The sequence below is a fragment of the Dreissena polymorpha genome, chromosome 4 (assembly GCF_020536995.1).
Source record: "Dreissena polymorpha isolate Duluth1 chromosome 4, UMN_Dpol_1.0, whole genome shotgun sequence".
NCBI lineage: Eukaryota > Metazoa > Mollusca > Bivalvia > Myida > Dreissenidae > Dreissena > Dreissena polymorpha.
The window spans coordinates 141,521,387-141,593,475 of NC_068358.1; the positions used below are offsets into that span (position 1 = coordinate 141,521,387).

Below are 72,089 nucleotides of genomic sequence, written 5' to 3' on the forward strand. Positions count from 1 at the left end.
TTTCTTTTGGACTAACTATACGAAAACTTTGTACTTATGTAACCCCTAGATAATCCAGCTTTCACCTGCCAACATTTTTTGCTTAATTGGTAATTGTAGGCTCAGGTACTACTTAAAAGTACCCCGGGTACTCTGAAGTATACTATCATGTACCCCGGGTAAGGAGAATACGCTTAAAGGCACCAGGCCATACTCCGGCGTACTTTTAAACATATTTCCACACTTATTAACACAGCATGGACATGGACCTATTTGTGTAGGTCCCTGGCATGAATATTTAATAAAGACATACGTGAAGAGCAATCTAAAGAACACACTTGGAACTATTTAAGTTTATTTAAGGCCTATTATTTTTCATGTTGAACATTTCAATCGTGAATTAAGATGTTATTAAGAAAATTTAATAAATAATTAAATCAGTTAAGTAAATATTCAGAACAGCACAAACAACGTTTATTTCAGGCAATAAACTTTGATTTAACATGAAAAACGTTATTTAAATTTAAAAAAAAGAACGTTATAGACAAAAGTTGATATGTCCTTTTCAATAAAAAAAAGTATGACATGTCCTGACATCTTATACAGTTTTGCAAACGAATAACTCCGGTACTTGTTCATTTTAAATCACAAAATTCATTTCCGGCTAGATATTTTTGTATTAGCTTGAGAGCGATTTTTAAATAGATTGCTAAAACCACTTTAGTTTTAGACTTAACTAGATACATTATTTTAATTAAAAAAACTATACCTGAAATCTTAGAGAGTTCCGCTAATAAATTTTTCCGGACCAATTTTTGAATCACAAACTTCATTTCGGCTATAGATGTGTATATTAGCTTTAAAATGACACTTACAAGGGAAATATTAATAACGAAATGGTAACTGTTTAGACAAACAAAGATATGTACTATTCAATAAAAAAAGCCATCCTCGGTCTTTAAGTACTGTTTATTGGAATAAAGGGGGTGAACACTATGATAACGTTGTAATCTGCCGAATTCTTCAGTACCGTTTTCAGTAGCGGGTGACGTAATAGCCAATATGGCGGCGGTCAATTTATAGATTCTCATTGTGTCACACCGGTCTTACTGACCTGTGGCTGCACACCACACTTTTTAGCCACCAATGCGAATTGGCCCCGGTCAAATTTCTAAATAAAGAGAACATTGCTCAAGTAAGCACCATTTTGAGTGTCTAAATAATAATGAATGTCAGGTTTGAGTTGTGGTGATTTTTCTTGGATGTTTGTAAGTTACCAAAACATTGGTATTTTAACTATAGCTGCATACAGGAAGTAGAATTAATGCAATTCGAAAACAGGTGTAATGCTGGCTCCGGTCAGTATTTCTGTTGGAAATTTGAAAGGGCGTACAGACATTGAACTTTTACAAAAAATCTAATCCTTTGACCCCCAATTTTCTCCATTGCTGTTTAGTACTTGGTAAGTTACCAATGTAAAAACATGGTTTCCAGGCACCTTGCTTCTGCAGGAAAGTGGCAGTTTGTTGTTGAAACTGGCTTAAAAAGGCTCGGAAACACACAGAATTCTCATGTTTTGATTTGAAATCATCAATACTAAAACATTTTGCCCCAACTCATTTGATTTGAATGTTACTGATTTTTCAGAAGGCACAGCCTCAACCATTCTGGAAATGTGCTTGGTTTATTTTCAGATTTGCGAGGTGACCAGTTTCCAGACATTGGTTCGCTCCTGCTTGTGTACGAGATTGGCCGAGACTAAAAAAACTGTAGTGTGCCACCTGTGTGAATGCGCGCTAAGCATTGTGGGAAACGGACTTTTTTCCATCATGGCGTTGGTAAACATAATAAACACGGAAGTGAAAAATGGTAATTAATTATTATCAAAAACAGGCCCCATCAAACCGGGCCAGCTGAAATATATACATGGATGCAGTTTGTGCTTCAAAAGGAGCCACTTTTCATGTCAGTCTATTGTTTGTAAGAATCACCTAACACGTAACTTAGACTAACTAAACACGTTGCAAGACTGTATCTTCGAAATAGTAAATAAATCAAAATCATTAATAAATATTTATAATTTAATACCTGCTGAAATTTGAGGACGTAAACGATTTAAAATAAACGCTGTGAACATTACAAGGAATCTTACATGTAGGCTTCATGTGTGAAAGGAATAATCAGGGATAAAATAAATGGAGTTCAAAGGATCTAACATTTTGAGGAGGAAGTCATGGTATCTTGGACATTTGGCACTTTCATATATTTATTTAGTAGATACTGAAAATGCTGAATGTGCTAATTGCAACATCAAAGACGAGCAGGTGAGATTTTTACAGCTTTATTTTTCTTGACATAAAGTCGTATGTTTTCCATTTAATTTATATGGCGCTCTAGTCTTATTTATAAGAATTTAGAGATACTTTTTATATGGGCTAAATTCTTTGCTCCAAATATTACCCATATAAAAAGTAGCTTAATATTTAAGAGCGTCAACAATTTGGACTAATGGTGCTCAATTTTAGCTCGGCTGTTTTCGGGGAAAACCCTTGGTATTGTCATAGCTCGTCGTCAGATGTCCGCGTGGTGCTAAAACCTTTACATCGGCTCTAAAATCAAAGTGCTTCCACCTATAACATTGAAACCTCACATGTATATGCACCGTGATGATTTCTACACACCACACCCATTTTGGGGTCACTCGGTCAAAGGTCAAGGTCACTAACCTCTAAAAAATTCTTTTAAATTTCATTTATTCAAAACTGCACCGCAGCCTAGCTTGGCACCCATAATGTGGTGCTCTTGTTTATATATAATTTTAAAAATGTATTAATAACCAGAATAGTTTATCATGCATGTATAAATAAAAAGATACAGCCATGAACAGTGTGTTTTAATTTTTAATAAATATGCTTTGATTGCGTATATGCAAAACAATGAAGTCCATATATTGTTAACTGATTTTTAAAATGTTGAATGTCACACATTACGTACCAGTCCGTTTATATACCGAAACTTTATGTACCACTATCTGACACTTTATGTACCATATTTATAATATAAAGAGATAACTAATTTAATATGAATGTGTGTTATTGATGAAATGTATTTTGTGTGATAGTATTTATGAATTTAGACTTATATATTGGCGATAGATTTTATATTTTGTCAGATTGTCTAAGTGTCACTGAGTGTCTTAGTTTAATTTATTAGCCCAAGTACATGTAGTACTTAATAAATGATTTATTAGTCTTACCTGAAATTGAAGTAAATTATAAAAATTCATTTGTCTCTTATCTTATCCTGACTAAGGATTATAAAGTCTAAAATGTTTGTATTATATTGTATAATTGAAATATGATACTTTGAAGAGAAGAGAGAATGACCTCAATGTTCAAACTGTAAAAAAAATCAAAATTATTTCCTTCTTTAGACTTTAATCATGTTTAGAGAATGACCATAATTCATCAGGACTGCTATGAATGAATGGACAATAACACCTATATTTTATGTAGGTGGTACATAAAGTTTCAAAGTACCGGTAGTACATTAAAGGTCTGGTACATGTACATAAGGTGTTACACCCTAAAATGTTCATGGTATCAGTGTTTCAATAATGTAGTGTTTCTTATTATGTATTGCTTAGGTTGTTTTGTTTCAAATTTCAAATTTGCATTTATTTTAAAGCATTTTCAGTCACTTTGTGAATTCCATGTTTTTTGTAATAAGGTGAATTATGTTGTACATGGTGTCAAATATTAATTCATGGTCGCTATGCTGTAGAGAATGATGTCCGCTGGGCGTGGGTTCGATCAATACTCTGGGAGTTCTCCTTATCATCTCCATGGACAACAAGTTCTGGTGTACCAAGTAGTAGTAGTTGTAGTAGTAGTAGTAGTAGTAGTGGTGGTGGTGGTGGTGGTGGTGGTGGTAGTAGTAGTAGTAGTAGTAGTAGTAGTAGTAGTAGTAGTAGAAGTAGTAGTAGTAGTAGTAGAAGTAGTAGTAGTAGTAGTAGTAGTAGTAGTAGTAGTAGACTAGTAGTAGTAGAAGTAAGATCAGTAGTAGTAGTCGTAGTTGTTGTTCTTGTTGTAGTAGTAGATAATTAATTAATTAGTAGTAGTAGTAGTAAGAGTTGTAATGGTTGTGTTTGTATTTGTATTGAATTCTGATAATACAACACAATGATGCTGCTGCTAACAATGATGATGATGAATATGATAATGCTGCTGCTGATTGTGATGATGATTATATGATGGGACTTTGGTATTATAAAATTTGTGAGGTTCAAACACAAAACCTGTTGGATAATAAAACTTCTCATTTTATGACAAAAGAGCTAGATTGTAGAGTAAAAAATAAGTATAAAATTCGCTAATAGGAAAGCTACCATTAAAGGACCATGATTTGTGGGCTTCATCAAAAGCAATACATGAAACAGTTATATCTCTTTCAAATGCACTCAATATTGCTGTTCCTATTGATATGCTCAGAAATGCTTCTGGATGGGCATACACCAATGAGTACTTTCCTTCAGTTATTTCCTCTAAAGACACATTAACAACACTGTCGCCCTTAGCAGGAATTCCGGACGCCCCCCCTAAGATGTTCCCTCACCAGACATTTCCCCCATTTTAGTTTTAGTGCTTACATTACCCCCCTCCTCACAATAAATTTATAATGGTTTGGTTGAAGTAAAATCTTGATTTATTATCAAAATGATTTTTTTGCTTATGTAATCTTATGTAATTAACTTTTTATATGAAGCAGCTTGTTTGTTGTTTTCTTTGGATTAATCATTCATTATTTTTGTTAAACTGTTTAAGGAGTGCATGTTAATCATTAGTAAGACGTGCATGTTGGTGTACTAGAGGAATACTAGAGGAATACATGAGATATTCTCAAAATCTTACACATGTTGTTTTTAATATAATTAAATAGGATCAATTGATGAATTAATTCAGTTTGAGTCAACTTGGGCTGGGTTGTAGAACTATAGTTATTTGTTGTTTTTAATCCAATTAAATAGGGTACTATGTAACTGTCAAAGAAAATATGCATTCATATGCATATAAGCCAAGTTTTGGATGTCACTGATATTTTCAATTTTACTAGTACCTAATTAAGACTAATTAAAACAGAATTGGACTTTCCTTGCAAAGTATTTATTATTAATAATAAAATAAGCTAATGTAATCAAAACATATTGATATTTTAATAATTTAACTCAATGATATTAATAATATTTAAATTTGCCCCAAAAAACTAGGGCAGGTAGATAGGAAGGATTTTTTTTTTGAAAACCAACAGTGTTGTCAGTGTAAAATATTTGTAAACCTTCTTCAATTTCAGTTTCACATTTTATGACCTGCAACACATTCTATGCTACTTAATTTTACTATGGTAAGTCATTAAAGTGTTATTTATTTTTCAACTATATAATGTGCTAATCTCATATAATGAATTACTACCCCATTTAAAGATGACACCTAATCTAAATTCATTAATACACTAGTTATAATTGTTTTATTCTAACATACTATTCCACTAAAAAATGACCATCATAGAACATCAATGCTGTGCTTTTACTAAAATTTTCATTGATCTTAATTATTTAAAGAAAAAAATCTATCAAGCACTTATAAAAAAATATATAATTAGGGTGTCAAAATTTAACAAACTGAACAAGTCAATTTGAACTTCTCTTGCAATGCAAATGGAGCCACTTGAAATACCAAATTGTTCCCATACTAGTCGGCAATATAGTTATGACATTGTGTCTATTCATAACATGCATCAGATGCACCTTCTGAAACTTTTTAAGCGGTTTTGAAAACGCTATTTAATTGCAAACTTTCGCCAATAAAGGATACATGTTGTTATACAACCGAAAGTGAAAGCACAGTTTAAAAAAATGAATAAAGAGCGAAATTGTTGAAAACTTACGAAAATGTTAATTGATACTAACATAAGACCGTAAGACTGAACAAAACTATACTTAACTTTTAAATCATAACCTGAAAGATTACTTATAAAGCAAATTCTTCATTCATCCGCGGACTTCTTTGTGTCGTAGTCATAAATGCCTCCAAATGGAGGTGCGTGATGCGTCTAAGTATAGAGGTGACAATAACGTAGTGACGTCACCATTTATGTATAGAATGATAGATTCTGGGATTGTTTATTGGTTATATTACACTAATTCCGATTCCCATAGGGTCCCATTATAAAACTGACAACTTTCACAGCATTTTTCTTGCCTTTTCGACGTATCAATTTTTCCGAACCTGGTATCATTTTAAAGATGGATCTGTCCTCTTCCAATAATTGCAATCAAAAACATACCGTCTCGCAACTTCTAAGAAAGTAAATCGCTGTCGAATGAACCCACCGTAGAAAAACGTGTTTCGGAATCCTAATTTCGACAAAAGCCCCACACAATAGAAAACACACCCTAAAAAGTCCATCTTTTAAGTTAGCTTCCAATCCAAGGCATCAAAGTACTCCAGACACATACAGGATATTACAAATAACCACAAAAGACATGTCTCACATTGTTAAATGGCTTATATTCAAGAAGAGAAAAGGAACTCTTTAGAAATAGGCACTACTTTCGAATGGACCACGGAGGGATACACAATGATTTAGTGTAATGTAACCTTTAAGGGAACTCAACTTTGTCCTATCCTTTTGAAACTTTCTCCACATGAGATTTAAACTATTTCCACAATGAATATGCAATTTCAGTGCATTCGGAGGGGGGAAAAGGCCTTAAAATGGCCATTTAAAGCGGTGACTAAATTGGCCGCAGTCAAGTCGGAATGCATGATTTTTAGTCTAAGTGACGACAGCTGATTTTGTGTCTCTAATTATTGTTACGCGTAACTTTTATGGCAAAAACTGGTATCATTGCATGCGAAATTCACCAATATATCAGCAAAAGGCCCAAATAAATGTATTGATTGTGAATCAGTGTACTTTTCTTGATGAAAAAGGAGACTTCTTTTTAATTTTAAGCACTTTTTTCACACAAAAAACTCACTGACAGCATATAAAATCATGTTTTTCAAGAAAATTATTATTAAAAGCTTCACTTACAATCTAAACATACACATTGCAATTAAAATAATTAATGCTATCATGATGAGAGGAATAATTTGCAGCTTTCAAGCCGATACAAGCCTGCTACCCAAAATTAACACTTGAAATGGCGCAAATCGCTCCTTCAACAGCTTACGACACAATGTGACATTTGTTGCTCATCCAGATAGTCTCTCTCATTAAAATAAGTCCTGTTGGCTTCATTTTATTAAGTGTTCTCTTTAAAATCCAGCGTTGAAAGCTTAAGTTTTGCAAAAATGCCACAGTCCCCATGCAAATAAACATGTTTGCTAAGGAATTCCTGCCCGAGGGGCCACACTAATGTCGGAAAAGTCATTTGGGTGTGATTCCTCTGTAGTTCAGTGTACATTCATTTCACTACCTGGGGATGACTATCAGGATCAATTTTCCCAGCTTGGTGAAGTGTTGACCTTTCAGGATGTCGATGGATCGTCCACAAGCGCTGCACCACTGCGGCCTCGGTACCGGACAGGGAGTCGGATTGAGGTGTACACAAACCCGGAGTCAGGCAAGGATCATCCAGACCTTTAATAAAATAAAATGTTAAGGCCCCTGAAACTGGCAATTATGTTCAACACTGAGATAAGGAAACACATAAAGGAGACATCATGCCATGGCTTTATCATTATTGACACGGCAAACTCGAGCAGCTGGGGACTCGGCTCTAAACAAAACAGGTATGCTCTATCAATCGGAGCAAGATGGCATGTCAGAGTTGAAAAGAGCAAACAAACATACAAAAGAGATGTAAAGGAAATTAGAAATTAAATGCCAGAAGTAATTTCAAGTATTTTTTTTTTTGTCTGCAAGGGTTGCTGTGGAAAATAGTGCTTAACGCATAGTTTGGCCTGTCGGGGTTCTGCTGGCAAGAACACATCGAAGTCATATCTGCCCGAGAACTGTAAGCTTGAGATAACCATATCTGATGAAGTACTGCTTGAAGAATGCATTCTAATTGTACTTGAACCAGATAGCATTGACAGCACAAGGCTGCAGACCCCCCAAAAGTGTGAGGCTTTCAATAGTGCTTACCTGATACCAGACCGCAATGCCCAAGACAATGACTTTCTCCCGGAACTGCACAGGCCGCATCCGCAGCACAATCCTTAAGCTCAATCATGGTCTGGCTGACTCTGAAATAGTGAAATCTGAATTTACAGATGCTCCTTTTTCTAAAGGATATGAGTTTATTGCCTATCTTAAAAGCAATCACAATGACATACTAAAGAAGACATGTGCATTTCTGAAAAGACATACAGCTGCCTGATACTTGACTAGGAAAAGGCGCTATGGTCTTCACTCTGAAATTCATTACTCTAAGGGCTTAACAGAACCAAAGCCAGATCTTACAGCTAAATGGCCCCACCTACAGCTAAATATGCTTTATAGGTTGAAAATAAAGTTATTTGTCTGAAGAACTAGCGCTATTTACTCATCAGCTATGTTGCTCCACCGGCCGCAATTCTGTAAACATAGTGTATATATGGAAATACCTAGTCTACCGCATGCGACGCACCACTACGTCCACTGTAAATACACAGCTAAGTTAGTACTTTAACGAATAAACTGAAATTCATGTTTGAATTAAACAATCAGTATGATGACTCTCATTGAAATCATGTCCAGTGCACCAGTCAGAGCAAGACAGCTAGCGGATTGTAGACCGTCTGCGGCTCAAGGGACAAATGGTCAGGCCTACAAACAAAGAGAAAAATGGCATAAATGGGTTGCATTCATGTGATTTGGCATATTTTTCATCTTGCTCTCCACCTGAAACTTCAATCTTTGGACATAATAATATTTACATTCAAGATTTGTTGGAAATGTAACCCTTACTTGTCCATACCAGGTCCCCCTCCCATCCGGAACAGTCCAAAATCACCTAAAACATCCATTTGAACCAAAATATTGACATCTCTCATCTATTTTAGCACCCAAATCATCAAAACATTCATTAAAATTCATGTTCTACTTGTCTCGCTTGCAGACGAATCCACGTGACCTTGACATTGCAGTAAATGTGCTTTTTTAATTTCAGGGAACTCAACTTTGTCCTATCCTTTTCAAACTTTCTCCACATGAGATTTAAACTATTTCCACAATGAATATGCAATTTCAGTGCATTCGGAGGGGGGAAAAGGCCTTAAAATGGCCATTTAAAGCGGTGACTAAATTGGCCGCAGTCAAGTCGGAATGCATGATTTTTAGTCTAAGTGACGACAGCTGATTTTGTGTCTCTAATTATTGTTACGCGTAACTTTTATGGCAAAAACTGGTATCATTGCATGCGAAATTCACCAATATATCAGCAAAAGGCCCAAATAAATGTATTGATTGTGAATCAGTGTACTTTTCTTGATGAAAAAGGAGACTTCTTTTTAATTTTAAGCACTTTTTTCACACAAAAAACTCACTGACAGCATATAAAATCATGTTTTTCAAGAAAATTATTATTAAAAGCTTCACTTACAATCTAAACATACACATTGCAATTAAAATAATTAATGCTATCATGATGAGAGGAATAATTTGCAGCTTTCAAGCCGATACAAGCCTGCTACCCAAAATTAACACTTGAAATGGCGCAAATCGCTCCTTCAACAGCTTACGACACAATGTGACATTTGTTGCTCATCCAGATAGTCTCTCTCATTAAAATAAGTCCTGTTGGCTTCATTTTATTAAGTGTTCTCTTTAAAATCCAGCGTTGAAAGCTTAAGTTTTGCAAAAATGCCACAGTCCCCATGCAAATAAACATGTTTGCTAAGGAATTCCTGCCCGAGGGGCCACACTAATGTCGGAAAAGTCATTTGGGTGTGATTCCTCTGTAGTTCAGTGTACATTCATTTCACTACCTGAGGATGACTATCAGGATCAATTTTCTCAGCTTGGTGAAGTGTTGACCTTTCAGGATGTCGATGGATCGTCCACAAGCGCTGCACCACTGCGGCCTCGGTACCGGACAGGGAGTCGGATTGAGGTGTACACAAACCCGGAGTCAGGCAAGGATCATCCAGACCTTTAATAAAATAAAATGTTAAGGCCCCTGAAACTGGCAATTATGTTCAACACTGAGATAAGGAAACACATAAAGGAGACATCATGCCATGGCTTTATCATTATTGACACGGCAAACTCGAGCAGCTGGGGACTCGGCTCTAAACAAAACAGGTATGCTCTATCAATCGGAGCAAGATGGCATGTCAGAGTTGAAAAGAGCAAACAAACATACAAAAGAGATGTAAAGGAAATTAGAAATTAAATGCCAGAAGTAATTTCAAGTATTTTTTTTTTGTCTGCAAGGGTTGCTGTGGAAAATAGTGCTTAACGCATAGTTTGGCCTGTCGGGGTTCTGCTAGCAAGAACACATCGAAGTCATATCTGCCCAAGAACTGTAAGCTTGAGATAACCATATCTGATGAAGTACTGCTTGAAGAATGCATTCTTATTGTACTTGAACCAGATAGCATTGACAGCACAAGGCTGCAGACCCCCCAAAAGTGTGAGGCTTTCAATAGTGCTTACCTGATACCAGACCGCAATGCCCAAGACAGTGACTTTCTCCCGGAACTGCACAGGCCGCATCCGCAGCACAATCCTTAAGCTCAATCATGGTCTGGCTGACTCAGAAATAGTGAAATCTGAATTTACAGATGCTCCTTTTTCTAAAGGTTATGAGTTTATTGCCTATCTTAAAAGCAATCACAATGACATACTAAAGAAGACATGTGCATTTCTGAAAAGACATACAGCTGCCTGATACTTGACTAGGAAAAGGCGCTATGGTCTTCACTCTGAAATTCATTACTCTAAGGGCTTAACAGAACCAAAGCCAGATCTTACAGCTAAATGGCCCCACCTACAGCTAAATATGCTTTATAGGTTGAAAATAAAGTTATTTGTCTGAAGAACTAGCGCTATTTACTCATCAGCTATGTTGCTCCACCGGCCGCAATTCTGTAAACATAGTGTATATATGGAAATACCTAGTCTACCGCATGCGACGCACCACTACGTCCACTGTAAATACACAGCTAAGTTAGTACTTTAACGAACAAACTGAAATTCATGTTTGAATTAAACAATCAGTATGATGACTCTCATTGAAATCATGTCCAGTGCACCAGTCAGAGCAAGACAGCTAGCGGATTGTAGACCGTCTGCGGCTCAAGGGACAAATGGTCAGGCCTACAAACAAAGAGAAAAATGGCATAAATGGGTTGCATTCATGTGATTTGGCATATTTTTCATCTTGCTCTCCACCTGAAACTTCAATCTTTGGACATAATAATATTTACATTCAAGATTTGTTGGAAATGTAACCCTTACTTGTCCATACCAGGTCCCCCTCCCATCCGGAACAGTCCAAAATCACCTAAAACATCCATTTGAACCAAAATATTGACATCTCTCATCTATTTTAGCACCCAAATCATCAAAACATTCATTAAAATTCATGTTCTACTTGTCTCGCTTGCAGACGAATCCACGTGACCTTGACATTGCAGTAAATGTGCTTTTTTAAGTTCAGGGAACTCAACTTTGTCCTATCCTTTTCAAACTTTCTCCACATGAGATTTAAACTATTTCCACAATGAATATGCAATTTCAGTGCATTCGGAGGGGGGAAAAGGCCTTAAAATGGCCATTTAAAGCGGTGACTAAATTGGCCGCAGTCAAGTCGGAATGCATGATTTTTAGTCTAAGTGACGACAGCTGATTTTGTGTCTCTAATTATTGTTACGCGTAACTTTTATGGCAAAAACTGGTATAATTGCATGCGAAATTCACCAATATATCAGCAAAAGGCCCAAATAAATGTATTGATTGTGAATCAGTGTACTTTTCTTGATGAAAAAGGAGACTTTTTTTTTATTTTAAGCACTTTTTTCACACAAAAAACTCACTGACAGCATATAAAATCATGTTTTTCAAGAAAATTATTATTAAAAGCTTCACTTACAATCTAAACATACACATTGCAATTAAAATAATTAATGCTATCATGATGAGAGGAATAATTTGCAGCTTTCAAGCCGATACAAGCCTGCTACCCAAAATTAACACTTGAAATGGCGCAAATCGCTCCTTCAACAGCTTACGACACAATGTGACATTTGTTGCTCATCCAGATAGTCTCTCTCATTAAAATAAGTCCTGTTGGCTTCATTTTATTAAGTGTTCTCTTTAAAATCCAGCGTTGAAAGCTTAAGTTTTGCAAAAATGCCACAGTCCCCATGCAAATAAACATGTTTGCTAAGGAATTCCTGCCCGAGGGGCCACACTAATGTCGGAAAAGTCATTTGGGTGTGATTCCTCTGTAGTTCAGTGTACATTCATTTCACTACCTGGGGATGACTATCAGGATCAATTTTCCCAGCTTGGTGAAGTGTTGACCTTTCAGGATGTCGATGGATCGTCCACAAGCGCTGCACCACTGCGGCCTCGGTACCGGACAGGGAGTCGGATTGAGGTGTACACAAACCCGGAGTCAGGCAAGGATCATCCAGACCTTTAATAAAATAAAATGTTAAGGCCCCTGAAACTGGCAATTATGTTCAAAACTGAGATAAGGAAACACATAAAGGAGACATCATGCCATGGCTTTATCATTATTGACACGGCAAACTCGAGCAGCTGGGGACTCGGCTCTAAACAAAACAGGTATGCTCTATCAATCGGAGCAAGATGGCATGTCAGAGTTGAAAAGAGCAAACAAACATACAAAAGAGATGTAAAGGAAATTAGAAATTAAATGCCAGAAGTAATTTCAAGTATTTTTTTTTTGTCTGCAAGGGTTGCTGTGGAAAATAGTGCTTAACGCATAGTTTGGCCTGTCGGGGTTCTGCTGGCAAGAACACATCGAAGTCATATCTGCCCGAGAACTGTAAGCTTGAGATAACCATATCTGATGAAGTACTGCTTGAAGAATGCATTCTAATTGTACTTGAACCAGATAGCATTGACAGCACAAGGCTGCAGACCCCCCAAAAGTGTGAGGCTTTCAATAGTGCTTACCTGATACCAGACCGCAATGCCCAAGACAGTGACTTTCTCCCGGAACTGCACAGGCCGCATCCGCAGCACAATCCTTAAGCTCAATCATGGTCTGGCTGACTCTGAAATAGTGAAATCTGAATTTACAGATGCTCCTTTTTCTAAAGGTTATGAGTTTATTGCCTATCTTAAAAGCAATCACAATGACATACTAAAGAAGACATGTGCATTTCTGAAAAGACATACAGCTGCCTGATACTTGACTAGGAAAAGGCGCTATGGTCTTCACTCTGAAATTCATTACTCTAAGGGCTTAACAGAACCAAAGCCAGATCTTACAGCTAAATGGCCCCACCTACAGCTAAATATGCTTTATAGGTTGAAAATAAAGTTATTTGTCTGAAGAACTAGCGCTATTTACTCATCAGCTATGTTGCTCCACCGGCCGCAATTCTGTAAACATAGTGTATATATGGAAATATCTAGTCTACCGCATGCGACGCACCACTACGTCCACTGTAAATACACAGCTAAGTTAGTACTTTAACGAACAAACTGAAATTCATGTTTGAATTAAACAATCAGTATGATGACTCTCATTGAAATCATGTCCAGTGCACCAGTCAGAGCAAGACAGCTAGCGGATTGTAGACCGTCTGCGGCTCAAGGGACAAATGGTCAGGCCTACAAACAAAGAGAAAAATGGCATAAATGGGTTGCATTCATGTGATTTGGCATATTTTTCATCTTGCTCTCCACCTGAAACTTCAAACTTTGGACATAATAATATTTACATTCAAGATTTGTTGGAAATGTAACCCTTACTTGTCCATACCAGGTCCCCCTCCCATCCGGAACAGTCCAAAATCACCTAAAACATCCATTTGAACCAAAATATTGACATCTCTCATCTATTTTAGCACCCAAATCATCAAAACATTCATTAAAATTCATGTTCTACTTGTCTCGCTTGCAGACGAATCCACGTGACCTTGACATTGCAGTAAATGTGCTTTTTTAATTTCAGGGAACTCAACTTTGTCCTATCCTTTTCAAACTTTCTCCACATGAGATTTAAACTATTTCCACAATGAATATGCAATTTCAGTGCATTCGGAGGGGGGAAAAGGCCTTAAAATGGCCATTTAAAGCGGTGACTAAATTGGCCGCAGTCAAGTCGGAATGCATGATTTTTAGTCTAAGTGACGACAGCTGATTTTGTGTCTCTAATTATTGTTACGCGTAACTTTTATGGCAAAAACTGGTATCATTGCATGCGAAATTCACCAATATATCAGCAAAAGGCCCAAATAAATGTATTGATTGTGAATCAGTGTACTTTTCTTGATGAAAAAGGAGACTTCTTTTTAATTTTAAGCACTTTTTTCACACAAAAAACTCACTGACAGCATATAAAATCATGTTTTTCAAGAAAATTATTATTAAAAGCTTCACTTACAATCTAAACATACACATTGCAATTAAAATAATTAATGCTATCATGATGAGAGGAATAATTTGCAGCTTTCAAGCCGATACAAGCCTGCTACCCAAAATTAACACTTGAAATGGCGCAAATCGCTCCTTCAACAGCTTACGACACAATGTGACATTTGTTGCTCATCCAGATAGTCTCTCTCATTAAAATAAGTCCTGTTGGCTTCATTTTATTAAGTGTTCTCTTTAAAATCCAGCGTTGAAAGCTTAAGTTTTGCAAAAATGCCACAGTCCCCATGCAAATAAACATGTTTGCTAAGGAATTCCTGCCCGAGGGGCCACACCAATGTCGGAAAAGTCATTTGGGTGTGATTCCTCTGTAGTTCAGTGTACATTCATTTCACTACCTGGGGATGACTATCAGGATCAATTTTCCCAGCTTGGTGAAGTGTTGACCTTTCAGGATGTCGATGGATCGTCCACAAGCGCTGCACCACTGCGGCCTCGGTACCGGACAGGGAGTCGGATTGAGGTGTACACAAACCCGGAGTCAGGCAAGGATCATCCAGACCTTTAATAAAATAAAATGTTAAGGCCCCTGAAACTGGCAATTATGTTCAACACTGAGATAAGGAAACACATAAAGGAGACATCATGCCATGGCTTTATCATTATTGACACGGCAAACTCGAGCAGCTGGGGACTCGGCTCTAAACAAAACAGGTATGCTCTATCAATCGGAGCAAGATGGCATGTCAGAGTTGAAAAGAGCAAACAAACATACAAAAGAGATGTAAAGGAAATTAGAAATTAAATGCCAGAAGTAATTTCAAGTATTTTTTTTTTGTCTGCAAGGGTTGCTGTGGAAAATAGTGCTTAACGCATAGTTTGGCCTGTCGGGGTTCTGCTGGCAAGAACACATCGAAGTCATATCTGCCCGAGAACTGTAAGCTTGAGATAACCATATCTGATGAAGTACTGCTTGAAGAATGCATTCTAATTGTACTTGAACCAGATAGCATTGACAGCACAAGGCTGCAGACCCCCCAAAAGTGTGAGGCTTTCAATAGTGCTTACCTGATACCAGACCGCAATGCCCAAGACAGTGACTTTCTCCCGGAACTGCACAGGCCGCATCCGCAGCACAATCCTTAAGCTCAATCATGGTCTGGCTGACTCTGAAATAGTGAAATCTGAATTTACAGATGCTCCTTTTTCTAAAGGTTATGAGTTTATTGCCTATCTTAAAAGCAATCACAATGACATACTAAAGAAGACATGTGCATTTCTGAAAAGACATACAGCTGCCTGATACTTGACTAGGAAAAGGCGCTATGGTCTTCACTCTGAAATTCATTACTCTAAGGGCTTAACAGAACCAAAGCCAGATCTTACAGCTAAATGGCCCCACCTACAGCTAAATATGCTTTATAGGTTGAAAATAAAGTTATTTGTCTGAAGAACTAGCGCTATTTACTCATCAGCTATGTTGCTCCACCGGCCGCAATTCTGTAAACATAGTGTATATATGGAAATACCTAGTCTACCGCATGCGACGCACCACTACGTCCACTGTAAATACACAGCTAAGTTAGTACTTTAACGAACAAACTGAAATTCATGTTTGAATTAAACAATCAGTATGATGACTCTCATTGAAATCATGTCCAGTGCACCAGTCAGAGCAAGACAGCTAGCGGATTGTAGACCGTCTGCGGCTCAAGGGACAAATGGTCAGGCCTACAAACAAAGAGAAAAATGGCATAAATGGGTTGCATTCATGTGATTTGGCATATTTTTCATCTTGCTCTCCACCTGAAACTTCAATCTTTGGACATAATAATATTTACATTCAAGATTTGTTGGAAATGTAACCCTTACTTGTCCATACCAGGTCCCCCTCCCATCCGGAACAGTCCAAAATCACCTAAAACATCCATTTGAACCAAAATATTGACATCTCTCATCTATTTTAGCACCCAAATCATCAAAACATTCATTAAAATTCATGTTCTACTTGTCTCGCTTGCAGACGAATCCACGTGACCTTGACATTGCAGTAAATGTGCTTTTTTAATTTCAGGGAACTCAACTTTGTCCTATCCTTTTCAAACTTTCTCCACATGAGATTTAAACTATTTCCACAATGAATATGCAATTTCAGTGCATTCGGAGGGGGGAAAAGGCCTTAAAATGGCCATTTAAAGCGGTGACTAAATTGGCCGCAGTCAAGTCGGAATGCATGATTTTTAGTCTAAGTGACGACAGCTGATTTTGTGTCTCTAATTATTGTTACGCGTAACTTTTATGGCAAAAACTGGTATCATTGCATGCGAAATTCACCAATATATCAGCAAAAGGCCCAAATAAATGTATTGATTGTGAATCAGTGTACTTTTCTTGATGAAAAAGGAGACTTTTTTTAAATTTTAAGCACTTTTTTCACACAAAAAACTCACTGACAGCATATAAAATCATGTTTTTCAAGAAAATTATTATTAAAAGCTTCACTTACAATCTAAACATACACATTGCAATTAAAATAATTAATGCTATCATGATGAGAGGAATAATTTGCAGCTTTCAAGCCGATACAAGCCTGCTACCCAAAATTAACACTTGAAATGGCGCAAATCGCTCCTTCAACAGCTTACGACACAATGTGACATTTGTTGCTCATCCAGATAGTCTCTCTCATTAAAATAAGTCCTGTTGGCTTCATTTTATTAAGTGTTCTCTTTAAAATCCAGCGTTGAAAGCTTAAGTTTTGCAAAAATGCCACAGTCCCCATGCAAATAAACATGTTTGCTAAGGAATTCCTGCCCGAGGGGCCACACTAATGTCGGAAAAGTCATTTGGGTGTGATTCCTCTGTAGTTCAGTGTACATTCATTTCACTACCTGGGGATGACTATCAGGATCAATTTTCCCAGCTTGGTGAAGTGTTGACCTTTCAGGATGTCGATGGATCGTCCACAAGCGCTGCACCACTGCGGCCTCGGTACCGGACAGGGAGTCGGATTGAGGTGTACACAAACCCGGAGTCAGGCAAGGATCATCCAGACCTTTAATAAAATAAAATGTTAAGGCCCCTGAAACTGGCAATTATGTTCAACACTGAGATAAGGAAACACATAAAGGAGACATCATGCCATGGCTTTATCATTATTGACACGGCAAACTCGAGCAGCTGGGGACTCGGCTCTAAACAAAACAGGTATGCTCTATCAATCGGAGCAAGATGGCATGTCAGAGTTGAAAAGAGCAAACAAACATACAAAAGAGATGTAAAGGAAATTAGAAATTAAATGCCAGAAGTAATTTCAAGTATTTTTTTTTTGTCTGCAAGGGTTGCTGTGGAAAATAGTGCTTAACGCATAGTTTGGCCTGTCGGGGTTCTGCTGGCAAGAACACATCGAAGTCATATCTGCCCGAGAACTGTAAGCTTGAGATAACCATATCTGATGAAGTACTGCTTGAAGAATGCATTCTAATTGTACTTGAACCAGATAGCATTGACAGCACAAGGCTGCAGACCCCCCAAAAGTGTGAGGCTTTCAATAGTGCTTACCTGATACCAGACCGCAATGCCCAAGACAGTGACTTTCTCCCGGAACTGCACAGGCCGCATCCGCAGCACAATCCTTAAGCTCAATCATGGTCTGGCTGACTCTGAAATAGTGAAATCTGAATTTACAGATGCTCCGTTTTCTAAAGGTTATGAGTTTATTGCCTATCTTAAAAGCAATCACAATGACATACTAAAGAAGACATGTGCATTTCTGAAAAGACATACAGCTGCCTGATACTTGACTAGGAAAAGGCGCTATGGTCTTCACTCTGAAATTCATTACTCTAAGGGCTTAACAGAACCAAAGCCAGATCTTACAGCTAAATGGCCCCACCTACAGCTAAATATGCTTTATAGGTTGAAAATAAAGTTATTTGTCTGAAGAACTAGCGCTATTTACTCATCAGCTATGTTGCTCCACCGGCCGCAATTCTGTAAACATAGTGTATATATGGAAATACCTAGTCTACCGCATGCGACGCACCACTACGTCCACTGTAAATACACAGCTAAGTTAGTACTTTAACGAACAAACTGAAATTCATGTTTGAATTAAACAATCAGTATGATGACTCTCATTGAAATCATGTCCAGTGCACCAGTCAGAGCAAGACAGCTAGCGGATTGTAGACCGTCTGCGGCTCAAGGGACAAATGGTCAGGCCTACAAACAAAGAGAAAAATGGCATAAATGGGTTGCATTCATGTGATTTGGCATATTTTTCATCTTGCTCTCCACCTGAAACTTCAATCTTTGGACATAATAATATTTACATTCAAGATTTGTTGGAAATGTAACCCTTACTTGTCCATACCAGGTCCCCCTCCCATCCGGAACAGTCCAAAATCACCTAAAACATCCATTTGAACCAAAATATTGACATCTCTCATCTATTTTAGCACCCAAATCATCAAAACATTCATTAAAATTCATGTTCTACTTGTCTCGCTTGCAGACGAATCCACGTGACCTTGACATTGCAGTAAATGTGCTTTTTTAAGTTCAGGGAACTCAACTTTGTCCTATCCTTTTCAAACTTTCTCCACATGAGATTTAAACTATTTCCACAATGAATATGCAATTTCAGTGCATTCGGAGGGGGGAAAAGGCCTTAAAATGGCCATTTAAAGCGGTGACTAAATTGGCCGCAGTCAAGTCGGAATGCATGATTTTTAGTCTAAGTGACGACAGCTGATTTTGTGTCTCTAATTATTGTTACGCGTAACTTTTATGGCAAAAACTGGTATCATTGCATGCGAAATTCACCAATATATCAGCAAAAGGCCCAAATAAATGTATTGATTGTGAATCAGTGTACTTTTCTTGATGAAAAAGGAGACTTTTTTTAATTTTAAGCACTTTTTTCACACAAAAAACTCACTGACAGCATATAAAATCATGTTTTTCAAGAAAATTATTATTAAAAGCTTCACTTACAATCTAAACATACACATTGCAATTAAAATAATTAATGCTATCATGATGAGAGGAATAATTTGCAGCTTTCAAGCCGATACAAGCCTGCTACCCAAAATTAACACTTGAAATGGCGCAAATCGCTCCTTCAACAGCTTACGACACAATGTGACATTTGTTGCTCATCCAGATAGTCTCTCTCATTAAAATAAGTCCTGTTGGCTTCATTTTATTAAGTGTTCTCTTTAAAATCCAGCGTTGAAAGCTTAAGTTTTGCAAAAATGCCACAGTCCCCATGCAAATAAACATGTTTGCTAAGGAATTCCTGCCCGAGGGGCCACACTAATGTCGGAAAAGTCATTTGGGTGTGATTCCTCTGTAGTTCAGTGTACATTCATTTCACTACCTGGGGATGACTATCAGGATCAATTTTCCCAGCTTGGTGAAGTGTTGACCTTTCAGGATGTCGATGGATCGTCCACAAGCGCTGCACCACTGCGGCCTCGGTACCGGACAGGGAGTCGGATTGAGGTGTACACAAACCCGGAGTCAGGCAAGGATCATCCAGACCTTTAATAAAATAAAATGTTAAGGCCCCTGAAACTGGCAATTATGTTCAACACTGAGATAAGTAAACACATAAAGGAGACATCATGCCATGGCTTTATCATTATTGACACGGCAAACTCGAGCAGCTGGGGACTCGGCTCTAAACAAAACAGGTATGCTCTATCAATCGGAGCAAGATGGCATGTCAGAGTTGAAAAGAGCAAACAAACATACAAAAGAGATGTAAAGGAAATTAGAAATTAAATGCCAGAAGTAATTTCAAGTATTTTTTTTTGTCTGCAAGGGTTGCTGTGGAAAATAGTGCTTAACGCATAGTTTGGCCTGTCGGGGTTCTGCTGGCAAGAACACATCGAAGTCATATCTGCCCGAGAACTGTAAGCTTGAGATAACCATATCTGATGTAGTACTGCTTGAAGAATGCATTCTAATTGTACTTGAACCAGATAGCATTGACAGCACAAGGCTGCAGACCCCCAAAAGTGTGAGGCTTTCAATAGTGCTTACCTGATACCAGACCGCAATGCCCAAGACAGTGACTTTCTCCCGGAACTGCACAGGCCGCATCCGCAGCACAATCCTTTAGCTCAATCATGGTCTGGCTGACTCTGAAATAGTGAAATCTGAATTTACAGATGCTCCGTTTTCTAAAGGTTATGAGTTTATTGCCTATCTTAAAAGCAATCACAATGACATACTAAAGAAGACATGTGCATTTCTGAAAAGACATACAGCTGCCTGATACTTGACTAGGAAAAGGCGCTATGGTCTTCACTCTGAAATTCATTACTCTAAGGGCTTAACAGAACCAAAGCCAGATCTTACAGCTAAATAGCCCCACCTACAGCTAAATATGCTTTATAGGTTGAAAATAAAGTTATTTGTCTGAAGAACTAGCGCTATTTACTCATCAGCTATGTTGCTCCACCGGCCGCAATTCTGTAAACATAGTGTATATATGGAAATACCTAGTCTACCGCATGCGACGCACCACTACGTCCACTGTAAATACACAGCTAAGTTAGTACTTTAACGAACAAACTGAAATTCATGTTTGAATTAAACAATCAGTATGATGACTCTCATTGAAATCATGTCCAGTGCACCAGTCAGAGCAAGACAGCTAGCGGATTGTAGACCGTCTGCGGCTCAAGGGACAAATGGTCAGGCCTACAAACAAAGAGAAAAAATGGCATAAATGGGTTGCATTCATGTGATTTGGCATATTTTTCATCTTGCTCTCCACCTGAAACTTCAATCTTTGGACATAATAATATTTACATTCAAGATTTGTTGGAAATGTAACCCTTACTTGTCCATACCAGGTCCCCCTCCCATCCGGAACAGTCCAAAATCACCTAAAACATCCATTTGAACCAAAATATTGACATCTCTCATCTATTTTAGCACCCAAATCATCAAAACATTCATTAAAATTCATGTTCTACTTGTCTCGCTTGCAGACGAATCCACGTGACCTTGACATTGCAGTAAATGTGCTTTTTTAAGTTCAGGGAACTCAACTTTGTCCTATCCTTTTCAAACTTTCTCCACATGAGATTTAAACTATTTCCACAATGAATATGCAATTTCAGTGCATTCGGAGGGGGGAAAAGGCCTTAAAATGGCCATTTAAAGCGGTGACTAAATTGGCCGCAGTCAAGTCGGAATGCATGATTTTTAGTCTAAGTGACGACAGCTGATTTTGTGTCTCTAATTATTGTTACGCGTAACTTTTATGGCAAAAACTGGTATCATTGCATGCGAAATTCACCAATATATCAGCAAAAGGCCCAAATAAATGTATTGATTGTGAATCAGTGTACTTTTCTTGATGAAAAAGGAGACTTTTTTAAAATTTTAAGCACTTTTTTCACACAAAAAACTCACTGACAGCATATAAAATCATGTTTTTCAAGAAAATTATTATTAAAAGCTTCACTTACAATCTAAACATACACATTGCAATTAAAATAATTAATGCTATCATGATGAGAGGAATAATTTGCAGCTTTCAAGCCGATACAAGCCTGCTACCCAAAATTAACACTTGAAATGGCGCAAATCGCTCCTTCAACAGCTTACGACACAATGTGACATTTGTTGCTCATCCAGATAGTCTCTCTCATTAAAATAAGTCCTGTTGGCTTCATTTTATTAAGTGTTCTCTTTAAAATCCAGCGTTGAAAGCTTAAGTTTTGCCAAAATGCCACAGTCCCCATGCAAATAAACATGTTTGCTAAGGAATTCCTGCCCGAGGGGCCACACTAATGTCGGAAAAGTCATTTGGGTGTGATTCCTCTGTAGTTCAGTGTACATTCATTTCACTACCTGGGGATGACTATCAGGATCAATTTTCCCAGCTTGGTGAAGTGTTGACCTTTCAGGATGTCGATGGATCGTCCACAAGCGCTGCACCACTGCGGCCTCGGTACCGGACAGGGAGTCGGATTGAGGTGTACACAAACCCGGAGTCAGGCAAGGATCATCCAGACCTTTAATAAAATAAAATGTTAAGGCCCCTGAAACTGGCAATTATGTTCAACACTGAGATAAGGAAACACATAAAGGAGACATCATGCCATGGCTTTATCATTATTGACACGGCAAACTCGAGCAGCTGGGGACTCGGCTCTAAACAAAACAGGTATGCTCTATCAATCGGAGCAAGATGGCATGTCAGAGTTGAAAAGAGCAAACAAACATACAAAAGAGATGTAAAGGAAATTAGAAATTAAATGCCAGAAGTAATTTCAAGTATTTTTTTTTGTCTGCAAGGGTTGCTGTGGAAAATAGTGCTTAACGCATAGTTTGGCCTGTCGGGGTTCTGCTGGCAAGAACACATCGAAGTCATATCTGCCCGAGAACTGTAAGCTTGAGATAACCATATCTGATGTGGTACTGCTTGAAGAATGCATTCTAATTGTACTTGAACCAGATAGCATTGACAGCACAAGGCTGCAGACCCCCCAAAAGTGTGAGGCTTTCAATAGTGCTTACCTGATACCAGACCGCAATGCCCAAGACAGTGACTTTCTCCCGGAACTGCACAGGCCGCATCCGCAGCACAATCCTTAAGCTCAATCATGGTCTGGCTGACTCTGAAATAGTGAAATCTGAATTTACAGATGCTCCTTTTTCTAAAGGTTATGAGTTTATTGCCTATCTTAAAAGCAATCACAATGACATACTAAAGAAGACATGTGCATTTCTGAAAAGACATACAGCTGCCTGATACTTGACTAGGAAAAGGCGCTATGGTCTTCACTCTGAAATTCATTACTCTAAGGGCTTAACAGAACCAAAGCCAGATCTTACAGCTAAATGGCCCCACCTACAGCTAAATATGCTTTATAGGTTGAAAATAAAGTTATTTGTCTGAAGAACTAGCGCTATTTACTCATCAGCTATGTTGCTCCACCGGCCGCAATTCTGTAAACATAGTGTATATATGGAAATACCTAGTCTACCGCATGCGACGCACCACTACGTCCACTGTAAATACACAGCTAAGTTAGTACTTTAACGAACAAACTGAAATTCATGTTTGAATTAAACAATCAGTATGATGACTCTCATTGAAATCATGTCCAGTGCACCAGTCAGAGCAAGACAGCTAGCGGATTGTAGACCGTCTGCGGCTCAAGGGACAAATGGTCAGGCCTACAAACAAAGAGAAAAATGGCATAAATGGGTTGCATTCATGTGATTTGGCATATTTTTCATCTTGCTCTCCACCTGAAACTTCAATCTTTGGACATAATAATATTTACATTCAAGATTTGTTGGAAATGTAACCCTTACTTGTCCATACCAGGTCCCCCTCCCATCCGGAACAGTCCAAAATCACCTAAAACATCCATTTGAACCAAAATATTGACATCTCTCATCTATTTTAGCACCCAAATCATCAAAACATTCATTAAAATTCATGTTCTACTTGTCTCGCTTGCAGACGAATCCACGTGACCTTGACATTGCAGTAAATGTGCTTTTTTAAGTTCAGGGAACTCAACTTTGTCCTATCCTTTTCAAACTTTCTCCACATGAGATTTAAACTATTTCCACAATGAATATGCAATTTCAGTGCATTCGGAGGGGGGAAAAGGCCTTAAAATGGCCATTTAAAGCGGTGACTAAATTGGCCGCAGTCAAGTCGGAATGCATGATTTTTAGTCTAAGTGACGACAGCTGATTTTGTGTCTCTAATTATTGTTACGCGTAACTTTTATGGCAAAAACTGGTATCATTGCATGCGAAATTCACCAATATATCAGCAAAAGGCCCAAATAAATGTATTGATTGTGAATCAGTGTACTTTTCTTGATGAAAAAGGAGACTTTTTTTAAATTTTAAGCACTTTTTTCACACAAAAAACTCACTGACAGCATATAAAATCATGTTTTTCAAGAAAATTATTATTAAAAGCTTCACTTACAATCTAAACATACACATTGCAATTAAAATAATTAATGCTATCATGATGAGAGGAATAATTTGCAGCTTTCAAGCCGATACAAGCCTGCTACCCAAAATTAACACTTGAAATGGCGCAAATCGCTCCTTCAACAGCTTACGACACAATGTGACATTTGTTGCTCATCCAGATAGTCTCTCTCATTAAAATAAGTCCTGTTGGCTTCATTTTATTAAGTGTTCTCTTTAAAATCCAGCGTTGAAAGCTTAAGTTTTGCAAAAATGCCACAGTCCCCATGCAAATAAACATGTTTGCTAAGGAATTCCTGCCCGAGGGGCCACACTAATGTCGGAAAAGTCATTTGGGTGTGATTCCTCTGTAGTTCAGTGTACATTCATTTCACTACCTGGGGATGACTATCAGGATCAATTTTCCCAGCTTGGTGAAGTGTTGACCTTTCAGGATGTCGATGGATCGTCCACAAGCGCTGCACCACTGCGGCCTCGGTACCGGACAGGGAGTCGGATTGAGGTGTACACAAACCCGGAGTCAGGCAAGGATCATCCAGACCTTTAATAAAATAAAATGTTAAGGCCCCTGAAACTGGCAATTATGTTCAACACTGAGATAAGGAAACACATAAAGGAGACATCATGCCATGGCTTTATCATTATTGACACGGTAAACTCGAGCAGCTGGGGACTCGGCTCTAAACAAAACAGGTATGCTCTATCAATCGGAGCAAGATGGCATGTCAGAGTTGAAAAGAGCAAACAAACATACAAAAGAGATGTAAAGGAAATTAGAAATTAAATGCCAGAAGTAATTTCAAGTATTTTTTTTTTGTCTGCAAGGGTTGCTGTGGAAAATAGTGCTTAACGCATAGTTTGGCCTGTCGGGGTTCTGCTGGCAAGAACACATCGAAGTCATATCTGCCCGAGAACTGTAAGCTTGAGATAACCATATCTGATGTGGTACTGCTTGAAGAATGCATTCTAATTGTACTTGAACCAGATAGCATTGACAGCACAAGGCTGCAGACCCCCCAAAAGTGTGAGGCTTTCAATAGTGCTTACCTGATACCAGACCGCAATGCCCAAGACAGTGACTTTCTCCCGGAACTGCACAGGCCGCATCCGCAGCACAATCCTTAAGCTCAATCATGGTCTGGCTGACTCTGAAATAGTGAAATCTGAATTTACAGATGCTCCTTTTTCTAAAGGTTATGAGTTTATTGCCTATCTTAAAAGCAATCACAATGACATACTAAAGAAGACATGTGCATTTCTGAAAAGACATACAGCTGCCTGATACTTGACTAGGAAAAGGCGCTATGGTCTTCACTCTGAAATTCATTATTCTAAGGGCTTAACAGAACCAAAGCCAGATCTTACAGCTAAATGGCCCCACCTACAGCTAAATATGCTTTATAGGTTGAAAATAAAGTTATTTGTCTGAAGAACTAGCGCTATTTACTCATCAGCTATGTTGCTCCACCGGCCGCAATTCTGTAAACATAGTGTATATATGGAAATACCTAGTCTACCGCATGCGACGCACCACTACGTCCACTGTAAATACACAGCTAAGTTAGTACTTTAACGAACAAACTGAAATTCATGTTTGAATTAAACAATCAGTATGATGACTCTCATTGAAATCATGTCCAGTGCACCAGTCAGAGCAAGACAGCTAGCGGATTGTAGACCGTCTGCGGCTCAAGGGACAAATGGTCAGGCCTACAAACAAAGAGAAAAATGGCATAAATGGGTTGCATTCATGTGATTTGGCATATTTTTCATCTTGCTCTCCACCTGAAACTTCAATCTTTGGACATAATAATATTTACATTCAAGATTTGTTGGAAATGTAACCCTTACTTGTCCATACCAGGTCCCCCTCCCATCCGGAACAGTCCAAAATCACCTAAAACATCCATTTGAACCAAAAAATTGACATCTCTCATCTATTTTAGCACCCAAATCATCAAAACATTCATTAAAATTCATGTTCTACTTGTCTCGCTTGCAGACGAATCCACGTGACCTTGACATTGCAGTAAATGTGCTTTTTTAATTTCAGGGAACTCAACTTTGTCCTATCCTTTTCAAACTTTCTCCACATGAGATTTAAACTATTTCCACAATGAATATGCAATTTCAGTGCATTCGGAGGGGGGAAAAGGCCTTAAAATGGCCATTTAAAGCGGTGACTAAATTGGCCGCAGTCAAGTCGGAATGCATGATTTTTAGTCTAAGTGACGACAGCTGATTTTGTGTCTCTAATTATTGTTACGCGTAACTTTTATGGCAAAAACTGGTATCATTGCATGCGAAATTCACCAATATATCAGCAAAAGGCCCAAATAAATGTATTGATTGTGAATCAGTGTACTTTTCTTGATGAAAAAGGAGACTTTTTTTTAAATTTTAAGCACTTTTTTCACACAAAAAACTCACTGACAGCATATAAAATCATGTTTTTCAAGAAAATTATTATTAAAAGCTTCACTTACAATCTAAACATACACATTGCAATTAAAATAATTAATGCTATCATGATGAGAGGAATAATTTGCAGCTTTCAAGCCGATACAAGCCTGCTACCCAAAATTAACACTTGAAATGGCGCAAATCGCTCCTTCAACAGCTTACGACACAATGTGACATTTGTTGCTCATCCAGATAGTCTCTCTCATTAAAATAAGTCCTGTTGGCTTCATTTTATTAAGTGTTCTCTTTAAAATCCAGCGTTGAAAGCTTAAGTTTTGCAAAAATGCCACAGTCCCCATGCAAATAAACATGTTTGCTAAGGAATTCCTGCCCGAGGGGCCACACTAATGTCGGAAAAGTCATTTGGGTGTGATTCCTCTGTAGTTCAGTGTACATTCATTTCACTACCTGGGGATGACTATCAGGATCAATTTTCCCAGCTTGGTGAAGTGTTGACCTTTCAGGATGTCGATGGATCGTCCACAAGCGCTGCACCACTGCGGCCTCGGTACCGGACAGGGAGTCGGATTGAGGTGTACACAAACCCGGAGTCAGGCAAGGATCATCCAGACCTTTAATAAAATAAAATGTTAAGGCCCCTGAAACTGGCAATTATGTTCAACACTGAGATAAGGAAACACATAAAGGAGACATCATGCCATGGCTTTATCATTATTGACACGGCAAACTCGAGCAGCTGGGGACTCGGCTCTAAACAAAACAGGTATGCTCTATCAATCGGAGCAAGATGGCATGTCAGAGTTGAAAAGAGCAAACAAACATACAAAAGAGATGTAAAGGAAATTAGAAATTAAATGCCAGAAGTAATTTCAAGTATTTTTTTTTGTCTGCAAGGGTTGCTGTGGAAAATAGTGCTTAACGCATAGTTTGGCCTGTCGGGGTTCTGCTGGCAAGAACACATCGAAGTCATATCTGCCCGAGAACTGTAAGCTTGAGATAACCATATCTGATGTGGTACTGCTTGAAGAATGCATTCTAATTGTACTTGAACCAGATAGCATTGACAGCACAAGGCTGCAGACCCCCCAAAAGTGTGAGGCTTTCAATAGTGCTTACCTGATACCAGACCGCAATGCCCAAGACAGTGACTTTCTCCCGGAACTGCACAGGCCGCATCCGCAGCACAATCCTTAAGCTCAATCATGGTCTGGCTGACTCTGAAATAGTGAAATCTGAATTTACAGATGCTCCTTTTTCTAAAGGTTATGAGTTTATTGCCTATCTTAAAAGCAATCACAATGACATACTAAAGAAGACATGTGCATTTCTGAAAAGACATACAGCTGCCTGATACTTGACTAGGAAAAGGCGCTATGGTCTTCACTCTGAAATTCATTACTCTAAGGGCTTAACAGAACCAAAGCCAGATCTTACAGCTAAATGGCCCCACCTACAGCTAAATATGCTTTATAGGTTGAAAATAAAGTTATTTGTCTGAAGAACTAGCGCTATTTACTCATCAGCTATGTTGCTCCACCGGCCGCAATTCTGTAAACATAGTGTATATATGGAAATACCTAGTCTACCGCATGCGACGCACCACTACGTCCACTGTAAATACACAGCTAAGTTAGTACTTTAACGAACAAACTGAAATTCATGTTTGAATTAAACAATCAGTATGATGACTCTCATTGAAATCATGTCCAGTGCACCAGTCAGAGCAAGACAGCTAGCGGATTGTAGACCGTCTGCGGCTCAAGGGACAAATGGTCAGGCCTACAAACAAAGAGAAAAATGGCATAAATGGGTTGCATTCATGTGATTTGGCATATTTTTCATCTTGCTCTCCACCTGAAACTTCAATCTTTGGACATACTAATATTTACAGGTGTTTTTTTTTTATTCTACGTGCTTCGAGGTCGTGATTCATTCATAATAACGTCAGGAATCGGCTCAGTAATATGACTATTTTGGCATGCAATTACTTGCTTAGCTTAGCCAATTGGTAAGTTGATCGGCCAAAATATATTAGTCGTGACGTTTGATGTGTAACAATGATACCTGATATCATTAAATGCAGGATTGGCACTGACGTAAAGATCGTCTCGCAGAATAAAGGTCATTTTCGCATTCTATATTGTAACTATTTAACTATGTGGTACCATTTTAGCCGCGCCATGTTTGAGGGACATGACGTTTGATGTGTGATCACGATATCTGCTATAACAAAATGTAAAATTGGAACTGACGTAAGCGTAGATCGTCAAGCGAATAAGATATCAAAGACACCGTATATTTGAGAACATTATAAGAAAAGTTTTTTATTAATTTAACAACGAAATCAGCTCTCTTTTGCAATTAACGTTATAACTCTTAAAATATGTTGCACCATAGGAGCCTCGTTCTTCGAAAATGTGTCTGATTCCATATGCGGCCAGCGGAGCTAAAGATCAGCCCAAACCAGTCATGCAGTCTGGTCAGGAGCTACTACGGAATGCCATAGCTGTCTTACGTTGTTGCATTTCTTTCTGTCATCTTTATGAGGTGTCTTACTTTGTCAAACCGTCGTGATATCTTGTCCGTATTTGGTGTTTTCTTGTCAAAACACAGTCTTATTATGTCAAACTGTCGTGTTTTCATTTTCAAATGTGATGTTGACTTGTCAAAACACAGTCTTATTGTGTCACACAATCGTGTTATGTTGTCCAAATGTGATGTTAACTTGTCAAACAATAATCTTGTCAAAATGTGATTATGTCGACAAGTCAACACGACATTTGGACAAGATAACATGACGGTTTGACAAGTCAACACTACATTTGGGCAAGCTAACACGACGGTTTGACATAATATGACTGTATTTTGACAAGTCAACATCATATTTAGACAAGATAATACGACAGTTTGACATTATAGGACTTTATTTTGACAAGTCAACACCACATTTGAACATGATAACACGACTGTTTGACATAATAAGACTGTATTTTGACAAGTCAACACCACATATGGACAAAATATCACGACGGTCTGACATAATAAGACACCTTCTAAAGAAGACATAAAGAAATTTAACAATGTAAGACAGCTATTGCGTTCCATAAGCTACCATATTGTTGATAAAGTAATACAAAGTTCCGTGGTATAAATATTAACGGGACGCGTACTTCTGACCAGAGTGTGCGAATACGCAGGCTGGTCTGGAGCTGCGCTGGCTACATTAGACATATTTTTGCATAACCCGACTCATTTGTAGAATGTCATGTCAAATCAGTACTTTCTGAAAGCCATTCATACTTATACAGATGTGTTTTATTGCAAACTTACACAATCGCAAACACGCGAGGAAAATACTTTGCCTAATACGTTTAACGTAACATACAATTTGGTTCGTATTTAATGGGATGTCTTTGATATATTTTCACGTTTACATCGGATTGCATGATCAGTGTTTGTTTTCCAAAAAAGACCGTGTACTATTTTTCATACTTGAAATTGTGTTTAAAAAAACGTCATGGTACTTTCTCATCATCACATACCATTTAAAATTTACATTTTAACATATACAAATGTATGCCTAGTGTAGCATTTAACCGAGTTAAAAAAAACAACAACAAATGAAAACAACAACAAAAAAACAAAAAAAACAAGAATGATTTACACACAAATCCAAGAAACAAATATAAAAGATTAAATAATCTGTGTGGCATCCTAGACAATATGTGAATATAAAGCCGCGATGCTGTTATAGTCGCGATGATTCCTCGGGTTATAATTAACGAGTGATATCCAGATCGCGTGATAGTTTTAACATTCCAGTGTACTAGATACTGGCATTTACCAAAAGACTAGGTCTCGGGAACGATGAACTATGTGACAATTGAGTACTACGGCATTGTTTTTCCTTATAATTCCGATCGATTGCATTGGTTTCGATCGTAAACCAAATTTACTATTCGACCACAAGCGAATGGAAAATATAATGTAAATGTATGTATGTCCGTACTTGAAACACATCGCTCATATACAAACGTGCAAAAACAGTTAAAATTCCTTAAAATGGAATTACTCTCGATATAACATTCCACAATTTGATACCACAATATCATGTTGCAGTGTACCTAAACATATGACAGACTTCAACTCATCAGCGATATATGATTTTAAATCAAGTCATAAGACGTGTCTACAAATGTTTAACATTTCCGAAAAAGGTGCACAGGGTTCGACATGGTTTGTTGTTTGCGTACTTTTATCTTAGTTGTAATAATCGCTATCGCCTTAAATCGAAACGATTTTGACAACTTTGTCAGTTGTTAGTCCTCCTGTCTATAACATGATATAACTCATAAGAAAGCGATGACCTGAGAAGGCCTATCGCATGTTGCAGGACAAGACAGATTATCGTTTACGACATAGCAGATATGCGTTATTACTTTGATATATTAAACTTAAACAAATACTATGTGTTGCACAACGATAACATAACTAATCGTAGTTATTTACGTTATATGTTAAGCAATTGATCAATAGCTGGGTTTCAGCTTACGTCTTACGCGTTGTTCTATTATAAAAATGTACCGACAAAGGCAATTATGGTGAAGAGTCGTGGTTGTTATTTGGAACTAAGTGAACAATTTTTGTATCCGCTTTTTTTGCATATGGTACAAATAAAATTGACCATAATTCAAGTTGTAATGAATTCTGATTCAAATAAAAATCACAATGACATCGAATATTTTGTCAATACGAATATTCGTGTCAAACTAATGCATAGACGTTACTGTAAGACGTTGCTAACTACCATGTGATAAGTTGAGTTCAGAATAATACTATCGTGAAACACTTCGTGTATACAACTATCGACATACAAATTGCCATTATAATACACAATAGTGAGTCAATCAATTCCGGTTTCCGCCGGATTGTCCAGATACATGAACAACGGGCTGACGGGCGTTTGAGCGGGCATTATGTATTATTTTCATATTTTCTAATGTTCGTCTCTGCAATCTCATCAAATTTACACATATTTTTCTTTGAGAGTTGTCTTCCATACACGTGCATATGATTCTGCATCACTCATGCAATAACCGGCATAGCTAAAAACAGAAATGTGTATAAACACCTATTCTGCTGACCCAACGGTTATATTTTTACATAATTTCTTACAATTGTTTAAAAGGTTGATCTCTTCCAAAGTTATTCACGAATTGCTGCTCGATTCAACAAAATGGCCACTGGAGCTTAACTATAATATGTATTACAGTTCATGGCCTATCTTAAAGATATTTCTTTTATACCTAATGATAAAATATGACATTTCTTCAGTGAACTAACAGTAGTGAAAAAAAAACAAATTGTTATTTTCACTGGTGAAAATAACACATTTTCGGAACTCCTCTTTCTATGTTTAGATTATCATAAATAATTGTATGTATATTTTCTATGATCACGAGTGAATTAAAATCGACATTCCACCGAATCCAACAAATTTTCTTTTTATTGTATGCTTTTTCGCCGTTTTTTTAAATTGTAAGAGTTTTACTGGAGAATTTCGCTGGTATAATGACGTCATTTCGTCACACTAATGACGTCATGTTGTGTTTTGAAATGTATTGGCACGCCACGGGAGAAACTCCGAGAAAGGTTTACTTTCCAGCGAATGGGAAACAGTTGTAAATTATTTTCTTGAAAAGGAGGCATAAAAGAAACAGAAAATGTGTTCATGTCAGTGTAAGATTTTCATTCGTGATCATAGAAAAATAATATTTTCACTCGTGGCGCATATAATGTTCTATCATCACTCGTGAAATAACAAACGAACTTACACTGACATGAACAAATATCCTCTATTTCTTAATGTTCACAAATGTTACTTTGACGATCTTCAACCGAACCTGCACTAATGGTTCCACTTCCCATATAAATATGACCGCCATAGGTATATACGTAAGATGTACATTGCATGTTTTTTTTTTAATGGAAATCTTAAAAAAATAACGAACAATGTTCAACCGACTTACATACCCTTATGTTGTGCTATGCTTGTGGAAACAAATTTATATTTTCATATACATAACGAATTATAATGTATAAGAAATCCGCGATGAAAACGGAACGTGCCTAGTTCTTCATACGATATAGTATTGTTGTAACTACGATCTGCTGAGTCGTTCCGTAAACTTACTTATTGATCCCATCAGTTCTTTAGTCGTTTCCATGAGTTAGTAATATCGTAATTACGACTTATAACGTATGTCTCATGAACATATGTAGTTTCAACGAATTACTTAGTCGATCCCTCGGAACAGTAAATCGATCGTGCGTACGAGTTAGTTAATGGGTTGAATAATTTCTGTGTCACGAATATTTAAAACTAATATGTTTATGTATATGTCGATATTTCCGGCTATGGATTGTGTAGAAACTGCATGTATGCAGTTAATTCCAGGTTTGTTGTTAATATACCGGGTCAATGCGTGTGTTGAACGTTATTTTTGTTTTATAATAACGGATTTTGACTGTCGTTGAAAAGTTGCACATTCGCACGTGAATAGCTTCACAATATTATATGTCCGTCCATTTCACCGCACATTCGATTGGTTGCGAATCTGTGCAGCTTAAGGCTGTGTTGTTAGTATTCGCCGCAGCGAATAAGCATAAATCCATGCTCATTGTATATTTCTGTCTTTTGCATTCGAAGTTTTCCATGTATCGCTAATAATAATTTTTTATGCAATCATCTTGCAAGGTGTTTGTCCTTGAACTTGAAACCTTCCCATGACATTCGTTTAGATTCAAGCGAGTATATAGTTTTCATATTGAGCTCTTTGAAATGCCTGCAGAGCTAAACGTAAATTGCGTAAACATGTGTGCATTACAATTAAATATACGCATATTCGATTAAAATATATATGTTTAAAATGAAATACAATCACCTGATTAAATAATTTCATACAATTGAGAAAAATAATAAAAAGAACAAAAAATCACGTTATCTAATTGTCATTTTACGATGAACATGAATGATATAACGATTTTAATTATTGCAATTACTCTACTTATTACCCGGTATGGACATAAGGCTCATCCCACCAGTTTCCTATTTAATATAACAGTTGTCTTTTGCCGTAACGCAATAAAATAAGTAATCGAACGTACCAAAAATAACAGCTTTAGTAAGAAATATATTTAAACCTTCATGGGAACAAAATTTAAAAACTTTAAACGTTGCCATTTATCGCAAATCACTAACAGTATCTGGACTGTCATGTCAATAATTTTATTGATATGTATGAATCTACTTATATATCGTCGAACAGATTCAGAATGTCTCGGCATTCAAATAAGACCCAGTCGTCTTAAAATGATAGTTATTGGTGTTTACGTCTTTTATATTTATTGTGTTATAAATCTAAACTGATTCAGTAAATATTAAACAAACTTTGATTCAAATAGAATTTACACGCATGATACATTTTTGACGATGTTGCGAAGCAGCTCGTCTAAGTTATCATACCATGAAAAAATTCTTCACAATGGCGACCTATGTAAAAGACCGAGCCAGTCCGATTGAGATAGCTCGATATTTCTAATCGACATACCTCGCTGATTATCATTGATAAAGGTATAGGAAATTCAGCTATAAATAGGACAGCATATTCTGGGAAAAAGATTTAATAATAGTTTGAAAACGTTAATTTTAAATCAGTTATATTCAATCTATTATATGTTTATAGATCAATTAATCAACTATGCATTTTCTGTATTGTATTTGACATTTGTCGTGATTCAGTAAATAAATTGCGAATTAAAACGTGTATAATTAACTTTCAACGCGATCATGAGTGTAAAGAAAACGAATTATTTCAAACCTGCTATTTGTAAACGTTGTAGCGACTATGGTATATAAACAGCACAATAACCGTATGACATTTGTGAAACTCGCTCTTATGCGTGCTTTCTCATTTTGCATATTTTAATAAACTTTTCAAACATAAATTACAGAGCCACATCAGTGCACATACTATGTTTGATAATTCATTCGTTTGTTGGATATTGTTTGCTGTTTTAAACACATATTAGGTCATATCGCGGAGATTTAGTTAATCTTACCATGTGTTTATGGGCGAACTCACGTATTCAAGTGCTCTTACGACTATGTGCTCATACCTACTTTCGGGAATCATCATGAAATTATTGCCGTACTTAACGAACAAACATGCCTAAGCTTATTTAAATTTGAGAGAAAAAAAAATAATCAAAAGAGAAAAATTATATGTTCATGCACATGGGCATGTGAAATCACGTCCGTACACATAACATCATTAACTTAGGAAAGGAAACAACGAAATATAAAGTTTGGTATGATATACATGTGAACTTAAAGAGCATGGTGTACTTAAAGAGCTTGTCAAGTTTTGAATTTATATGCTAACCCATATACGTTTTACTGTAGCAGAACGTTTTTTAAAGATAAGTGGTACAGTAAATACACGTCAAATATCCTTTTAAAGATATTTCTTGTTTAATTTGATCGAGAATGTAACCCGCCTCCCAGTTTCGCTGAATGGATCAAGTTCCCTAGCCCGGGTCCCGACGGGTACTACTTTCCCTATGCCCCCATTTTTTTCGTACCGTACATTTTTCGTACCCAATTTTTTCCTACCAAATTTTTTTTTCGTAACCAAATCTTTTTTCGTACTCAATTTTTTTTGGCATAATTTTTGTACCAAAATTTTTCGTACCCATTATTTTCCTACCCAAAATTTTCGTACGCACATACACAATTGTGGTGATGTAGATAAACTTAAATAGATAAACTTTTATATCAATCCTCTTCAAAAGCATCGTCACACGAGTACTGTCAGTACTTTGATTTAATTCTAATGCGTGATAGCACGTATACAATCGAGCAAGCTGATAAACTGAATCATCGCCGCATATATTAGAACAAATAATTGTGCTTTATAATATTTCAGCCATTAAAAAAACAGGAATAAAACATGCAAACAAATCGGTATCAATTCTCTTCGTACATTGAAGACAACAGTCCCCTGTGTGCGCCGTGACGACGCTTTTTGTATAGCACGGCTACCGTGACACCGAGCACAATCAAAGAAGGAAGTCCCATGGTCAGACCCATCGCTATGGGCCAGAATGTATCATGGGAGTTACGGTCATCAGCTTTTGAACTCAAGAAATTGTTTGTAATGTTTGTGTTTAATATTGTTGAGTTAAACAATTCAGTCAAGCTAGAGTTGGTAACCTCAGGTACGGCTGTTTGTGTCACTGGTAATTCTGGGGTATGAGATATTGACACCGACACTGTGCTTTTGTTTGCTGATATTGACGTGTTTTTAGCAGAAGATGTTTCCGAAAATTTTGTAGATGGTTCTGTGGATGGCATAATGACCGTCGTTGTTGTTGTGGGTTTAACAGTTGTTAAAGTACTTCCAGATGTAGGCGAATCTGTTGCGTGTTTTGAATGCGTTTGTGTCGATGGTACTGCTGTTGATGTTAGTTTACTAGTTGGCTTTTCTGTCACCGCTTTTGTAGACAATGTCGTTAGATTTGCTGGCTTGGTAGCTTCTGGTGTTGTTATTGGTATCGTTGTTGTTTGTGCTACTGTAGAAGAAAAACGTGTAGTCAGTATCGTTGTTGCTGATGACGTTGCTGTTGTAGTTAGTGTATTTGTCGACGGCTTGTTTCTAGTTTGAGGACCTACCGTTTTCTGTGCTGTCGCATTCACAACTGCAGTTACAGTGGTCGTGTCGTCGTCCATATTTTCAGTTACATTGCTTGTTTCGTTCACCACTCCAGACGAAGGAAAAAATATCGGAGGTACCTGTGGATTCTGTTCTTTTGCTGCGTCCTCATTATCTGCGACACCTCCCGTGTCGTTGTTCGCCGATTGTTTTAAAGGAATAACGATGTTGTTGTTAAGTACGGCTGCGGGTCGAATTCCAGTCAGAACCGCCAGTAATATAAGCACGATCTGAAGAGCGCAAATGTTTACGTAAATTTCGCATGCAAAGAAATCATTCGCACGAGGAACGTAAAAAGAGATCTTATTCATATGTAAATTATTCAAACAATAAACATTCTCAATGTTATTATCTGTAGGTATCCTGTCAAAATTCGAAAAAAGGAAAACAATAAATAACTGTAATCATGGGCATGGAACATAGATTGTCGATTTATTACTCATGATACAAAAATAAATTTACATTACTGATGACTACGGCCTTTTAAATGATACATTAATATCTGTGACGTCAATACAAGTAGTTTGACACTGATGAGCGCAGTCACCAAGACAGTAACCATGACCACTCAGCTACTGCCATTTAATATCATGCGTTTTAAATAGTTCGTCTTTAAATTAAAAACACAGCGCAAAACGAATTCGCATTACAGACAAATAAGGTTTTCGTGAGTTATGATAAACTAATTGAGACGCGTTCTGAGAAAACTGGGCTTAATGTATGTGCGTAGAGTGTCATACCAGATTAGCCTGTGCAGTCCGCACAGGCTAATCAGGGACGACACTTTCCGCCTAAACTTGATTATCGGTAAGGAGGGACTGTCTTGAAACTAAAAATACTATAAAAGCGGAAAGTGCCGTCCCTGATTAGCAGGCTAATCTGGGACGACACTTTACGCACATGCATTAAACCCAGTTTTCTCAGAACACGACTCCTATGTATGTTTGTAAAAAATAACTACACGATTAATTACTGCTTTTATTTTGATGAAGGTACGAATAAGTTAATAAGGAAAATATGCCGTTAATGTTATTTCATTTTAATGCTTTAATTAAATACTTGTTTAAAGGAGATTCACATTGCGATCATTGTATGGCGTTCAGTTGTATCCTTGCTTCAATGTTATTTACAAGTAATAAACGTGGGTTTTGATTTTTTAAATAGCTATTATATACTATAAAGTACACACATTAGACGTTCCCTTGACACATAATACAAAATTCCAGACGGGTTTTTGTTATTAATTCTTTAAGCGATATTATATTTTGCTCAATATGTGCGCTTCGAGCACAATATGTCCAATATCAAGTCATTTAATTTAATATGAATGCATAGCCACTTATTTCTATTCCACTTTTGTCTGATTATTTTACAAATTAATACAATTATTAGAATATAAAACCTATGATTAAATCCAAAGAACACTCACTATCTGTTCGTATGTCCATTTCGTTTTCATTGCCTTTTCGTTTTATGTCAGACAATTATACCGTACAATTTTTTAAGACGTTGAGTATCTAAACACAGCTTTTAAATTATCAAACTAACTTGTTTGGGTGCAATTCATTTAAGCTCGTAATCATCAAACTGTAATCAAAGCGCGTGATGTGAGGCCCGTCTGTACGACCATTCATGTCCTAATTAATGATGTTTTAGAACTTGAGTGTTTCATCATTTCTAAATGGTTGAGACTACAGTAAACTGCACAATCAATAAAATAAAATAATGTTTTAGTTTTCGGAAAAATAATTTTACGCGTTTTATTGAAATAATTTGAAACGAATAATCTGGAATATTGTTAATGTTAATAATATTTCATATAACTTTTTATAATTAAGTATCGTGTAGTCTTTGTGAGTATTGATTTTTGCCTCACTTAACCGATAAAGAGCATTTTAGTTTATTAAGATCACGAAACGAATTATTTTTTATGCATTAAAAAGATATTAATGGCATTTTCACTGTTGAATTGAGCTGAAAAGAATTATCAGGTCAAAAGAGTTAGTTTAAATGTGATTACTGACCAATTATCTGCAACTCATCTTGCTACCAGTTGTTTATTAAAAATATTTTATATTCGATATTCTTACGTGATCCACCCAGTCCTCTAAGCCGAAATTATCCGTAAAACAAATTTGTGTCTTTGTGTCGTATGAACGAATCTGCACTAAAATTAAATTTAGGTTCACATCGTACATGCTTGATCAGTTGTCAAACCAAAGTACGGTTGATATTCAAATGCATTATTATTCTCTTTCCGGGTTATTGTTTCAGTGTGTTGATGCTGCATTAATAATTATAAGTGTATATGAAGTGAAAACATTAAAAATAAACAACGGTTGCGATAGACACCTATAAACTGTTAGATGCCCATAATATCACTTTAAAACACCGCTAGTTAAGTGCAATGAAAACGGCTTTTTTTATTTGTTTCATATAATTTATGTTTGCTAAAATATTAAGATACATAACGTTCTTATTTATACGTGGGCTAATGTTAACATTTTGATGATAGCGTCACAAACAGAGAAAAAGACGCTGTTGGTAGTGATGATCATTACGGTGATCATGATAATTGTAATGATGATTGTGATAAAAAAATATTATTTGCGATGGTGATGATGATAATGAATATGATAATGATGATAGTAATGATAATGATGAAAATGTTAATTAAAATATACTATACAGTACATGATTTTAGATGGTGAATACAATTATAAATAAAACAGTAGTTTAATATCGAATATCATGTTTTCTTTCGTTCAACTGGGCCTACGCTGGAATGTAATCAGTAAAGTGTTGGCGAAACTGAGGGCTCAACATCCTGCAGATTCCGCAATCTCGAAGCAGGCCCACATTCCCTTATCTATGTATACTTTCCCTACGCCGTGTCGTGTTGTGGTGATGCATAGTAAAGTTGTGAAAGTGCGATAATAAGTTATCTAAATTAACTTTCACAGTGCAATTACTGTTTACCTTTGGCGATCATCCGTTTATAGTTGGATGCGCATGTCGTGTTGCCACGCACAGGCACGGACACCGGTAAATAAACAATGATGTCATCAGAAAAAAATGTAAATATGATCCTACTATGTGTTTCTTAAATAATAAAAGACGTAAGTTATTGTAAGTTGGGGAAAAAAGCATGTTGGACTAATATGCAAGAATATAATCCTTGAGAACATAAACAACGGCTTTATACCCATTATATTTCTTTTACAAATATAAAATTATAACAATTATATTATTTCAAGGCAAAGAATATTACCATTTGCTTTACATTGATATTTGTTCATCATTTTCCGTTACAACATACTATGTCTTTATATTACAAAAAAATATATGTTAAATTGAAAAGGTAGTTTGTTGTTTCAATAATTTTGCTTAATTATCGATAACTAAACTTATTCGAATATGTCTCAGATCGTATAGAAATGTACGATCGTTTTTACAAATTTTTCCTTTTAAATGATCAATGAAATCGTGCATACTAAAGAATATTATTAAATGCATTCGTTGAAGCCCTTCCCTTGCATTATGATTTAATGTTGCGGTTTGAGTTGTGTTATGTGGGCGTCGCTTGTATTGCGCAGCGTTCATACACCTGTCTTGAAGGTGCAGTTTAAAATAAATTGGACTACAACACCTATACAATTAATCATCGTATTCAAAGAAACGATACTAACGGGCGCGTCAATTATACTACTTTAAAGCACTACATGTGAATGTTGTGGCATTTGACAAATTTGGCTTTTACTAAATTGTGTGCTATGCGATTGATAGGCTACACATTTTGTCAACTGAAAATACCAGTGTTAGGTTACCTAGCTACATTTGTGTATCTTCAGTCAATAGTAAGCGTAAAAGAAAATTATGTTGTGGTACATTAACAGAACTTATATAGATAGAGAGGTTGTAAGATTGTTGCAAGTTTATTTTGGTAAACTTGGATGTCAATTAAATTAACACAAGTACAAACCATCGATTATCCACATTGTCTTTAATTGGATGTAACTGTAACAAAACCAGTATTAATACGTGAAGCAATAAATAAAAGAGAAACACCTGACACCCAATTAAATATTTCGGGGTTGGAACATGCCTTAGTTAAGGTCGCGTAAGACGAAACAAACAGAATTTTAACGTCTCAATTTGTACGATCTCATATATAAGAGATATAGTCACTTTAAACAGTTGCCGTGTTAAGAATATCAGCTCGTTTAAATGTATTTCCAGTACCTTGAAAATACACCAAAGAATGCAGAAGTGCTTTAATATCAATGAGCATTATGATATGAATACATGTATGCTGATATAATCACCAAAAACAATCATTTGAAACTCACACTTTCGCTTTCGATTATTGAATTTCAAGGGTGTATACAATTTAAGGTTCATGGAATTAATCTTAAAGGTACGTAAACTGAGTAAATAAATTGTGGTATAATTATTTAATTTACTTTCATTATCAAATAAGGATTAAATATTGAGATATAAATCTAGAGACCCACATTGTAGTTTATAAATGATAAATCATGAATCCACTGGGAATGAACAAAAACTGTCACGTGACCCCAAAAGTCAACATTAGTAGGTGTTCTTTGAAGGAAAAGAGCCGCATCAGGTAGTTTTTTTTCCAATATTTTGCTGATCGTCATCTGGCTTTCGTACGACCTAGTGCAGGCAATAAGGCATGTATAAAGCTTGAGATCGGTGTATCACGCGTTGTGTGTGTTGCTCTGGTTTTCGAGAACACTTCGACACAAATTTCAATAGACCCTTTTCAAAATAAGCCGAAATTGATGAGAGGTCGAAGTCACGTTACTCGCAGAATTCAAGAACGAGGCTGAACGTGTATCCATTGCTAAAGGTGCTACGCAATGCCGCATCTGATTTCAATCATTTATTCTTTTTTAACATTCGGCCACGTAATAATATTGTCAACACAAGATGAGATTGTCAGAATTAGCAGTAATATATAATTCCAATCTTAAGAGTGTATGCATTAAATAAATGTTCTTGATTAAAGTAGTTGTTTTATTCAATTGTTTGCACACAGTTTAACACTCTTTGTTTGAGCATATTATTCGCGGCGGATCGATCAATAATCTTGTTTATTGATACATATGTGGTTTTATTGCCTCCGTGTTCAGCACAAACCCAATTATATCGTTGTGATCAGATAGTGTGCTGTCAAATACTTAATAACAACACGTTGTCATAAACCACGCGAAGCAGATGTCTGGTTAATACACAAAATGTATGATACCTACATGTCTTCTCCTGGTAGAAGTATTGCGTAGTCATTTCTAGGACTAATTTACGCCGAATACTCAAATTGAAAGTAATGTGTTTGTCAGAAACAAAATACTGTATAGACATTAGCCATTTTAATCATAATTATAACGTGAATGCCGGACATTCGTTCCTACGTTATTTTGACAACACGGACACTCGTTCGTTAGTTATTTTGATATTCCGGACAATAATTCCTACATTATTTTGACAACCCGAACATTGGTTCTTACTTAATTGCTATCCTGTTCATTATTATCACATTTTATCCAAATTAATATTTTTTAACCGTTTTTTTTTATTGTGTCTTTATTTTAAAAAGTGTGATATTTTTCATATTTGCATCATATTTTTTTTATTCAGTTTTAAGAATTGTTCGTGAGCATGAGCATTCTAACGTTAAAAATTATTGAAATATATCGACTTACACTGATATCTGTAATTAGCGAAACCTTGCGGTAATTGGGGAGACTTTAACTGCATGGTCACCGTATTGTAGACTAAGACATGTGTTTCTTGGCGTACGAGTGACCCTCGAAGCATAACACAGGCCAGGGACCTATACAAACAAAGGGATGAGACACTCACTGAACCGAAGAACAAGCTAACGCGTTGTTGCGCAAAAGGGAAACGAGACTTGCGACCCAACGAGACTTCGCGCTTCGAGGCAAATTTTCACAGCCGCCATTTTGACAAAGCGAGACCGTGACAAAGCAATCGAGAAAGAATAAGAGTACAAAATAACCAAGTGTTGCCAACACAGAAGTATTTATTGCAAAGGTTTGTTGAGTTTGATACATCTTATTGTTACATTTGTTTTCGACTATGCTTTGTATTTACTTATAAAACAACGGTGGGTATTTTCACCAAATCATGCGTATCATTGTTTACACTTCCATAATCCGAGAAACGTGTGTCGAGGCTTTGTTTGTATAGGTCCCTGCACAGGCTGACCGCGTTTGTTCGTTAGAAGTTCCATGTTGAACTTGAATATGAAGGAATGGCCCATATATATATATATATATTGGGTTCACAGTTAAGGTATTGAACCAATGTTCGGATGTATAAGAATATGTAGAAGCGAATGTCTGGATCGTAAAAATTATGTAGGAACTTATCTTCGGACTGTCACAATAATGTACGAACAATTGTCCGGGTTGTCAAAATAAAGTTGGAACGAATGTCCTGGTAGTCAAAACAACGTAGGTACGAATGTCTGCTTTGTTTTAATTAGCGTAAGAATTTGTCCGTGGGAACGAAAGTCCGGATACCTATTAAAGCGCTTTATATATATGCGTTTAAAATATTTAAAAAATGTAATGCTAAACATTTTACGTATTTAGCGGGTACCGGTAAAAGAAAACTCCGTCATTAAGTAGGGTCTAGTCCTACAAATAGTGTATGCTAGTGAATGGAACAACATTATCAAAACAAAAGTTATCGTTGACCACAACGGGGTTAAATAATGTTTCCGAAAAATACAAAGATTAGAGATTTATTGTACATATTTGTAACTTATAATCACGTATAAAGAGTTATAAATATGCATGCATGGACAGTTCAGTCTGCACCACGTTCGTGTTTTTTTCACTTGCCTATAGAATTCTTTAATAGTGTCATTTACTGTAAAAGAAAATTTATTCAATTAGAACAAAATTAACATAACATTTAAATTGTGTCATGTACTTTGCTTTTTATGGTGCTTTGTCCTCTGGTCATTCAACACACCTCTTACACGTTCGATCGTTCATTAAAAATAACACTTAAAATTGTGTCATGTACTTTGCTTTTTATAGTGCTTTGTCTTCTGGTCATTCAACACACCTCCTACACATTTGACTTACTTTTAAAGGCTTCATTTGCATCTTGTGCAAATTGAACTGTCTTTGCATGTATATTGCAAACGGCAGTTGACGAATATATCCAGGCATTCCTTCTATATGCACACCTATTACTATGTTTACTAATATAATGACATTTACTTTAACAAGTATTGCATTTCTGTTAAAAAGAGATTTAGAACCAGGATAGTATTTATTACCACGCACACATAAGATTTGCAACTGTGCTGTACGAAAAGTTAAAAGGCTCCTTTGAAATAGGACGTTTATGAACGAAAATGGTAAATGAGCTAGACGCGCGTGTGTGTGTGTGTTGTACGTGTAAATTTTCTCAATTGTGGTCGTCAGCTATTATATATAATAAATATATGCTATGCAATGGTTTCATGACATTTTACTTGCGACTTTTTTTAAAGTTATAAATCTTATTCAGTTTGAATGGCTAATTGTAACAAGAAATAATTATCCCGCAAAAATTATCTTTTTAAAAACTATCCAAGGTCTATATCTTGAATTAATTTGTTTACATTATACATAAGCTGTGTTAAGTTTCTTAACACGATGCATAGTTTTTATTTGGTATATTTAACCTGTTTTTAGATATGTCATATGTGTGTCTTTTTTTGCGGAGACGCCCTCAAAACCAAGCGGGATTTAAAACTGCACGATGACAGGCACATCGGCTTGTCCAAATATTCATGTTGTGAGAAGCTATTTAGTAGAAAAGAGGCCCTTACCAGACACATGCGAGTATTTGTTAAGTAAATAGAAAGAAGTATTAACTGACATCTTTAATAACTATCGGAACAATATTCATTTTCATACTAATTCATTTAACAATCCCTTAATTAAAGGGACTTTGTCAGTGTAGGACTCTAACAACTCTGAAATGAAGAATATACTATGTGTAAATAATACATGTTTATCATCAAAATATTTCGTGTGAAACGTATCACGGCATTTTAAGATGAAATAGTTAACACTACTATTTTGTTTGTTAAATTATAATGTTTAATATTCTGTATAACATGAACAGTTGAGTAGAAAAAGTAATTCGATATTTCTTCATTTGAGCCCGAAGTCGTGAGCTTGATCCCCGCTTTGGGTTTTAATTCTTTAAACATGTTATTGATTTGCTTTATCTTCTGACAAATGTTTTAATGCCAAAAAAAAACAACTTAAATTCATTTTACGAACATATTAAAGCATTACCAAATAAACAAACACATGTTAAGCTATTTGTGCCTTTGAGTTCACAAGATTCAAATGCAGATGGAAATGCGTATCGTTTAAAATATACATGTTCCTTTCAAATTAGAACGTATGTAATAGTATCTACATTGGTGAACTAATTTTTTATGGTGCAGTGTGCATTGGAACACGCGACAACATGTGTTGTTCAGAATTTGCCACCAAAACAGATTTGACAAAACACCGAAGAAGAGGAATCAGCCGTAAGACACAAGTGTAATGTGTGGCGCTGGATTGCGTGAAAGGTTGGACTTACAGGCTCATTCATAGTGATGAGAAAAGGCAAACATGTGACAAATGTGGGGAGTCGTACAGACACAGAAGTAGTCTTTTGAAACACAAGGACAAATAATGCCAATTACATTTGCATATTATTCAGATTAGATCAAGATGTTGCACGCTATTTTTGTTATTTAGTTCCGTTTTGTTTTCAAGTATCATTTTCCATTGTTACCAGTATTACATTTTACAGTTAATATGATCTCACCTTGTTTTGTTTTTTTCCTTCCAAAGGAGGAGGTATAATGTTTATCTATCCGAAGGCGGAGGGACACTATTTTAGCGTTGTCCGTCTGTTCTTCCGTCAAACTTTCCCGACAAGAGATGTTTTACAACCGTTGTATTAATTTTCATGAACCTAACATAAAGTGTATCATCATACAGAGGTGGTAAATGCTAGATTATGTCAGATTCGACTTGATAATTCCAGGTTTGCCCCCCCCTTAAATAATCAATAATATCCGGTAGGGATGTCAATCTTTTGAATTTGTGTTAATATTTTTGTTATCTCAGATTTTTAATATAACCGGTTGATGGAATGAAGAGTATTTTTCTGTAATAATTGAACATTACCATGGTTCGAATATGTGTGTTTACGCCAATATCTCAATGCATTCATACATATCAGTCATGTGCCACTTTTTTTAATAGCTTTGGCAGATCATTCATTTGTTTTACTTTACATAGAAGTTCGGATGCATTGTACTTTTTTATTCTTGTTCAACGCAATTGTTCGTTGATCCTACAACCCTTTAAACATCGAAGGCGATGAATACACTTGAGCGATTATATAGTCAAATGATTGAATGGTGCTTCGCAATCTAACTGTCTTTTTCTTCGGATTGAAAAAAACAAAAAAAAAACGAAAAAAAAAACAAGTTTTGACTCGAAAGCCAAGTTCCATGATTTTTTTCTTTTTAAAATTATGTTGCACTATTCATGTCGTTTTGTGATTTTATTCATTCTGATTATGTTATTTGTTTCTAAATTTTATTTCAAAATTATGATGTCATAGTTCACTAATAATCTTGTGATTCCATGTTTAAATATATTGCTTTTTCTGTAGTTTATTTTTATTACCCATTAATGTACACTAATTTCAAGACGAATTGTGTAGCAATCATCATACTTAGAAAGTAGTTTGCTTTCCTATTTAATGCTACCTTCTGATTTTATTGTTGCATTACGGTTTATTCGGAAAGCTACACTCAAGTAGTGTGTGTGCTCGCTTGCGTGCGCGTGTGTGGAAATGATATGTACCAAAATCAAATAAGTAAACGGGAAAAATCGTAGTTGTTTTATTTACTTTTCAAAATAAACAAACTACATAGTCAATTGTACACAGTAAGAATATTTCGTAAATCTGATAGAATATTCATACAAGGCTAGTTTTATGCTTATGCGTATTAATGCACATTTGCACCGAAACAAACGTTTGTGTTCGCAATTCTTCCATGATACACGACTTGTTTTCTATCTAGACAAGGGAGAAAATCAAGTGTGAGCTATTATGCAATAATTATGGGCAGAGCTTTATATTTGAAAATAGTTTCTAACAGTTTACCGATGCATTATAGTAAAATGCATATGCTAAAAACTCGCTGTAAAATAAATGATAAAAACTTGACTTGTATATAAATATAATGCACTATCTGAACGTCAGTTTGTTTGTTCCAATTAATATTAACATCGTTAAATTCTGCACTAGGAAATATATTTATATTGGCCAATCGTATTGTTGTGTATCGAATAGCTTGAGAAACAGGCCATTAGTAAGAGGTAAGCTTTCATTTGCATTTGAAAACTTATTATCTTCCCGGAGATGCTACTGGAGACTGTTCTACAAGAACTCGTTGAATCGGATTTGCAGATCGACCTTTCCTGTGTTTCCGCAACGACAGATAACTTTTCCTTCGTGTCATTCTGAAAAGTAATATATATGTTTCCACAAATTTAATATAAGTATATATAATAAGAAAAATATATCTATGAAATATTATGGGATTGATTTATTATATCAGCTTACATCATTTAAAAGCAATATTCGTATAAATTTACATAGTCTTTATACTTAATTCGTTTATAAGCGACAGAATTCAGGGAATTAAATAAAATTATATACAAATTATACATAAATACATCTCAAAAGACTGTTGTTTCACCATTTCGATGTTGTTGTTTTTAATTCGGTAAGGTTTTCACTAGTAAAAGAAATGAAGTATCATTTATTGATTATACAATTTAGACTGTTATGCGTTCTTTACTTTTGCATTTGATAATACGTTGTTGTTGTCTCCTCAGTAGATGTCAATCAATAATGCGTACAAGTGTATGACATGTATGGTTACATGTTAAAAAACAACAACGTGTATTAGTAGTACCTCTAACTGTATTGAAACAAAGACTTAAGCGTGTCCCCCCTTTTGAGCGGCTGGTGACGCAGATGTTGTTAAATGTAGGGGACAAAACTATAAAGTTGAGGCTTATCTGAAAGAAACAACAAACACCTAAGCACAGCTCTTTTAACAATACACAGTAGACTAATCATCCTTGACACCATTTAAATGATCTACACATTGTAAAGAAGATATTAAAATAGTTAAAATAGTATAAGGCACACATACATAATGTTACATATTATTATATTTACATTTGCTAATTTTTGTTGTTGCAGAAGTTATATAAGTCGTGAATTGTGACATAACTTTTAAATTGTTATAGCTAACTTTACATTAGTATAAATTACATTGTTTCACATGTTTTTATTAAATGAAACGCCTGCATATATTCGTCAACTGCCGTTTGCATATTTTTCTGATGACGTTTGCTATTCTTATAAGTGCTAGGCCGTTTGTCATATTTGTTTTTACTCATTCAACGTATATTTAATATCCTGTACAAATGTTCGTTTGTTCATGCATAGAAATATGTAATATATGTTCGTCCGGTAAGGCATAGACAGTTCTGCGATCGTTTTTTAGTGAACACCCACGCTTTGTAATTTTACTACTGACGTTTACTTCTACAATGGAAATTTGTGTCGACGTGTTCTCGAAAACCAGAGCAACACACACAACGCGTGATATACCGATCGAAAGCTTTAGGTATGCCTTATTGCATGCACAAGGTCGTACGAAAGCCAATGGACGATCAGCAAAGATATTGAAAAAAAAACTACCTGATGCGGCTGTTTGTCTTCATAAAACACATACGGACGTTGACTGTTGGTGTCACGTGACAGTTTTTGTTCATTCCCAATGTAATCGCTGTGTATGAAACGTGTGTGAGGTATTTATTAAAATATGCTATATATGCCCGTATGTGGTGAGAAACAGTAATCGTTTTTATATTTATTATTATATATGTATATTAATATTATATCAATATCGATCGATTGTATCGGGTATCGTTTGTTACAAAGCAAGAGATGTTATATGGCTGGGCAAAGTTTATATGTGTTTAAGCTATGTACTCATAATCAAACCATTTGTAAAAGTTGTAGTACATCACCACTATGTAATACAACAACTTTAAATACCTAAACTCACAAACATTAATCTCTCTTTCTTTGTTTATACTAGGTTACACACATTTCACGAGTTACTGACATCATTATAATTATTTTGGGAAACGTTATCAAAATTGATTTGTGTTCTATGAAAACTGGGCTTAATGCATGTGCGTAAAGTGTCATCCCAGATTAGCCTGTGCAGTCCGCACAAGCTAATCAGGGACAACACTTTCCGCCTAACCTTGATTTTCGGTAAGGAGGGACTTCCTTGAAACTAAAAATACCATAAAAGCGGAAAGTGTCGTCCCTGATTAGCCTGTTCAGACTGCACAGGCTAATCTGGGATGACACTTTACGCACATGCATTAAGCCCAGTTTTCTCAGAACGCGGCTCAAATCATCTAAATGTACGGATGGCCGATGCTACACGATTATCGCTAAATGACAAGTTTTAATGGCGGTTTGATAAATTCCATCAACCTCCGCGCAGAGATTTGACTGGAACCAGCATAGCATGTATGTGAGAGCATGGAACGACAACTCTGCGTGGAGATTGAAATTCCATATGCTGTTGATCGTTGTCAAATTACGAATGCGTATTTATTGTGCGATGACTACCTAACAAGTCGATTGCATTAAACGACAACTGAAATTTGGAAAATATCATATTGCAATCATACAAATGGAAACATACGATGATTTATGATTCCCAATTTGCATTTAGCACCTTTAAAAATACCACTGACAGACACAACATCAAAATTATCCAAAGCAGAACTTCTGCTGCTTACATTTTATCATTTAGAAAATGGGATTGGCTAAATTTAAACTGGTGTCTTTAAAAATAGCAACCGAAAATCAGCACGTGGAAGACCGGCTTTCCATAGTAACCGGTTAATGGTTGTTTTAAACATTTAACATTAAGCACGGTGTATTAAACAACTGTCAAATATATTGTTTAACTGTTATATAATTGTATGGACATTGCCATAGAAAACTTTTGAAATTACAAGCAGGTGATGAATTGACAACGGCTCTGAAAGAAGTGATGATTTGACCCTAAAATGAGATTCTGAACTTCCAAGTGTTAATAATCAAAGAAAGGTTTACTCTGTACTGTCTGTTGATCTATGAATTTTCATATACATGTCTTCAATTGTATAACAAATTCGAAAGTGTACAAGAACATACAATGGGGAAATAATAATATGAAGTTGTCTTTAAATCCATTAAAAAAATTTCGTGTTGTGCTTTGCCCAATAAGTTAAGTTTATGTAGACAAAAAATGATAAAGGAAAATAGCTCCAAAATACCAGAGAAAGAATAATGGTTTGTGTACCATTTACCTTCTCTCCATACCGCTTCCAACATATCAACTTGTATTGTGATGGCAAGAAAAGGATATTAGCTCTATAAATTTAAAAAAGATAACTACGGTTCATTTACGAGGGCGCATGGTCACGTGACTTTGTGGGTACTGCCTTTTAACTTTGATGGATTTATACACGTCGGTAAGTGGTGTTTTATTTCAAATACCTTATTACAATTAATTTTCTTAAGAATTCAACTAGTGCATAAAAGACAGATTTTTATGCTGCTTATGACAATATAAAATACATAGGAATAACTTTATTAAATAAACCCGTGTTCTTAATAAAAAAGTTCGGTATCTACTGCATTCATTGAACACGGTTAGGCTTCATGCAACGTGAAATTGTGTCAACGAAGGTAGACGTATTCAAGGATTTATTCTTATACCTTAAGATATCGGCACAAACTGCAAGAAAATCTGTCTCTTTTGCACTAAAGATTTTTGCAAATGTATTTCAATAACTTGATATACTTGCAAAAATAAAGTTCATAACGGTGTGTTTATATTCCGTCTAGCCCGTGTATAAAACCCGGGAAACCCCTTGAGTGCACCCTGCACTTATCCTTTAGCACGTATATCATTATAAATTAAGAAGTTTAATTTCAATCCTTTTACTTCCTGGGTAATGTGAAACGAACAACCTGACGGATGAAGATGCGATTTATCCATTTAATTATCTAAACTATTGTTTAACCTTTATGTTAACGGATTTTAAAACGATCGAACATATGTTTCCTCAAAAAAGGTTAATTTTACGTATATTTATATCCATTAGTTACAGTTCACTTACCACAGTCACGTGCAATAAATTAAATCATCAATGATTTGTGTGGATGAGCTCCAATTTGCATAACGTAGTCAGTAAAACTAGATATCAGAACAGTGTACGCATCGGGCTGTATCAATTCTGTTGTCATCATTGCAGTTATTACTGATGCAAACGCTTGTAAGAAGTCAAAGATTGTATTGTTTAAATGAATGAATTAAACATATATACTCAAATCGACAAGTGTCAACAGTGCAAAACATGAAGGTGCATACGGAATGTATAATAGAGATGTTGAGTTCAGGTTCAACTCTGAAAGAATACAGTTTGATTCAGACATGTTTCATTCATGAACATTCTCTAAATTTAGTCACAAGGCTCCTAGCTATACACATGAACATTCTCTAGCTTATGTCACAAGGCTCTTAGCTATACTAATGAACATTCTCTAGCTTCAGTGATGAATCTTTTCCTGTCATAATTATTAATTTTTACTTGCTAGATTTATCAACATTCGCTAGCTATATTCTTGAACCTTTTTTATGTCAAATCATGAGCCCAAAAACAAAAGTTCTCAATCTTATTGGTCTAAACTTTAAGACCGCTACAACTAACGTTAAGAATCTCCCGCAACTTAGTGATGCTCTGCTAGTTGTAGAAATGTAATACCCCATTACCTGTTTATTTTAGGATGATCATGTTGTGCGTAGACCTCGCGATGCAAACACAGACACAGAGGTGTGTGCACTGTTGACTTGCATGCCACTGAAGTTCCAAATGAAAATTTGTTTTTATATTCAGTATAAATAATGTGTAATTTTCACCCATGTATATTGTGGCTATTTAGATTAGAACTTATAATACGGAAGTGTATTGCAGTTCAAAGTGTTTTAGAACAAACTGTGCTATCTTTTTAAAAATTAGTTTACAAACCACTTTACAGGGATACAGTTCTAACAACAGCAAATAGTGGACTTTGCCTGCCCCCAGGGGCGGGAGTGGGAACATTGATAGGGTAGTGTATTTGTTAGTCATTATCCACACCAGCACACCCCACTGCACTGCCTGTTAGTGATCTAGTTGATACATAAATTCATCTGTCTTGAGGCAACTATTTCTTTTCTCTGCAGGCAAAGAGTCAAACTAAATTTAGTCATAAAGTAAATGGGTGTAATTATACTCCCAAATAAGACTTGGCAATTAGGTGTCTTTTTGTGGTATTGTGTATGCAAAGATAACCATAAAAAGGTCTTACTTACATTTCAATAAACAACCTTATAAAATGTTTCCAAACTTTTTATTTTTTAAGCCGCTGCCAACCCCCAGCAACTATAATAGCAGAATCGAATATAGTGTGCGTGTGTGTGTTTTTGGAAGTGTATTTATGATTAAAGTGAGTTTGTGTGAGACATTTCGTAATTCTCTCATAATTTGTTGTACATGATGGGATTTTGAAATTAATTTGAACAAATGATCATATCTAGACAACAAAGCCAATACCACGTTACTTCTGGAAGGTCAATGTTATAGTTTTTTGCTTATTCCTATTATATATTTTGCGAAAGAACACATTTGTGTTGCCTTAAGGTGTTCAAAAACAAGGGCTGTTTGTAAAACATGCATGCCCCCCATATGGGCTGTCCGTTGTAGTGGCAGCCATTGTGTGAATACGATTTTTGTCACTGTGACCTTGACCTTGACCTAGTGACCTGAAAATCAATAGGGGTCATCTGCGGGTCACGATCAATGTACCTATGAAGTGTCATGATCCTAGGCAAAAGTGTTCTTGAGTTATCATCCGAAAATCATTTTACTATTTCAGGTCACCGTGACCTTGACCTTTGACCTTGTAACCTCAAAATCAATGGGGGTCATCTGCAAGTCATGATCAATCTACCTATGAAGTTTCATGATCCTAGGCGTATGCGTTCTTGAGTTATCATCCGAAAACCATTTTACTATTTCGGGTCACCGTGACCTTGACCTTTGACCTAGTGACCTCAAAATCAATAGGGGTCATTTGCGAGTCATGATCAATCTACCCATGAAGTTTCATGATCCTAGGCGTATGCGTTCTTGAGTTATCATCCGGAAACCATTTTACTATTTCGGGACACCGTGACCTTGACCTTTGACCTAGTGACCTCAAAATCAAGAGGGGTCATCTGCAAGTCATGATCAATCTACCAATGAAGTTTCATGATCCTAGGCGTATGCGTTCTTGAGTTATCATTCAAAAACCATTTTACTATTTCCGGTCACCTTGACCTTGACCTTTGACCTAGTGACCTCAAAATCAATAGGGGTCATCTGCGAGTCATGATCAATGTACCTATGAAGTTTCATGATCCTAGGCCCAAGCGTTCTTGAGTTATCGTCTGACAACCACCTGGTGGACGGACCGACCGAAAGACCGACCGACCGACATGAGCAAAGCAATATACCCCCTCTTCTTCGAAGGGGGGCATAATAAATTGGCATAAATGATAATGATTTCAAGAAAATGTGCTTTGTAATTTTAACAATTTTTCTTGCTTCAATGTAAAGGTCACATCTTAGAGTTTTTGCATATTCCTTTTATGTGTATGTTTAAGTGCATTTGTGTCAGTCCCATAAAATTGTTTTGATTGTTAGGTTTTTCAAAATAAATTTGCGGAAATGATCATCATATGAAGACGATGTATTGCATTAAAACAACAATGTTGCTTATATCAAGGTCAATTTTAGAATGGACACCTTAAAGTCATGCATATTCATTATATTGTATGAAGTGAAAGTGGTACTGTGCATTCCAATGTCTAGCCTGTGAGTTTGTAGTGCATGATGGGATTTCAAAATAAATTAGCGCAATAGTGCATGATGGGATTTCAAAATAAATAAGCACACATGATCATCATATCACTACAACATGTGGATTTCAACAACCGTGGCACTGCTTAAAGGTCAAGGTCACAGTGGACACTGATTGCATGCATATTTTTATATTTCCAACGAGTTTATTGTGCATTCTGGGATTTGCATTCACAGATTTCACTGGACACTTGATGTTCGTGCATTGCCCTTAGATTGTATGAGTGATTGTGATGAAACTGTCAGATCTATTTCTTTAGGGTACATTAGTTAAATGTCTCTTAATTTAAAGTTTGTGTGTTGTATGCACCAACAATAGTGGTGAAAGGTCAATGCCATTTATGTTAAATAGGCAGTATGAGGAGCAACAGAGACAAAGGACTGGCACATACATACTGTATTAACTGTATAATTAATATATTGTATGTCCTCTATTGTATACAAATTCAGTTTGTCAACCAGTTGCGGATAATCAGCAGTTCCGATTAAATTTTATAAATTTTTCCATAATACCCCAATAAAAACAAAATGATGTGTCTTCGGTAAACATTAGGTGAAGGAATAAAGTAACAAAGTTTTATCAAGAAAGCTTTTGTATTATGCTTACAGGGGGATAAATGCAGCAAAACGGTAACCGGAACTGATTGAATGAGTTATGTTTCGAAATGTGCATATGGATATAGAAGGCTTTTTTTAATTTTCAAATAAACTTTTTGCTGATTGAAAACAAATTTCGTGACAATGTTTTGAAATACTAATTCTGTATGTTGAATGATTTTTAATAATTTTCGTATGGGTGAACTTTAGTTGGCTATTTTGACAAAAAACTGCATATGCCGTCTGGCCTAACCTGTTATCATACAGAATAAATGTTACCCTTTATGTTTACATCTTCTCACATTGACACTAAATCCCGAAAGAAATTATTGTGGTCAAAAGAATTAACGTTTTTGACAGGGTTATTCTAAACTGGTTGGCTGACTGTATATTGTATTTCTGTATTTATATAAAATTTTCATGATTATTAAGTATCAAGAATGAATCCTGAGTGGTCAAGTATCAAGAATGAATCTTGAGTGGTCATATTTTTGAGAGACTCAACACTTTAGAAATTTGACGGGAAATATGAACTCCAGTTACATAGCTTTATTGTATGATCAATGTAAAATAAGTAAAATAAATTATTTAAAGCTGCCATTTGAAATCACTGGTTCACAATATTCTATATTCGTGTTACCTACATACAATTTTAAACCAAGCAGCAGCCTGATAAAACTGCCACGTTGCCCAAGCCACCTGCACGCAACCCCACCATCAACCAGCTGGTACATGGCTCTAGACCTCAAGAGAGGAAGGATAGCTCGTCGCCCGTGCCTCGGAGGAGGTTATGAAAACTTAGTGCATTGAAGTGTAAAGTGACTCTCTTGCTGTGTACAGTGACAAGGGCACTTTTGAAGCTGTACTTTTCAGTGTCAAGTCACCAGGACACTTTTGAAGCAAGTGCATTGCCCCGCACACTGGCGGCCATGTTTTTCAACGGACCGAAACCACTTTTGAACTCAACCAACATATCATTAAGACAAACATTTTGACAAAGTTACATGAAGATTGGGCATGAATGTGACTAATACAGTGTTTACAAGGTTGTTTTTTTTCTGACCTAGTGACCTTGTTTTTGACCCAGCATGACCCAGTTTAAAACTCGATCAAGGCCTCTAGAGTGTTAACAAGGTTTCTCTATAGCCAAATAAGGAAAACTGCCCCGCCCACTGGCAGCCATGTTTTTTAACGGACAGGAACCACTTTTAAACTCAACCAACATATCATTATGACAAACATTTTGACAAAGTAACATGAAGATTTGGTATGAAATGTGACTTCTACTGTGTTAACAAGGTTTTTCTTTTTTTTACCTAGTGACCTAGTTTTTAACCCAGCATGACCAAGTTTCAAACTCAATTGATGTATCATTGGGACAAATCTTCTCACCAAGTTTCATTTAGATCGGGCAAGAAATGTGGCCCCGAGAGTGTTTACAAGGTTTCTCTATAGCCAACTAAGGAAAACTGCACCGCCCACTGGAGACCATGATTTTCAACGGACCGGAACCACTTTTAAACTCAACCAACATATCATTAAGACAAACATTTTGACAAAGTTACATGAAGATTGAGCATGAATGTGACTTCTACAGTGTTTACAAGGTTGTTTTTTTTCTGACCTACTGACCTTGTTTTTGACCCAGCATGACCCAGTTTCAAACTCGATCGAGGCTTCTAGAGTGTTTACAAGGTTTCTCTATAGCCAAATAAGGAAAACTGCCCCGCCCACTGGCAGCCATGTTTTTTAACGAATCGGAACCACTTTTAAACTCAACCAACATATCATTATGACAAACATTTTGACAAAGTTACATGAAGATTGGGCATGAAATGTGACTTCTACAGTGTTTACAAGGCTTTTCTCATTATTGACCTAGTTTTTGACCCAGCATGACCCAGTTTCGAACTCAATTGAGGTATCATTGGGACAAATCTTCTGTCCAAGTTTCATGAAGATCGGACAAGAAATGTGGCCTCTGAGTGTTTACAAACCAAATGTGGACGACGGACGGATGGACGGACAGACAACGGACAAAGACCTATCACAAATGCTCACCTGAGCAATCAGGTGAGCTAAAAAGAATAAGATTTTTATTCAATTATTCAACAGTTTTCTAGTGTTCAACAGAAAACTCACTCATGTACAAAATGCACAAAGGTTGGAAGATTATATTAGTCGGTGCAGATTCGTTTATACTATGCAGACACAATGTTTGTTTTAAAAATACAAGCAAAAACAAGTAAACGCGCTGGTATCTGCGTAAACTTTACTACTTATGAGTTTCAAAGAAGTCCACACGAATTAATAAATATGGTATAATTTACATATTGTTTGTTTTGTCAATATTTGTAGAACAAGTAGGCATGAAAACTCGTATATTTGAATATCTTTAGCATTAAAACTAATACAAGGGCACTATACGAAAATGTTTTATTAATAATTATATATTTAATATAATACAAAAATATATTCAAAAATAGAGATGGCACAAAACTTAGAACAACAATCTAATGAGAAACAATATCGCACAAGCACACACACACACCTTCTATAACAATTTCTTTCGACAAAACAGAATTGGTTGATATAATGTGACACAATAACACATGCAAATAAACACTAAAGCTTTATCACATTGAGTGACAAGAAATACCACCGCATCGCTTTGTCCTAAACATAGCAGCAAAGCACATGACTATGTTTAAGGGCACATGACTTAGGAAAGTGTAGATCACTGCGAGTGTACATATGATTTGCCTATCCACAGTTAATGGTAATAAAATATTTCAATATTAAATTCGATCGCTTCAGAGTTATAAAAGTAGTTTTATGTTTCTGACATAAACATGGCAAAACTCAAGGGCTTATTGCTCAGGAAAGTGTGGAACACTGGCAAGAACAAAGTGTAATGCTCATGTAAAACAATTTGTGGTGACATACTTAAAGTATTAATTTAATTGCTAAAGAAATGTAAAAGTACCGGTAATTGACATAACAACATAAGAACACGTTATGCCTCTGCCTTAAACATGGCTAAGTTCAATGGCATATACTAAGGAATGTGTGCATCACTGTGCATGAAAGTCATCTTGCACATCTGCACCTAATGCTGATAACATTATTGACCCTTTAATTCAACCGCTTGAAAAACGTAGAATTGTTCGTTCAATAAACTACGAATCTGCCATAAAAATGGCGCAATTCAGATGCACAGCCACATTATTTCAGGAAGGTATTTATCACTGGAAATGGGAAAGGTGTTTTGCAGACTTACATTTCATGGTGATGGCATATTTCAAATTGTAATTGCTTGAGGAATACAGAAGCAGTTTAAAAACTCAGAACAACTTGAGAAATATAGAAATAATATGCTTCACAAACTTTTTATTCAGACACACAGACAAACCAATGGACCGACCGACGAGTTGACTCCAATATAACCAATCAAACTTTGTTTGCATGAGTGTAAATGAAATTGAGTAAAACAATTAGCTGCATGAAGCTTTTTTTTAAACGAAAGTCCCAAATTTTGATGTGATTAGTTGGTAGCATCTAATCAGGCAATTTGCCATATGGACTCCAAAATTTTAGTAAAATCACTAGCTGAAAATTTCAGTTATTATTTAAACAAAATTACTATAATAAGTCCAATCCAAATACGGGGTATAAAAATAGAATACATAAATGATTACAATACAAATTAAACTTAGATAACATTGTTAGGTTATTATGTTGATTAATAAGATGGGTGCCTAATACTGTCATAGGACTCCCATCAATCTGGTAACATACGAAGGACCAAATAAACATGATCTTTAAATCAGGATTATACAGTGGCTCCAACTCACATTGAAGTGGGCAGTGTTGATCAGTTTAACCGTATGATTTGATAATGTAAAATACTTGCTAAAATACAAATACTTAACAAACATACACACTGTGAAAATTTAAAATGTTTGTCATGGAGTCTACTATTATAGAATATAAACAAAATAGTTTTTTTTAACAAGTTGGACATCCACCATTTGCAATAGGTTCCTAACAAATCTTTTACATACAATCTTTGGGTATAATACAAATAGCAAAAATTTGCAACACACAATATTTGTTTTCCTTGCAAAAAAGTAGACAATCTATTTAAACATAAACACATAACATATAATGACTAAAATCACTTTGGCACTCACATCAAAACATTAGATGAAGCAAAACTGCATACAAAATACATGTAATGCATGTTTTTCATGCTTTTCAACATTGTTCCATCAATTCATTTAGGTGAATAAATTCAAGACAGAATAAATTGAGGCAGGATAACATGCAACTAATTTACACATAATAAAATATTTCACACTAAATTTAATATCATGAACAAAAGAATTTGTATTTAAAATTGAAAGCGCATATATATAACAAATTCAAATAAAAAACCAATAAAACTAGAGCTTTGTCACAGACGTGATGAATAACCCCACATGCCGCATTGACACATAATATTTTACGTCGTCTTCACAAAAAACAGCGGACACCATGCTCAATTTTTAAAACGCACTAAGTGACCCCTTGACCCAGAAAGGCCCATGTTCTAACTTGGCCTTAAGATCATCTCCATAAAACTTCTGACCAAGTTTGGTGAAGATCGGATGTTAACTACTTGAATTAGAGAGCGGACACCATGCTGAATGTTAAAAAACGCACTAAGTGACCCCGTGACCTAGTTTTAGGCCCGGAATGGCCCATGTTCAATCTTGTCCTAGAGATCATTTAGATAAAACTTGTGACCAAGTTTGGTGAGGATTGGATGAAAACTACTTGAATTAGAGAGCAGACAACATGGTGAGGTTTAAAACGCACTAAGATACCCCGTGACCTAGATTTTGACCAGGCATGACCCATATTCAAACTTGACCTAGACATCATCTAGATACAACTTCTGACCAAGTTTGGTGAAGATTGGATAAAAACTACTTGAATCAGAGAGCCGACAACATTGTGATGTTTAAAACGCAGTAAGTGAACCCGTGACCTTGTTTTTGACCCGGCATGACCCATATTCAACTTCTGACCAATTTTGGTGAAGATTGGATAAAAACTTCTTGAATTAGCGGACAATATGGTGAGGTTTAAAACACACTAAGTGACCCCGTGACCTAGTTTTTGACCCGGCATGGCCCATGTTCGAACTTGACCTACACATCATCTAGTTACAACTTCTGACCAAGTGTGGTGAAGATCGGATTTAAACTACTTGAAATAGAGAGCAGACATCATGCTCAATGTGTAAAACGTACTAAGTGACCCTGTGACCTAGTTTTTGATCTGGCATGGCCCATGTTCAAACTTGGCCTTCAGATCATCTAGATAAAACTTCTGACCAAGTTTGGTGAAGATCGGATGAAAACTACTTGAAAAAGAGAGAGGACACCATGCTGATTGTTAAACAAGAGCACCACCTTGTAGGTGCTGACAGCTGATCTATTTTTCTTTTTAAAGGTGTAGGGACCTATTTCAATTTCAATCACAGGAGGGAGGGGTGGAGTGGAGAGGGGTGTGGTCATTTATTACATTATCTTCCAAAAATGCAAAAAAAAATAATTTGGGGGGGGGGGGATTCTTGGGTGGGATGGTTGGTCGGAATGTCAAAAATAAAAAAATAAAAATATTTGTGTTTTTTTTAACCATGTTTGAAACCTTTGACCTTGAAGTATGACCTTGACCTTCCACCACTCAAAATATGCAGCTTCATGATAAAGCCGCTTTGAAATTATTTATTTTTTTACCTTTGACCTTGAAGGATGACCTTGAAAGATGACATTGACCTTGAACTTCCACCACTCAAAATATGCAGTTTCATGAGAACACCGCTTTGAAATTGAATAAAATAAAAAATTTAACCTTTAACCTTGAAGGATGACATTGAAGGATGACCTTGACCTTGAACTTCCACCACTCAAAATGTGCAGCTTTATGAGAATGCCGCTTTGAATTAAAAAAAACAATTGACCATGAAGGATGACCTTGACTTTGAACTTCCACCACTCAAAATGTGCAGCTTCATGATAACGCCGCTTTGATTTTTTTTTTTACCTTTGACCTTGAAGGATGACCTTGACCTTGAACTTCCACCACTTAAAATGTGCAGCTTCATGATAACGCCGCTTTGAATTATTTTTTTACCTTTGACCTTGAAGGATGACCTTGACCTTGAAGAATGACCTTGACCTTGAACTTCAACCACTCAAAATGTTTAGCTTCATGAAAACGTTGCTTTGAATTTTTTTTTTTTTACCTTTGACCTTGAAGGATGACCTTGACCTTGAAGGTTGACCTTGAACTTTCATAACTCAAAATGTGCAGCTTCATGAGAACGCCACTTTGAATTAAAAAAAAATAATTTTGACCTTGAAGGATGACCTTGACCTTGAACTTCCACCACTCAAAACGTGCAGCGTCATGAGATACACGTGCATGCAAAATATCAAGTTTCTATCTTCAATATTAAAAAAGTTATGGCCAATGTCAAAGTTTTCGGACGGACAGACGCCATATATTTGACATTTGACCTTGAAGGATAACCATGACCTTCACCTTTCACCACTCAAAATGTTCAGCTCCATGAGATACATATCAGGGGTTTTTCAGCAATGTCTGCGCCTCTGGAAAACGGAGGCACTCCTAAAGCAAACGGACCCAAGCCCAAACCGAAAAAAAATAAATAAATCCCAATTTCCAAAAAAATAAAATAAAATTCAGAGTGTAACTGTAACTGAAAAACAAAACTGCAGTACTTGAATAAACGTTGAACATGCCAAATATTGCATCTGTTTATATAAAGGAGACAAAATAACAAATAAAAACAAATTTATTTGTTAAACCACTGAATTATTTAAGCATGATAAATTCACATTTTTTTCCCAAATGAGCAGTTTCATCGAAGCAAAAATTCCCAAAATGGTCAATTTTGTCGATAAAAAATTCCCAATTTGGTCATACTCCTTTTCCCAAAATAGACAGAAAAAACCCTGCACATGCATGCCAAATATGAGGTTGCTATCTTCAATATTGAAAAAGTTATGGCCAATGTTAAAGTGTTTTTTTTTGGACGGACGGACTAACTGACTGACATACTGACGGACAGTTCAACTGCTATATGCCACCCTACAGGGGGCATACAAATATGTTTTTGGGGTGGGGGGTGGGGAGTTATAGTGCGAGGGTGTGGCGGTCATTTATAAGATGATCTTTAATTCAAAAAAATAAAAATGGGGGGTGGATTGGGGGGGGATTTGGGTATTCAATGGGGGGGGGGGGGCGTGGGGGATGGTTTGGGGGGAGTCTATTGTGGTATGTCAGGTAAGAATTGTTTAGTCAAAGTATCAATCGAATCTTAGCATAAATAAAGAAGTTATGGCAATTTAAGCAAAATTTAATAATTTGACCTTGAGAGTCAAGGTCATTCAAAGGTCAAGGTAAAATTCAACTTGCCAGGTACAGTACCCTCATGATAGCATGAAAGTATTTGAAGTCTAAAAGCAATCGCCTTGATACTTTAGAAGTAAAGTGTATCTAAACACAAAATGTAACCATATATTCAAAGTTACTGAGTCAAAAAAGGGCCATAATTCCGTAAAAATGACAACCAAAGTTATGCAACTTGTCCTTTACTGTCCCCTTATGATAGTTTGCGAGTGTTCCAAGTACGAAAGCAATATCTATGATACTTTAGGGGTAAAGTGGACCAAAACACAAAACTAAACCAAATTTTCAAGTATCAAGGGCCCATAATTCCATCAAAATGTCAGTCAGAGTTACATAACTTTGCCTTTATGGTCCCCTTATGATAATTAGTAAGTGTTGCAAGTATGAAAGCAATAGCTTTGATACTTTAGTAAAAATGTGGACCTAAACACAAAACTTAACCAAATTTTCAATTTTCTAAGTATAAGAGGGGAACATAATTCTGTCAAAATGCCAGTCAGAGTTACATAACTTTGCCTGCAAAGTCCCCTTATGATAGAAAGTGTTGCAAGTATGAAAGCAATAGCTTTGATACTTAAGGAATAAAATGGACCTAAACACAAAACTTAACCAAAATTTTCAATTTTCTAAGTATAAAAAGGGCACATAATTCTGTCAAAATGCAAGCCAGAGTTATCTTACTTTGCCTGCCCAGTACCCTCATGATAGTAAGTAAGAGTACCAAGTTTGAATGCAATAGCATTGATACTTTATGAGAAAAGTGGACCTAAAAGCAAAACTTAACCGGACGCCGACGCCAAGGTGATGACAATAGTTCATAATTAAAAAAAAAAATAGATAAGCTAAAAACGCACTAAGTGACCCTGTGACCTAGTTTTTGACCCGGCACGGCCCATGTTTGAACTTGGCCTTAAGATCATCTAGATACAACTTCTGACCAAGTTTGGTGAAGATCGGATGAAAACTACTTGAATTAGAGAGCCGACAACATGCTGAATGTTTAAAACCCACTAAGTGACCCCGTGACCTAGTTTTTGACCCGGCAAGGCCCATGTTTGAACTTGGCCTAGACATCATGTAGATACAACTTTTCACCAAGTTTGGTGAAGATTGGAAGACAACTACTTGAATTAGAGAGTGGACACTTAATACGGACCGACAGACAGACCGACAGACAAGTTCACTCCTATATACCCCCCTAAACTTCGTTTAAGGGGGTATAACAAGTTTGATTATTTCTCAGAGCTTTTAGTTCCGTATGTGTAAAAATAAAACATGAATGTGTGGTATTCAACAAATATACGACAAAATAAACAGATTTGTGCGGCTGCCAGTACCATCATGTGTACTGTTTCTATTATCAAACATTACCGGTATATAGTTAGCTCATGGGTGCTTGGGGAAGTCAAAATCGCTGCCCAAGGTAGGGGAATTACTGTTTCTTTCATACTTAATAAATGATATGGCAAGATAATGAGTCATAAGGCGAAACAAACATATGTACACTTATATATACCACGGTATCGGTAACTTAATTAACATAATTATGTACTGTTTTTTTAAATTGATAAATAATTAAATAAATCATTTCATGAAGTTACTTCAAACAAGATAACATGTACACTCATCTCTATTCAAATAATTAAAACTGTGTTTGTGAAACACAATGCCCCCTACTGCGCTTTGAAGCCATATATTTGACCTTTGCCCTTGAAGGATGACCTTTCACCACTCAAAATGTGCAGCTCCATGAGATACACATGCATGTCGAATATCAAGTTGTTATCTTCAATATTGCAAAAGTTATGACCAAGGTTAAAGTTTTGGGACAGACATACACAATGACAAACAGGCCGAATACAATATACCCCCGATCATTTGAGCCAGGAGCATTACAAACTTAAGGTGGTATGCAATTTGGGACTCTAAATTAAAACTTAATTTCTAGTTATTTCATTTAAACCAGTCAAAAGATATGGACAATTCCTACTAAGCCATGTATTACAAACTTAAAGTTACAGCTGTAAAATACAGTTTGTATGTCTTAAATCAAAACAAGGTAATGTCATAATTTGATTTTCAACAATTTATGCTTGTTTAATAGTGGCAAAAATGTTCCCATTTAATTAAATTCATGTTATTTTATACAATAATTTTGTGACACATTCTGGCTTTGGAAGTTAAAATCCAACAACAAAGATTAAATAATATGTGGCAAAAAAACATGAAACACTTTGAAAACTAAACACGTACTCCAAAATCAGAAATGGATTTTGGAATGTTAGATAATCTCTTGAGCTTTATCATCTCTTGCCTAGGACGGATGATTTTCCAACCTGAAAATCAAACAATATTAAACTTTGAAAAGGCACTTAAACACTTGCATCATCTTTATTCTGGAGAGGTTACAACTTAAGACTGCTTAGATAGAACCATAGTACTGAAACGGGATTACTGCAGCCATAGCCCTACAATCTGACTAACATATATGTCTGCATACTGTAGATGCTTTCAATTTTGTGAATATTAATTTATTTGGATTCGAAAAGTTAGGCATAATTATTGAATCTTGAATTTTTGGATCTTTCATAATGTCTGATACAAAGTTGCTGACATACATTTTGGAAATTTGTTTTTGCGGTTGAGCAGACCCTAAAAAATCAAAACAAACAAGATGCGTTTGTGAAACACAATGTCCCCCTTGAAGGATGACCTTGACCTTGACCCTTCACCAATCAAAATGTGCAGCTCCATGAGATACACATGCATTTCAAATATAAAATTGCTAGCTTCAATATTGCAGAAGTGACATTCCATGAGCAATTTTGACCCATATATTTGACCTTGAAGGATGACCTTGACCTTTCACCACTCAAAATGTGCAGCTCCATGAGATACACATGCATGCCAAATATCAAGTTGCTATCTTCAATATTGCAAAAGTATTCATAAAATACGCGATTTGGGCCACATGTATTTGACCTCTGACCTTGAAGGATGACCTTGACCTTGACCTTTCACCACTCAAAATGTGCAGCTCCATGAGATACACATGCATGCCAAATATCAAGTTGCTATATTCAATATAGCAAAAGTTATTGCAAAATGTTAAAGTTGGCGCAAACCAACCAACAGACAAACCAACAGACAGAGCAAAAACAATATGTCCCCCACTACTATAGTGGGGGACATAAAAATGTATCCAAAAATAATATTGGTTTATGTGTATGTTTATTTGTTACATCCGCACACTATAATTATATTTTTCAAATTTGGAATCAATATACAGGTCTAGATGTTCAAGAAGAAAGTGTTATTCAATACAAGTTAAAAGTTTACCATGATCCAATGTAGGTAACAATATCATGGAAATGAATCCTCTTCATAAAGTCTTTTTCCCAGCACCTCAACATGACATCATCATAGATTTCCTTTGGACACAATTCAGGGCATGGAAATCTCTGCCCTTGATTGATTTTCTGCCAGTAGATCTCAGCTTCATCTTTGTTCCCAGCTGCAGAGTCATCAAACCCAGGTTGCTTTCCATCAAGGAATACCTCGCAGCACACAACACCGTAACTCCAATTGTCTGTGAACTTTGAATACTTGGATTGCAAGACCTCTGGGGCTGACCTAGAAAGTGTATGGTTTAGATTTACTCTTATCGTACTGTTACCTATGTAGCATGCATTAACTGATTGTTTAACACCTCGTGATTTTACCATTACTTTATTTCACATCATGAAAATGTGTTTCGCTTTGTAGGCATCAATAAAATTAATAATATTGCTGTGTGATGAATAGAATATATCATTGAAAAGAACCTAAGAAAAAACAAAGCAATACAAAAACCGGGTTTAAAACCAACTTTATCACATTTATGATATAAAATATTTCCAGTAACACTGTTCTTAAACAAGAGCTGTCAGAGGACAGCGCGCTCGACTATTTGAGTGCTTGACAGCATAACGTAAGCCATCATGGAGAGGGGGGGTATAATGTGGGTGTGTGGTCATTTAATAGATGATCTTTCAAAAAAAAAGAAAAAAAAATAATTTTCTTTTGGGGGGATGGGGGGGGGGATTCTGGGGTGGGGCATGGGGTATAGTTTGGGTGGAGTCCATTGTGGTAAGTCAGGTAAGTGTTGTTTTGTCAAAGTATAAATCAAATCTGCTGTTAAATAAAGAAGTTATGGCAATTTAAGCAAATTTATTAATTTGACCTTGAGAGTCAAGGTCATTCAAAGGTCAAGGTCTATTTCAACTTGCAAGGTACAGTAACATCATGATAGTAAGAAAGTATTTTAAGTTTGAAAGCAAAAGCCTTGATACTTTAGAAGTAAATTTAACAAAATATTCAAAGTTACAAAGACACAAAAGGGCCATAATTCCTACAAAATGCTTGATACAGTTGTCTGCTCTTGTTTATAGGTTGGGGTCATGTTGGTAAAGAAGTATGCAAAATATAAAAGCAATATGTCAAGGGACATTGAAAATATTTGAGGTGGTACGTAAACTTTAACATAGAGTTATCAATAATATGCATATTCTAAGTGGAAAAAGGGCCATAATTCTTACAAAATGCTTGATACAGTTGTCTGCTCTTGTTTATAGGTTGGGGTCATGTTGGTAGAGAAGTATGCAAAATATGTCAAGGGACATAGGTATTATTTGGGGTGATACGCAAAATTTAACATTTGCACACTAACGCTAACGGGAACGCTAATGCTGGAGTGAGTAGGAAAGCTCCACTATATATATTTCATATATAATAGTCAAGCTAAAAATTGCTTTAACCAAATTATTTTATGATCACAATGACACAGCTCTGATGTTTGGTGTGGAATCTAAATGAAATAACATCAAAATAGCCTTTTTTCATTAAAAGAGTAACAGCTAACCACAAAATCTTCGTCTTGGGGTTCGAGCGCATGTATGTGAAGTCTTCAACATCAGTTTCCAGCTCCTTGGCCCAACCAAAGTCAGATATGAGTGCAGTTAGGTCAGCTTTTACTAGAATGTTTTCAGCTGTCAGATCACAGTGTATGATGTTGTTCTCAAAGATGAACTGCATTCCCTGAAAAGATTTTGTTAATGAAGCAGAACATTAGTTGTAACAATGACAACAAGAGCACCGCCTTGCGGGTGCAGACCGCTCATCTATTTTTCGTTTTAAAGGTGAAGGGACCTATCTCAGTTTTAATCACAAAGGAGGGAGGGGTGGAGTGGAGAGGGGTGTATAGTTTGGGGTGTGGTCATTTATAACATTATCTTCCAAAAATGCCAAAAAAATCAAAAAAAACTTTTTTTTTGGAGGGTGATTCTTGGGTGGGATGGTTTGACAGTATTTCAAAAATAAAATAATAAAAATAAATATTTGTGTTTTTTTAACAATGTTTTAATTTTTTTTATGGGTACAGTGTGAGGGCGTGGTGGTCATTTATAAGATGATCTTAATTATTATTTATTTTTTTTTTTTGAGGGGGGGGGGATTCGATTCGGGGGGGGGGGGCAGGGCGTGGGGGATGGTTTGGGTGGAGTCTGGTATGTCAGGAAAGAGTTGTTTTGTCAAAGTATCAATCAAATCTCATTATAAATAAAGAAGTTATGGCAATTTTAGCAAAATTTAATAATTTGACCTTGAGAGTCAAGGTCATTCAAAGGTCAAGGTCAAATTCAACTTGCCAGGTACAGTACCCTCATGATAGCATGAAAGTATTTGAAGTTTGAAAGCAATAGCCTTGATACTTTAGAAGTAAAGTGGATCTAAACACAAAATTTAACTATATATTCAAAGTTACTAAGTCAAAAAAGGGCCATAATTCCGTAAAAATGACAACCAGAATTATGCAACTTGTCCTTTACTGTCCCCTTATGATAGTTTGCGAGTGTTCAAGTATGAAAGCAATATCTTATCTATGATACTTTAGGGGTAAAGTGGATCAAAACACAAAACTTAACCAAATTTTCTATTTTATAAGTATAAAGGGCCCATAATTCCGTCATAATGCCAGTCAGAGTAACATAACTTTGCCTGCACAGTCCCCTTTTGTTAGTTAGAAAGTGTTGCAATTATGAAAGCAATTTTTCTTTTGACTTTGAAGGATGACCTTGACCTTGAACTTCCACCACTAAAAATGTGCAGCTTCATGATAACGCCGCTTTGAATTTTTTAAATATTTTGTTTTGACCTTGAAGGATGACCTTGAACTTCCACCACTCAAAATGAGCAGCTTCATGATAACGCCTCTTTGAATTATTTTTTTTTTACCTTTGACCTTGAAGGATGACCTTGACCTTGAAAAATGACCTTGACCTTCCACCACTCAAAATATGGGTTGCTTTATGACAGCGCCCCTTTGAATTTCTTTTTTTTTACCTTTTACCTTGAAGGATGACCTTGACCTTGAAGGATGACCTTGACCTTGAACTTCCACCACTCAAAATGTGCAGCTTCATGAGAACACCGCTTTGAATTTTTAATATTTTTTTTAACCTTGAAGGATGACCTTGACCTTGAACGTCCATCACTCAAAATGTGCAGCTTCATGAGATACACATGCATGCAAAATATCAAGCTGCTTTCTTCAATATTTAAAAAGTTATGTCAAATGTTAAAGTTTTCGGACAGACAGACGTCATATATTTGACATTTGACCTTGAAGGATGACCTTGACCTTCACCTTTCACCACTCAACATGTTCAGCTCCATGAGATACACATGCATGCCAAATATCAAGTTGCTATCTCAATATTGAAAAAGTTATGGCCAATGTTAAAGTTTTCGGACGGACAGACACCATAAATTTGACATTTGACCTTGAAGGATGACCTTATCATTCACCACTCAAAATGTGCAGCTCCATGAGATACACAAGCATGCCAAATATCAAGTTGCTATCTTCAAAAGTGAAAAAAGTTATAGCCAATGTTAAAGTTTTTTTCGGACGGAAGGACAGACTGACTGACGGACAGTTCAACTGCTATATGCCACCCTACCAGGGGCATAAACATTATTTTTTTGGGGTGGGGGTGGGGGGGGGTATATTGTGAGGGTGTGTTGGTCATTGATTAGATGATCGTTAATTTAAAAAAAATAAAATAATGGGGGGGGGGTATTGAGGGGGGATTCGTGGGGGGGAGGATTCAGAGGGGCGTGGGGGATGGTTTGGGTGGAGTCTATTGTGGAATGTCCGGTAAGAGTTGTTTTGTCAAAGTATCAATCGAATCTTATCATAAATAAAGAAGTTTTAGCAAAATTTAATAATTTGACCTTAGGGTCAAGGTCATTCAAATGTCAAGGTAAAATTCAATTTGCCAGGTACAGTACCCTCATGATAGCATGAAAGTATTTGAAGTTGAAAAGCAATAGCCTTGATACTTTAGAAGTAAAGTGGATCTAAACACAAAATGTAACCATATATTCAAAGTTACTAAGTCAAAAAAGGGCCATAATTCCATAAAAATGACAACCAGAGTTATGCAACTTGTCCTTTACTGTCCCCTTATGATAGTTTTCGAGTGTTCCAAGTATGAAAGCAATATCTATGATACTTAAGGGGTAAAGTGGACCAAAACACAAAACTTAACCAAATTTTCAAGTATAAAGGGCCCATAATTCCGTCAAAATGCCAGTCAGTGTTACATAACTTTTCCTGCACAGTCCCCTTACGATAGTTAGTAAGTGTTGCAAGTATGAAAGCAATAGCTTTGATACTTTAGGAAAAAAGTGGACCTAAACAAAAAACTTAACCAAATTTTCAATTTTCTAAATATAAAAAGGGCACATAATTCTGTCAAAATGCCAGTCAGAGTAACATAACTTTGCCTGCACAGTCCCTTTATGAGAGTAACAAAGCGTTGCAAGTATGAAAGCGAAAGCTTTGATACTTAAGGAATAAAATGGACCTAAACACAAAACTTAACCAAAATTTTCAATTTTTTAAGTATAAAAATGGCACATAATTCTGTCAAAATGCAAGCCATAGTTATCTAACTTTGCCTGCCCAGTCCCCTCATGATAGTAAGTAAGTGTACCAAGTTTGAATGCAATAGCATTGATACTTTATGAGAAAAGTGGACCTAAACGCAAAACTTAACCGGACGCAGACGCCAAGGTGATGACAATAGCTCATTTTTTTCTTCAAAAAATAGATGAGCTAATAAGAGGGAACACCATGCTCAATGTTTAAAACCCACTAAGTGACCCGGTGACCTAGTTTTTGACCTGCCATGACCATGTTCGAACTTGGCCTAGACATCATCTAGATACAACTTTTGACCAATTTTGGTGAAGCTTTGATGAAAACTACTTGAATTAGAGAGCGGACACCATGCTTAATGTTTAAAACACACTTAATGACCCCGCGACCTAGTTTTTGACCCGACGAGGCCCATGTTCAAACTTGGCCTAGATATAATCTAGATACAACTTCTGACCAAGTTTGGTGAAGATTGGACGAAAACTACTTGAATAAGAGTGCGGACACCATGCTCAATGTTAAAAACGCACTAAGTGACCCCGTTACCTAGTTTTTGACCTGCAATGACCCATGTTCGAACTTGACCTAGACATCATCTAGATACAACTTCTGACCAAGTTTGGTACAGCTCTGATAACTATTTGAATTAGAGAGCGAACAACATGCTGTTTGTTTAAAACGCACTAAGTGACCCCGTGACCTAGTTTTTGACCCGGCAAGGCCAATGTTTGAACTTGGCCTAGATATCATCTAGATACAACTTTTGACCAAGTTTGGTGAAAACTTTTTCAATTAGAGAGCGGACACTTAATACGGAACGACCGACCGACAGACAAGCTCACTCCTATATACCCTCTAAACTTAGTTTGTGGGGGTATAAAAAAGTTAGTCCTGAAGTCAGGTAAGTAAGAAATGATATCAGGAGTAATTGCTCTGATAATTTAAAATATTTCAGCACTTGGCAAGTAAAATCAAACTAAGATCTGGAGACAAGTCACATATATTATTGAGTACGCTCTTATTTTTTTTTATTGGTCTGAACATTTTAGGTAAAAAAAGTGCCTTATCACACAAAAGCTATCCACTATCTGATACTGAATGCTCCACCATTGAAGTATGAGCCTCGTTCTGGGAAAACCGTGCTTAATGCATCCCGCAGAGTGTGATCCCAGAAAACCGTGCTTAATGCATCCCACAGAGTGTGATCCCAGAAAACCGTGCTTAATGCATCCCGCAGAGTGTGATCCCAGAAAACCGTGCTTAATGCATCCCGCAGAGTGTGATCCCAGATAAGCCAGTGCTTAATGCATCCCGCAAAGTGTGATCCCAGATAAGCCAGTGCAGTAAGCATAGGCTATGAGGTGAAACACTTTCTGTCTAAACTGGGTTTACTTTTAAAAAGAGACTGCCTTTAAACCCAAAGTTTCATTAAAGTTGAAAGTGTTATCCTTGAATAGTACACACAGGCTAGTGTGGACAGCACAGGCTAATCCTGGACAACACTTTACCCAGATGCATTAAGCCCAGTTTTCCCACACTGGTCAGCGAGCACTCATCTATCATACTTACATGAGCAGCATCCTTGAGGAGTTTGAGCTTCTGATGTACCATCACTGGTTCTGGCCGACTCGTCAAGAACTTTACCAGGGATTTATTTTCTGCATATTCCATCACATAAACATAGCATATAGTTGGGTCTGAAAGATATAATAGGAATACAACAATAGCACTGACACAAATTGATCCTTGAAATAATGAACCTAAAGCCGAAGAAGGAACAAATAACGTTAATGTTTTAACAATGTGCATTTTATCCTTATTTATTGTATTAACATTCTGACAATATATTTGCATCTTTTTGCTGGTTCCTAATTTGCATGGAAATAAAACTTTTTACTAAACAAGATGTCAAAGATTGCCATAAATGGAGCATTGCGAGTTTCAGACCCAGGGACATGATATGAACAATCTTTGTAAAGGACCACAATTTGATGACACATAGCAAATATATTTTTTGTGATGAGTAGTTTCAGAAAGGTTTTTAAGTTATTATGCCTTATAATTAAATATATAACACATTTCAACTCACAGTTTCAGGCAAACCAAGTGTTTACCCCAGGGGTTTTATTT

The 72,089-nt window shown here is 36.2% G+C and overlaps 3 protein-coding genes across 52 annotated transcripts in view; all 3 read right to left on the bottom strand.

Moving 5' to 3' along the window:
- Nucleotides 1-6,267: 6,267 nt before the first annotated feature.
- On the bottom strand, nt 6,268-28,720 carry LOC127877035 (uncharacterized). Of its 50 annotated transcripts, none has more exons than XR_008048198.1 (12): nt 28,072-28,714; nt 24,909-25,072; nt 23,086-23,186; nt 22,417-22,580; nt 20,593-20,693; nt 19,925-20,088; nt 18,103-18,203; nt 17,433-17,596; nt 15,610-15,710; nt 14,940-15,103; nt 13,117-13,217; nt 12,021-12,610 (listed from the first exon to the last, which is right to left on the bottom strand). XR_008048198.1 is itself a non-coding variant. In XM_052422635.1 (5 exons), exons 1-4 carry the CDS (start codon nt 23,973-23,975, stop codon nt 8,211-8,213), a joined length of 372 nt encoding a protein of 123 aa, XP_052278595.1. In that variant the 5' UTR covers nt 23,976-24,077; the 3' UTR covers nt 6,268-7,623; nt 8,131-8,210. The 50 variants fall into 50 exon arrangements, 22 of the variants coding, with proteins under 22 accessions (XP_052278595.1, XP_052278601.1, XP_052278599.1 ...); XR_008048199.1 differs by lacking the exon at nt 24,909-25,072 and adding an exon at nt 27,403-27,566; XR_008048200.1 differs by lacking the exons at nt 23,086-23,186; nt 24,909-25,072 and adding exons at nt 25,579-25,679; nt 27,403-27,566.
- Nucleotides 28,721-35,770: 7,050 nt separating this feature from the next.
- On the bottom strand, nt 35,771-38,283 carry LOC127877034 (uncharacterized). The gene is made up of 2 exons (XM_052422618.1): nt 38,158-38,283; nt 35,771-36,958 (listed from the first exon to the last, which is right to left on the bottom strand). The coding sequence occupies exons 1-2, from the start codon at nt 38,185-38,187 to the stop codon at nt 35,984-35,986; spliced, it is 1,005 nt and encodes a 334-aa protein (XP_052278578.1). The 5' UTR covers nt 38,188-38,283; the 3' UTR covers nt 35,771-35,983.
- A 23,538-nt stretch (nt 38,284-61,821) lies between these two features.
- The window catches only part of LOC127877045 (ephrin type-A receptor 4a-like), a 14,403-nt gene continuing 4,135 nt past the window's right edge, over nt 61,822-72,089 (bottom strand). The window contains exons 3-6 of the mRNA XM_052422650.1: nt 71,529-71,656; nt 66,879-67,054; nt 65,318-65,611; nt 61,822-64,314 (exon numbers count right to left, since the gene is read on the bottom strand). Of these exons, the coding sequence (XP_052278610.1) occupies nt 64,293-64,314; nt 65,318-65,611; nt 66,879-67,054; nt 71,529-71,656 (620 nt within the window). The 3' untranslated portion in view covers nt 61,822-64,292. The remainder of the gene's footprint in view (nt 64,315-65,317; nt 65,612-66,878; nt 67,055-71,528; nt 71,657-72,089) is intronic.

Excerpts from the sequence above, each read along its gene's own strand:
- LOC127877035 (XM_052422635.1), bottom strand. The coding sequence starts at position 23,975 with ATGAGAGATGTCAATATTTTGGTTCAAATGGATGTTTTAGGTGATTTT. Across the intron at positions 12,611-23,085 it reads GCATTGCGGTCTGGTATCAG|GTCTGGATGATCCTTGCCTG; the intron begins GTAAGCACTATT and ends ATTTTATTAAAG. Across the intron at positions 8,232-12,446 it reads ATCCTGATAGTCATCCCCAG|AGTCAGCCAGACCATGATTG; the intron begins GTAGTGAAATGA and ends TCACTATTTCAG.
- LOC127877034 (XM_052422618.1), bottom strand. The coding sequence starts at position 38,187 with ATGAAAACGAAATGGACATACGAACAGATA. Across the intron at positions 36,959-38,157 it reads AATGGACATACGAACAGATA|ATCGTGCTTATATTACTGGC; the intron begins GTGAGTGTTCTT and ends TGCGCTCTTCAG.